At 42.5% G+C, this 72,089-nt stretch overlaps 2 protein-coding genes and 1 long non-coding RNA gene across 5 annotated transcripts; 2 read left to right on the forward strand and 1 right to left on the reverse strand.

The window, feature by feature from the left end:
* The first annotated feature begins 17,788 nt into the window (after positions 1-17,788).
* LOC118214323 (receptor activity-modifying protein 1-like) lies at positions 17,789-31,746 on the forward strand. Of its 2 annotated transcripts, XM_035394214.1 has the most exons (4): positions 17,789-18,315; positions 24,633-24,780; positions 28,127-28,429; positions 30,836-31,746. In XM_035394214.1, the coding sequence occupies exons 1-3, from the start codon at positions 18,258-18,260 to the stop codon at positions 28,380-28,382; spliced, it is 462 nt and encodes a 153-aa protein (XP_035250105.1). In that variant the 5' UTR covers positions 17,789-18,257; the 3' UTR covers positions 28,383-28,429; positions 30,836-31,746. The 2 variants fall into 2 exon arrangements, with proteins under 2 accessions (XP_035250105.1, XP_035250104.1); XM_035394213.1 differs by lacking the exon at positions 30,836-31,746 and having other exon boundaries at positions 28,127-28,494.
* A 9,006-nt stretch (positions 31,747-40,752) lies between these two features.
* Positions 40,753-57,630, reverse strand: LOC118214326. The gene is made up of 3 exons (XR_004762610.1): positions 57,190-57,630; positions 56,802-56,888; positions 40,753-40,979 (listed from the first exon to the last, which is right to left on the reverse strand). It is a non-coding gene; the product is annotated as an uncharacterized LOC118214326 (long non-coding RNA).
* Positions 45,092-52,402, forward strand: LOC118214311. 2 transcript variants are annotated; one of them, XR_004762607.1, is made up of 10 exons: positions 45,092-45,298; positions 45,791-46,105; positions 46,794-47,051; positions 47,488-47,817; positions 48,404-48,861; positions 48,920-50,213; positions 50,368-50,457; positions 51,178-51,252; positions 51,806-51,840; positions 51,989-52,402. XR_004762607.1 is itself a non-coding variant. In XM_035394198.1 (10 exons), the coding sequence occupies exons 1-10, from the start codon at positions 45,211-45,213 to the stop codon at positions 52,031-52,033; spliced, it is 1,620 nt and encodes a 539-aa protein (XP_035250089.1). In that variant the 5' UTR covers positions 45,115-45,210; the 3' UTR covers positions 52,034-52,402. The 2 variants fall into 2 exon arrangements, 1 of the variants encoding a protein (XP_035250089.1); XM_035394198.1 differs by having other exon boundaries at positions 45,115-45,298; positions 48,404-48,682; positions 50,109-50,213.
* Positions 57,631-72,089: the final 14,459 nt, after the last annotated feature.

Here is a 72,089-nt window from a genome sequence, read left to right on the forward strand (position 1 = left end):
TGAGTCTCCCCCGTGTCGCCCGATGTGCGGGCCCTGAATTTCCCCGTGTCGCCCGGGTTCTGCCCAGCCCTGAGTCTCCCCGTGTTGCCCGGGTCCTGCCCAGTCCCGAGTCCTGCTCCCCCGTCTGAGTCCAGTCCCGAGTCCTGCGTCCCGTTCTAGTCCTGAGTCCCGTCCTGTTTCTGCCCTGAGTCCTGTTCCTGTCCAGTCCTGTTCCTGTCGAGTCCTGTTTCCAGCCCCGAGTCCCTCTCCAGCCCCGAGTCCCTCTCCAGCCCCGAGATCCCTTCCTGTCCACTCCAGCCCCGAGTCTTGTCTTGTTCCGTTCCTGTCCAGTCCAGCCCCGAGTCTTGTCTTGTTCCGTTCCTGTCCAGTCCAGCCCCGAGTCTTGTCTTGTTCCGTTCCTGTCCTGTTCCTGCCCCAGTTCTGTGTCCAGTCCCTGTTCCTGTCTGAGTCCTGTTCCCTCGTCAGAGTCCGGTCCAGAGTCTTGTTCCTGTGTTCTGTCCCTGTTCTTGTCTTGTCCAGTCCTGAATCCGGTCTCCAGCCCCACCCTCTGTTGACTCCCTCCCCGGGTCGGCCTCCTGGGACGTCAGGAGCCGTCCCTTGGGGGGGGGGTACTGTCATGGTCCTGTGTTCCTGTCTGTGTTTCCCTTGTTGGGCCGCCAGATGGCGGCACTTCTGTTTTGTGTCCTGCTCCCCTCCTGTTAATTGTATGATTGTTTCAATTGTCTCGTTATCCCATCATGGTTCCCACCTGTGTCTTGTTATCCCCTCCTTCTGGTTTGATTGTTTTTTGAGTTCACCTGTGTCTTGTTACCCCTTGTCTATTTAAGTTCTCTGTTCCCTTGACTCGGGTGCTGGTTCCTTGCGTGTGTTCTGCCTTGTGTTTATTACCTGACATACATGTACCTGCCTGCTTGTGTTTGTTTCCCGACTGTATGTACCTGCTTGTTCCCTTGTGCTCTGCCTTCCCGTGTTCTGCCCCGCCTGTGTTTTTGAGTTCTTGTTGTTTTCTGTTTCGTTAGATTATTTTTTGAGTTTGTGTTTCACCTGCCTGTATTTTGTTCCTGACTTGTGTTTTTGTCCTTCCCTTGTGCTCTGCCTTCCCGTGTTCTGCCCTGTCTGTGTTTTTGAGTTCCTGTTTTCTGTTTCATTAGATTATTTTTTGAGTTTGTGTTTTAGCCCATTGTGGCCTTGTCTGTTCCTTGTTTGTTCACCTTGTGTTAGTAAAGTCTTTGTTAATTTTCCCTTTTGAGTTTGTGTTTTTTTCCCTCTGCGTTTGGGTCCCCCCTACCCGGACCGTCACACGATGGATATGAAAGCTCGCAGAACAGGGCAACAAGAGTGGTCCTGCAAATCACAATTAATTATAATAAATAATGACATAATATGTGTTGACTTCTAGCTGAGCAAAGGCAAATCATTTTGAAAATGAAAGTTCTTTAAGGCTGTTGACTGCAGCATAAGAAGCCATAGATGTACATTAGCACAATTTGATTTCAAAGAGTATTTATTCCAAGCACAGCTGGAATAGTTTCAGCAGAACTCATAGCAGAAGCAGATAACCTTTGGGTTTGAATGACCGGGCTTGTCAAAGGGCTGGATGTTCTACCTGAAAGAACGCACAGAGGCTGGCAGAGTTGGGGGCCCAGCGGTCTGTCCACAGTTGCCCAAGGAAGCCCCCTCCCTCCAGCACATCAGGCCGAGGAAAGAGATCAATGGGGCCAATGACAAAGGCTGCAAATGGTGGAATGATGGCAGTAATCACAACCTCCCAGATACCCAGTTTCTGCTTAAGGTGAGGGTTAAAATAGAAGTGCAGAGTTCTTATCACCCTGCCCCCCTGGTCATCACAGATGATATAGTTCTGGGTGTAAATGAAGGACAAATACATTATTGGCAGTATACGCTGTGACTCGTAAGCACATTAATAATGTAAATATTTACATTTGCTGCCGAAATGCTGCGGACAGTGGACCGCACAATGTTGTTTTACACTGATACGTCAGTGCCATCTACCGGCAGGAAGAGAGCTAATTCGGTGGCGTTTATATGCTGTCTGTGTGCAACACTGCACTCTGCTGGACAGAGCAGCACAGGACCTGGTTTTCTGCTGGCCAGAGATGGTACTTCCGTACACTGACACACTGTAATCGTGTACGGGTACACCATTTGTCCTCGAAGTGTAGTGCAATCATTTTAGGCGTAGCACTCTGCATGGGTGCGAGGGCAGCAAGGATGACTCAAGAGGCACAGTGAGCGCAGGGCGTGCAGTCCAGTGGTCAGGGAACTGCGCTTACTCAAAGGTTGTGGGTTCGAGTTTTGGGGTGCTGAAATGACACCCTTTTGCAAGGTTCTTAACCTGAATTGTGTCAGTAAAGAATATCCACATTTATTTAAAAAAATATCCAAAATCGGGACGAGGTGTAGGGTAGCCGACTTTCAAGCCGTATAAAAACCCCCTTGTGCAGCTGGGGGTTCGATCCCTTGCAACTGCCCCTGCTGAGCTGAGATCCCAGCGTTTTCCCTGTTGGAATAACTCAAAAATATGAAAGGGGGCGGGGCAGACTGTCTGCTCTCCATTTAAGAAAATGTAATATCTGTAAATCTCCCTGGATAAGAGCTAAATGCTAATTTCTGAAATGTAAATTTAATGTAACTAGAAAAACAGGGGAGAGGAGAGAAAACGTTCTACCAATTTTGCATCCCTGCTGTGGAGTAAAGTTATTCTAAAAGGTGGCTAACAGCATGAGATGGCGAAGTAAACAGACTCCAGACCAGGGGACCCACGTGAGCGAGCGTTATTACTTCTGAAAGGATTACGACTCCGCAGCAGCTCAAACTGGCTGCTTCTCAGTCCGTCTCTCCTGTGCAGGCAAAGACAATCTGTATCCTGACAAAAGCAGAACCGCGGTACCTGGATTTTTTACCAAACTGACAAAGTGGCCGTAGCTCATTTCTGGGGTTATGGGTTGTACATAAAGCTTTGGGTGTCCAATTTTGCAGCAATCACTGAACCTCTGAAATAGTCGTCTGAAGAAAACCGCCAAGTTCAGTTGAACGGAACCGTACCGTGTGGCTTTTAAGCAGTCAAAGGCTAGCCTGTCTCGTGAAGCTGTTCAGAGCTTTCTGAGTTGGCCGTTGATGGCCTTGATGAGGGCTCAGGAGCTGCTAGCAGCAAACCGCTCTTGGGTGAAAGCTAAAATGCTGGGGATGCATTCCTCAGAGAAGCATCACAATGTGTGCTCTGCACTACGCTGTCCGCTCTGGTGTGCAGCATTTAGTTTAATGCTGAATTAATGAAATAATGCTGAAAAACATTAATTATGCGATAAATTATTTGGAATTCCCCAATCTATACATTCATAGAGAAGTAATAAAAAAGATCCCTGGTTCATGTCCATGGAAATATGGATGTGATCATGAAATTTATCAGCTGTCTATCAGCTGCAACTATGACATTTCACTGGAAAACCTGATATAATGTCATAAAAAAACAAAAACTGCCAAAAGAGAGAGTAGGGATGAGGCCTATTATTCAGCTCACCTTTATTCCAGTTTAAAGGTATGTGCTACTAGCCATTCGGTTGGTTCCCTACAGGAGTAAATCTCCATACTGGTGATTACAGTTTATGAAGACAGTAAGGCCTACATATTATAGATATTTCCAATACATTGTCATTCCTGTATCATCAAAACATTTGAAACTGAACATTTTACATGCTTTAGTCCTGCATGCTCATCGTTGGTGCATAATAATTATAATACTTGCTAAGAATTTTCCTAGTGGAATGAGGAGCAGTCCTATGCATCCATCAAGACACCGAAAGTGGATCTGAATGACCACATTGTTAGAGATAATCATCACAGTATAAATGGACTCTATAGTACAGCACTATGTACTGGGATGGCAGGTTTTCTATGTGTTGGGGGGAAACCCAATGCATAAATCACATACAGAATACAGTAATGAATTCACATTTTTGAATATTTGTTTTCCAAAGAAAATTATGATTGCATGTGCATAAGAATGCAAATACATGTGTGCTTTTAGGTCTGTGTGTGTGTGTGTGTGTGTGTATTTTTGAGCATATGTATGTTTGTGTGAGTGTGAGTGCGTGCGTGCGTGCATGAAGGTGTGTGTGTAGGTGTGTCCTGGTGTGTTTTGTGTACTGTACATGTACAGCCTCTCTGGTTCTCTGTGCCTCGTTCCTGGAGCCTCATCCTGCTTGTAGCGATCCTATCAGCGGCATAAGCTGCTGCTGTTTCCAGCAAGCGCTTCCCCTCTCCCTGCTTTTATAAAGTCGCCGTTGCCTATTCACTCAAGTACCGCGGAGTGTTCCTCCCAACAACCAGAGAATTTTCAACGTGGGTAATTTTCCGTAAACTCCCCACAGGGCAAAAGCACTCACCCGCTGCGCCTGGTCGCCCCCTGTGTCCGCTCGCCCGCTGCCCCTCCCGGGTCCTCCCATCTCACTCCCATCTCTCTTAACCATCCTCTCTCGCTGAATAAGCAGTCCCCAAAAACACCGAGTACGCTGAGAGCGAAATCAATAATGGCGCCTTGTGACCATGACGACAGACAGGCCCGAATCCAAAAGCGCTGTGTCGAAGCCAAAAGCCATTTTGCATTTACCGCATATAATTTTGGGGAAATTAACAGCGGCTTTTCGACTGAAGCCACTTACAGTGAGTGCATTTTAACATGGCCATAAAACCACTGCTAGCGATAGCGATCGCTAAAGCCATAACCGAATCTGATCCATCCCAGGGATGCAGCCCACAGGACCTGTACAACACAGCTACTTCAATGGCTGAGAAAAAGTGATGCTGTGGTATTTAAATAAAGTTGTAACTGAAAATAGTGCCTTTATTCTCTTCAGGATTCCTATAATGTGGTTTTCGGAACTGTAAGGCAAACATAAACTAATGTCTTTAAGGATAAGCTGCTGACTTATATTTCATTTTTCACAGGCAAGACGAAGGTCAGACAGCCGATGGGACTCTCTGTACAGCTTTGAGAAAATAATGTACTAATAATTATATGTGCACAGCATTTATCCAAACATGGGTGTGTTTTGCATTCTTTCCTGGCTCAGAATGTCATAGTCAGCACATTGAGAAACCGTCCCTGTTCTACTAAAAAATGCAAGTTGTCAAAAAGGAGGACAAGGCCCAACAAGGCACTCCTGTTCCCTGGCCCTATTTTAAATTTTTTCTTGTTTGGGTCGGTCCCGCTTCTCCTTGTTGTAGAGAACTTCTCACAACATCCTATTAATGAGTTTATTTGGGGGAGATTATGCGGGCGTAGCGTCAAACGCCACCTGTGTAAACAGGGACGGAGTCAGAGCAAACAGCAGCGCGTTTCCCTCGCCGAGCCGCGCCGCTTTGCACACAGCCCTCCCCTGCAGCGAGTCTTCTGGGGAACTTCGCCCTTAATAAACACCGCCTAATCAGACCCGCAGCCACGCACCCACACCAGCCAAGAAAGGCCTCAGGTAGAATTTCGGTTCAGATGAAATGGATAGCAGGAAAAGAAGCTCCAGGAGCTCCAGGGCTCTTACTAAGAACCTCGAGTCCTCACATGGGCTCTTCACAGTTAGTCAGCCTTGCAGCTGTGTGCTGAAGGGAAGATTCACACGCTAGTACCAACGATGTAAAGACCGTCTATTTACAGAGATTACAGTTGTTCACAGTAGCGACGCGTCTTGCATACATGCTGTCTGTTGATGGCAGTTTTAAAAAAAAAAAAAAGTTTTTTTATGGTCATGCGACGCTGCTCGGACAGCTTTATGTATTTATCCTGTACTATGTGTTTTGTTCTCTGAGCTCATTTGAAGAACTGATCCACCTACATCAGGCTGAGCAGCTGCGGTTGCCACGACAACTTCAAAAGGAAGAAATAAACACCAAGACACAAAAGGCTTGTCACAAGGTACCAGGCCCTGCGGTCAATCAGAGAATCAGAGCACCAGAAGATCTTCAAAGAGCGTATTCCCAAAACTTTGACAAAAAATGCTGCAACTCAGACAAAAGAAAATGGGACAGGAGACAAAAGACTGGCCTCACCAAAATACAAAGGTGTTAATGTCAAATGGCTGATATAGGGATACGTGGACTCTGACTGACGGCACAGAGCCTGCAGTGGTGTGACTCCCCTACAGGGAATCTCTTCCTGAATGAAAGGTGAGCATCTAGAACCCTGTTACTCAAATCACGGTCCTTCAAGGCTGAGAACTGCTGGTTTTCCACCCTCCCTTTACCTGGGAGTCAGGCGTGAACGCAGCCTGGCCAATCAGTCGCACTAATAGCTCAGTTAATTACCCGGGAGAAAAGATAACCTGCGCTGAATTTCGATTCCAGGACCAGATTTCAATATTCATGCTTTACGCAAACAAGGTCCATGTTAACTTCATAGCATCCCCAAACTAGCGCATTGAATCATTGAAATCTTAACTACACAAAGGTGAAAACATGGCATGTAAACAGAATTTTTTGGCACTGTAAATACATTTTTTTTTTTTAACTTGTGATATGGCCCAGTCATTCTTTTCATACACTGCAAACTACTAGATCAGAGCTACTCAAATTCAGGTCCTGTGGGCTGCTGTGTCCGCAGGTGTTTAGTTCATTGTTCTATGCCTGATTTCCCTAACGAGCTTACTTGCTGAGCCAAGGACGTAAAGTAATTAGTGAAATCAAGTGATGTAGTGCATGGTTGGAGCAAATACCTGCAGACAGAACCTGGAGTTGAGTAGCGCTATACTAGATTGCCTAGGATGCTTTTGCTGCAAGTACAGCGGCAAATAACAGAGAGAGAATTCTTTGCACATAGATTTCAAAACTTTATTGCACAAGCTCAAGAGAATAAGTCCAAACCTTTTTGTCCATGGAATGTTTTGGGCAAACGGGCGACAGGGCTGACGTTCCTCAGCTCTTCATCACAGGGCTACAGGAGGCGTTTTGTTGTCAGCATTAGTTGAGCAGCATCCTTAGCTCCAAGGCTCCACTCTTGCCATCTCCAAGCCAATAAAGAAACATTTCAGCCCCAATGCCTCCGACGCCCTGCTCCTCACATTCTCAGGCCAATATCCCTCTGTATGGGTCATCAACTCCAGTTAGGGCAAAAAAAAAATTTTTTTTAATCACCTCTGGTGGCTTTTGATTGTAAAAAAAAAAAAAGAAAAGGTCCAGAGACAGCAGATGTGTTCCCAAAATAGCCAGGTACCTGGTACCTGTTAGGCGAGCTACTTCCACATTTTTCACAGCATAGCCCTGCTGCATGTGCAGTTTTGACTGCTCTGGTTGGGGGCCCCCATCTGGGGCAATTGTTTGCTGGCTGATGGTCACCATGGTGACTGGGAGACAAGACAGACCAAATGTGTCGGTCTAGTTTGGTTTGCCAGCCTGTTGCTACCTTACAACCCAGGCTAGAGGATTTCTGAGACCGTGACAACATTTTTTCTTTTTTAAAAATATGTTTTTGTGAATTCATCAATCGATTGCTTGAAGGTTCTTAAAAATATGTGCGTGCAAATATCTGTTATGCAGTTCATGTTGATTGGACATTTTATGCAAGCAATTTGCAGTACTATGCTTGACATGTGGTCATGTTAATAAAGCATATTGATCTAGAATTTGTGTCTATACCAACTGTAAAAAATGGCTGCGGTCCAGATACAGACACACTGACACTATGCCTGGAATTTACACTCCACAGCAAATTTGAACATCCTGCTGTACATACTTAATGTGACAGGTAACAATTCAGGGAGATGTGTACAACTTAAGGGACAAGGGTGTACTTGGTTTTGAGAGTGAGATTGCATAAATAGGCAGGGCTACTATATGATATCAGTGAATCAATCATTTTGTCTTACTGTGAGAACAAAACCTTTTGATAGGTTCAGGCCGATCAGTGACTGATAACTCAGAGACCTCACTTTCATCATGATCCGAGAGGGACAAAGAGGTGCTTGTTTTACGAATCTTTCTGCCCCGTGTAGGCATGGTGCAGGCAGTGCAAACACAACTCCCCCTACCGAAAATTCAATGCCACCCGCAGAGAATCTCTCCCCTGTCTGTCAGGGCATCTGCACCAATGAAGCGCGAGAGAGAGCGGAGCCCTGCCCATCGTTTCCCAGGCATTATCATGCTGCACAACCTGCGCAGACAGAAGGCAATAAATCGGAAAGTTAATTGAGAAGCAAACAGCATTATTTATAATCCCCAGCAGCTCAGTCAGGCCTGGGCGATTAGAGCGCTGGAGGGAAGGTGTGGGGGCCTGATAAACACAGAGCTGTGTGTGAGGCGCACGCACATACACACACACACACACACACACGAGCATACACGCGCACACACACACGCACACACGCACAAGCATACATGCATGCACGCACACATACACACACACATGCACATACATACACACACACAAGCATACACGCGCACACACACACAAGCATACACGCGCACACACACACACATACACAGGCACACACACACACACACACACACACAAGCATACGCGCACACACACACACGCACGCACGCACAAGCATACATGCATGCACGCACACATACACACACACATGCACATACATACACACACACAAGCATACACGCGCACACACACACAAGCATACACGCGCACACACACACACATACACAGGCACACACACACACACACAAGCATACACGCACACATACACACACACACACACAAGCATACACGCGCACACACACACAAGCATACACGCGCACACACACACACACATACACAGGCACACACACACACACAAGCATACACGCGCACACACACACGCACGCACGCACAAGCATACATGCATGCACGCACACATACACACACACACATGCACATACATGCACATACATACACATACACACACACACACACACACGCACGCACATACATACACATACACGCGCACGCACACACACACACACACACACGCACATACATACATGGGGCGACATAGCTCAGGAGGTAAGAGCGGTTGTCTGGCAGTCGGAGGGTTGCCGGTTCGGTCCCCACCCTGGGCGTGTTGAAGTGTCCCTGAGCAAGACACCTAACCCCTAACTGCTCTGGTGATTGAGAGGCATCAATTGTAAAGCGCTTTGGATAAAAGCGCTATATAAATGCAGTCCATTTACCATTTACCATACACGCACACACACACACATGCTCAGTCTTTATTCTCCAGTATCAATAATTTATCCACCAGTTGTTGTCATCCCTTCCACCATTCCAAGATACAGGCATGTGTTTCACACAGTTTTCTCTCATGCCTCTCTCTCTCACCCTGTCCTGATCTCTCTACTCTCCATGTGATATCATGCTGCTCCATCCCTGCTCTTCCTGTACTCTCTTCGGTTGTCTCTCTCCTCTCTGATGTCACTCAGTTGTCTCTCTCCTCTCTGATATCACTCAGTTGTCTCTCTGCTCTCTGATGTCACTCAGTTGTCTCTGCTCTCTGATATCACTCAGTTGTCTCTCTCCTCTCTGATATCACTCAGTTGTCTCTGCTCTCTGATGTCACCCTGTTTTCTCTGTGCTCTCTGACACCCGCCTGTTACCTCTCTTCTCACCTTACTTCCTGAACTCAACAATGAAGAGATGAAACAACCCGTTATTTCCTTCACCTCAGTGTTCAAGTTCATTAAGCTCATTTACCTTAAACCTAACCCCCCACCCCTAGCTCAACCATAACCATAACCCTAAACTTAGCCCCAGTCCACTAACCCTAATCATATTAATATTTCACCTAACCACCAAAAGTGTAAAGTCATATTTTAAGAGGGCTGATCAAACAATCTAAATGTAATTAATATGATGAATTATACAAGTTCCTATATCTAAAGTTATTTATCATGAAAATGTATTTCTCTAAAAAAAATAAAAAACACAAAATACACAAGGCAATGGTCTTTCCTCCTGAAAGTGAAAAATTGGGTCAAGGCTTGGGCTAGGGTTAGGGTTTGGGGAAAATTAAGGTTTAGTTCATTTTTGCTGGTGCAAAGTGACACTGGTCATAATGTTTCCCAGGGTGGTGAATGCTTGTTGAGAAGCAGGCTTCAAAGTGCTGGTCGGGATATGCTGGGAGAATTATCAAGAATTTGCAAAAAGAGTGGAGTGCGCCTGTCCGACCTACAAAAACTATGAGTGTAGACTGAAACTAAGAGTATAGACTAAAACTGTAAGTGTGGACCTGTCAGTCAGCCTCTCTTGTCACCTGGCTTCTTTCAGTGTCAGTGGCATACAGCTACAACTGACATGCGGTTTGAAGAGCATCTCCCTCAAGTGTGTGATGGCTGGAAAAAAAGGGGCATAAATCATGGCCTCCGTCAGGAGGCTGAAGCTGTGTCATGTAAAATGAACACAGATGCAAGCCCAGCATTATCGCTCTCTCTTTTTTACGGAGTGCGTGAATGAGCCAGCTGTCACCTCGAGCAACAGGATGCTAATCTAGCTGAATGGCAAGCTCAGCACTGACAACAGGCTCCGGAATACCTCCAACAGTTACACAGTCAAAGCACGCATTCTATGGTGTGACAGGGAAGGGACAGATACAGGGAGGAACTGTCACAACCTTCGGAGGACTCATCTTACCAACCTGAAATTTCATCTACAGTGTAGTCACAGCAAAAGCTGTGAGAAGATTAGAAAGAACCAAGTGGTGGGCTGGCACCCAAGTTTTACAGGACCATGTGGGTACCTGACCCAGCAATGTGGTTTTGCAACAGAAGACTTTGTTGATATAATCTCAACCTGCGTAGAGTGCGAGATGAAGTTATCCACTGGGAGGAACCCCTTTTTCATAGTCATCTAGAATTGAACAGAACACACGTGTCAGACTCCAGTCCTGAAGGTTTGCAGTGCCAGTGGTGGTCAGTGATAGCAGCCCTGCAAATTAGTAATACTGGGCAGATGGCGGTGTTATGTTTAGACAAATTTGGGACAACTAATTCTTGACCTGCCTTGAATGTGAAATAGTGTTATTACAACTACAAATATCAGTGCCAGGGATAAGTTAAAACTCACGAGCCTTCTTGTTGGGGCTGGGTCTGTGACTGTGGGACATTGTTGCGCCAGTATATTTTGGGACGTGATAAAAAGGCCAGGCCGAGGCTTGGATTGTGATCTCAGGGGAGACTCTGTGATCTCACGGCTCTGCTTGCTTCATTCACAGGAATAAGCATGAAGTGGCTGCTTCGCTCATTTGTCGCTACGCATTTGCTCATCATCAGGCTCAATGAGATGAAAAACAGCCTCATTTCACGTCAACTGGAGCAAAATGAGACCATTATGGGCCTGTGGCTGCCAGCCGTTTGAAATTAAGTATGAAATTCACTGCTGCTCAAGGGGGTTCCTGTTTGGGGCTGAGAAGGTACTGAAACAACCTGTCATTTTTGGGAATATTCTTACTTTTGCTGTTTTTGTTGTCACAGAGAAGGATGCTTGTGATTTCTTTGTTGTAAGCACTTGTGTTATCAGCATATAACAATAAAACTTGACCTTGACATTGACGCATCAAACCTTTTTTTTTTTTTTTTTTTTTTGTTAAAGAAAAAACCTGCCAAGAATAGAATCTGCCCCATGGACTGTATGTTAAAGCCAAATATGAAAGGTCTTCCTTCAACTCCACTCAATGTGAGCTTAACTTTAATCTCCAGTATTTAAAAACATAGAATGGCGATACCACATGTTTTGGTGAAGAACCGTGGGTGTCTACACTCTCTTAAATTGGAAAAACTGACAGTGGGGTCGCGCATGAAAGCAGCTGTGGTTGCAGATAGTTGGCCATTCAAAATTAGGGTGGACGGACGGATGGACGGAGATATACAGACAGACAGACACATAAGCTCAAACAAACAGTAGTTCACTGTTATAATAATAACAATAATAAAAATGCAGTGCGGACTACAGCGGCTTCCCTGCGTGCGCGTGGGGCCGCCGCTGTCTGTGGTCCTGCAGTTCTCCTACAGGTAGGTTGCTGGAATTCCTGGGGTGCTGAAGGGACAGCGCACCGTCACCCTTCATGGCAACATAACACATAAAACAGAGTAGAGATCAGGGCATAAGATCAGGGCATAAATAAGTCTACTCTTAAACAAGAGGATGTTATTTTTGTTTTGTTCTTTGTTTTCTCATTGAAAAACACATTTAACGATGAATTACTTCGGGCGCAATTTCCACGGTATAGCTTTAATTGTAGGCTACTGATTATGTTCGTTCTCACCTGTCTTAATAGGAATATAAAATATTTAAGATAAATCAATTTAGTCCTATCTATCAATATGGTAATGATTAACGCTCGGAATATGGTTAAGATGGTTGCAGGATTAAGGCTATGTTTAGGAGCTAGGGTTAAGGACAATGGTTTCTTTAAAAATAAAAATATATTTTAAACAACTGGGATGTCAGAAATGCCAACAGAAGACGTCCTGAAGCACTCCTGAATCTTTGATTTGAACTTAACTTAAATTGAAATTACCATACAAGGCAAAAAAATTTTATGATAGATACGCAGAAATACGCAACATACGTTGAGAGTATGCCTATCACTTAAAAATGGTGCTTGCTATCAAATGAATATTCAAAATGGATAGCAAACTGAAGTTAAACTATTATTACAGCAGTATAAGCAGCCCTGGAGATTAATACTGCAAGGGCCAGCTGTGATGATTGCTCGAACCTCACACTCAAAATGTAGCGATGAAAGGAAAGACTGAGTGTTGAGATTTAATTCATCTGAAAAACGCTGCCTTCAGCTCTCATTTCGGCAACTGGCGCAAATGTGCCGGCGAGATAAGATCGGTTTCATTTTATAGCCTATATTTTGTTCCTGCTGCGGTTCTCGGTGTTGGGATAATTGAGACTGCAAAGTTGGCGACATTCATCACTTAAATGGTTTGCTGTTGCGTCAGAATTGTTTGGCTGCTTACGCGGGACTGGTATTGTTCACTGGCTCAATTTTGACACCAGACTGATTGTCTTGACACGTTGCCTCTGGTTAGCCTGCGCCGAGGCAACAAAGAGTCGTGACTGATTAGATTACTGGGGTGGTCGAATTCGGCATCTTCTGGCTGAACCATGAGACGTACTGGGCGAGAAGGGCAGCCGGCAAGCTCTTAATTGCCTGCAGCCAGCACCAATAACTGTGGACAGCTCCTATACCTTTCACTGATTGGCTGGGCATGGTTGGTGTTGAACTCCTCTGGGCATGTTCACGTCCATGTTACTGGTGATAGGAGAGCTTAGTTCCCCAGCGTATGTGTATGCACATGTATGTATATGGTTCAGTATTTTTTTTCAATCTTCACATTTGCAAAAAAAATAATAATAATTTTTATATGTGACAAATGTTTTTTTTATCTGACAAAAGTTTCATTTGTGTAAATTTTTTTGTTCAGTGTCCTGTGATAAACTGGTCACTTTAAGATCAAACATTTTTTAAATAAGTGTATATTTGGCCACTGGTTGGGGATCGAATATTTGTGTTTCATTGTAACTTGACAATATGTGATGCATATCCAACCACAGCATTCATGAACTCACTAAATAACATGATGGAGCCACACGCTTTTATTAAGATCCTCCACACTATAATATCATTCCCTGCAGGCAGTTTGCTTCCAGATTTTACAATTAATAGATTGCCAGCAATCCAAATGGTGTCATAAATTTGCTATGCACCAATCATCTATTAAACATACATTTTAATATTAACAATATAATATTTAGTGTGGTTTATAACACCATGGGTGCAAACTGTAATTTACCATTCTGTAAATAAGTTAAAATGCAGTCATATCAAAACGTCTGCTACCCAGCATCATGTGGCCAGTCCCACACCCTTGATGGCACTGCTCCTTGAGGCAGGAAATGGATTGTAGTGTAAGCGCGGACCCTCATATGACGCCAGTGTGTCACTGTGAACTTTAGAATTTAATTAATTTGAATTTAATTATGAACCTTTTAATTTAAAATTAAAAGTTTTTTTGACAAAATACTGGGAAATGATACTTTCCTGAGAATAAATACTTCTGCTCTGCAGCCTTTAGTCTGTAAGCATTTATCAGACACATTTTGTATTGTAAAATGCATGTCATGTGCATGTCAGAACATACTCTTCATTGGTATCAATTTATTTTCAAAATGAAGTCTGCCTACCGTTAGTGTGGTTATCTGGTCTATACTTCATTTAGATCCATTTTAAACAGTGACATACATTAACCATTAACAAAGGCAATGTGAGGAAAGACAGAAATGAACTGGCAAGAAACCATTCTGGGAAATATATTATATTTTATAAACAGGCAATGATAATAATGAACTTCATTTAACAGAGAAAAATTAAAAAGTAGGGTGGCAGGACAATAGCTCTGAGAGCCTCACTCACTCACTCATTCACTATTCAATCATTCACAAGTGATTCACTCGCCATTTGCTCACTTCACAATTCACTCCCTCACTCCCTCACTCACTATTCACTCACTCGCTCACTCACTTGGTATTCACTCACTATTCACAATTCTTTCACTTACTGAAATGCCACACTACTCTGTGAGCATTTAAAATTTGTAACCGGCTTCACAGTAATGATGCAGCAAACATATAAGGGCCCCCCTCATATTAAATGTATCATTTATTTGTCCAATAACATCTCTTCCATTCTGACATTCCCAGGACACCTGTTCTGTGTCCTTTGATCCAGAACCAGAATCCAGAAGTCCCCATGCAGTTTGGTCTCTGACAATCTTTCTGTGAAGTGAAGTAAGTAAGTACAAGAAGTGCATATTATTGGGCACCAACCAGCTCAAAGAGCCTCTGCAGGGTTTCTGTCTCCAGAACTCTGGCTTTCATTTTTATCCTCCCTAAATTCCCTTACTTTTGAAACATAGCCTGCTTGACTATCTTTGTCAAACTTTCATGCTTTGAACGTAATGTTAAATATGGGTTGTGATTATAGCCATGAGCACTCAAACACCAAACATACAAAAGCAGTCGTGCACATGGTTAATCACAGGCAAACTGTGCAGCACAAGGGCGGTTTTAGCCCCCAGAAAGAATCTTCACCCCAGAGCAGAACTACTCCACACGGTTTATGGGAGCTGTCCGGTTCTGAAGCGGGGAAGCAGCTTCTATTAAGGGCACATTCATCCTGGCCAGTTGGCTGGGAAGTAAATGTGTAATTTAATTGGAGCATGGTTGTTCAGCAATGATCATTCCATTTTTACACTTGCAAATAATCAACTGAATTACGTTATAAGAAAGAGGATACATAGATGGGTATCTACTACCCTCTACTGGAAAAGGAATGAAAATACAGTCAGTATCACACACAACAGCTAAACAGAACTTTTTTCTTGGGTATGTCTGTATGAACTTTGCACATTTAGATTTTTTAATTTTTGCCCATTCCTCTATACAAATTTGCTCCAACAAAAATTTACAATTGGCTTTAAGTCCAGGAATTCCAGAATACTGGCCTTTTTGAAGGCCTTTTTAAAATATTTTTTAAGCCATTTCCTTGTACTTCTTGCCATGTGCTTTGGGTTCTTGTCCTGTACTGCAGATAAAAACAGGCAGCAAGCTAGCATTCTGCATGCTTCTTGCACTCTACACCTCATTTACTGCATGTTTCCTCCCCTCAGCGAGGCCTGCTAGTATCTATAAATACATTCATAAAATGACAACTTAAAAGTGGCCTGAAACCTGCAAATTAGTTTTATATTGTTGCATTTAGTCTATATCTTGCTCCATTACCAGTGTTGAATTGCTCTCTGGTTCCCTAAATCCTCACAATGGTTTCAACAGGTAATCAATCGTACTTCTCTTAATATGTCAGGCACTGTCTGTATATTCCTCCACAGGATTTGCAGTGACTGAATGTTCATTTTCCCCTACAGCCACCAGGTGGCAAGCTACTGGGACTTTAAAGCCTGTAAGGCATCTGTTTTGCCCCTAGCTGTTTACTCATTTAAAGCTAGTTTTGTTTTGTTTATTTAAAGGGACATGAACAGTGATGAACAGCAGTGAGAGGTGAGGGGTTCATTTGTAGGTGCAGATGAGTGAGATGTCAAAAGAGACTAGGGTGGCCCTGAAGATGGTGGGAAAGGAGCGATGGGACGTGGAGAAGTACACAGACCGTCAGGTCAAGGTGTTACTCCACATAGCAAAGACCTGTAAGACTGTACCAGTGCTTTATGTAGCACTTAAGAGTAAGATATATATTTGTAAGATTTAGTAAAGGAATGAAGTGTGTGTGAATGAGTTGTGAAACAAGTAATTCATTGCAAGAATCAGTCTTATTCTATGTCAGTACATTCTGTCTGAGGTGGAGTTTGCTTTTTGCCTCATTACATTACATCACAATCTCTATAATGATGCTCTCATCCAGAGCGACTTACGGAAGCGAAGAACGTCATTGTTAGTTTCCGGAAAACAAAAAGTGCTTTCCGTGATTTTTTTTGGCAGTTTTGGATGGTAGCCATAATACAGCCTGTCGTCAGTTACTGCGGTCAGTAACAACAGGTGCATCATCAAATACTCAAACATTGCAATGTAGGTTGCAACATGTACCAAATCTAACTTTAAATAATAATAAAATAAAAAATAAAAAACACACAGTAAACCTGTTTTTAAAAAATATTTTAGTAATGCAATTTGAGCATTCTCTGTTTCTAACAATGTTTTGTTGAAGGCAAAAATCATGCTCTGTCCGTGATGGACAAAAGTAATTACATGCACCAGTCTATCTCATCCTGCATTTGTTTACTAGCAGCAACTGCCCACTGATTTTTTTTGAAACGTCAAACATTTGTTACTGTCACTAAAGTTGCGCATGTTATTTCAATCATTTCCCACTGCTGAGCATGAGATCTGTTGGTTAACTTAATGTCTTTTTCTTTTTTTAAACACCCAATGATTTCTTCCTCTTTTCCTTTAGTTTTCCGTTATTTTTAACAACGTTGACTATTTTCCGTGACAAACACCCAGCTTTAATGTGCGTGGCTGCTTAATCTGTACGGTTTGATAATTTGTTGCTCAGGGAGTTGAAAGTGTGATTCTTGCTGTAAAGAATATATTTTAACATGTATAATAGAAGAAAACATAATCACACTGCTATCCAAGGTGACATTCACCTGACATGTATAAAAGAGCATATTAAGTGTGTGTCAAAGAAATGATATTCCAAAGAGATGTTCCAAAGTTTACCCAGTCAATGTTGTAACTTGTATGCTATGTAAGATCCAGACCTAAAACGCAAATCCATTTGGATCACGAATGGATAAAGAATACTGTCCTCTGACCTCCATACTCAAACTTGGTTAGGTAGCGTTGTCTTGGAATAACCAATGTTCCTTCAACGTGCCTTTGTGTTTTGCTTTCATCTGCTAAATCTTATGGAAGTCCCTCGCGAACGGGATATACTGTTGTCGTAACACTCTCCATCATTACCCCAAGTGCTCACTGTCCAACGATCCTACCTGCTGCATTATACGCATCCTTTGTTAGATTAAAATGTGTGCGTGTGTTTTTTTTAAACCAGTCGCATCCAAAATAACACTTTCCGCTCAAAATATTCATGTAACACATATTCCCCTCATTTCGACAGGGCATCCCCCTCTTCGATTTTCTGATCATTGCGGCAGCATAATTTTGTGTCACTTTAGTTAAACGGCATTCATTTCTGCAACTAATTTAGTAATTGATGCAGTGAGAACACCCCGTCCGTCCTCAGTAGCTGCCGGTGGTGGCGCCGCCCTCGCCTGCAGTTCCCACAGCAGCTCACAAGCGCTGGTGCCCGTCGCGCACACATGGAGTTTCCATCAGCCGCGCAATCGAGCTACTCCTTCGGAATCCACTTAAGAACATTGAAACTGATATTTAAAAGAACCGCTTGTAAGACCAAACTCAAAAAAGGTCGTTACAGTATTTTTATGCAGTGCAGAGGGATAACTGAAGACTGGAACACCTGTTCGGCGCGCTACCGTCGCGACGTTTTAAGGAAATAATAGAAATAACTGCCACTGCTCTCTAGAGGCATTTGAGAGTTAAATTAACTATACTCTACAAACTGTTAGGACGATTTATTTTATTTTGCACGGGGATCTTTCCAGATGCCGTTGAAAATTTCTTTATCACAGGTGTATGGGAAAGGCTACACTAGGACTTCTACTTCTAACCCACGTTACATTGCGTTTTTAAACATCTACCAGGAACACTGAAGACCATGGAATTGAGCTGCGCATCTGTCACATCGAAACATATGTTTGTTTGGTTTATGACATGTAAGTAGCCTACCGAAGGTAGCTTGGAAATTGTGTAATTCCTTAATTTTCGTTCGAACTTCCACACACAAGCTTGTGAAACGGAACTTATAGCTGGTGCAGGCTCATTTACGGTTGAATTTCACCTGAGCTTACTTTCAGGAAAGCGGATCAACAGTTGTAGGGCATTATTAATAATGCAAATAAGCATCGTGTCATGCAAAGAGCTTCTTGTTGTTATTTTTCCTCTTCTTGTTCTTATTCTTCTGATGTTTAATTTGTGTTAGGCTATTGGCTTCAGTCACAGCAATATGAAGGGCTAATTAAAATGTAACATATTATATGAATACCTGGACAAACAGTTCAAGGGAATTTACATTTTGTAGTTTCCATGCGGCTTGATTTAAAAGGCACTCCCCAAAAAAAGATAACATAAGGCTAAATTGGACCTGCCGTTTTATTCTTCCAAAAAAGTTTAGAATTTCGTCAAACACACAAAGCCTTTGTAAAAAAACATAAAATGTAACAACTGTTACATATATTAATGGCTGTGCTCTGAAATTACTTGAACGCAAATGTAGGATACATCAGTAAGCATTACCGTGCAGCAGGATAGTACTGTGGTGTCAGTGATCAGGAAGCATGACTTGGAAGAAGGGGGATTCCTAAGTCAATTACTGACGAGGTATTTTGAGCAATGTACACAAACTGTGACCAATAAATACCCAGGTATATACATAAATAATATATAAAATGTAACCGCCATATGTCAAAGTTGATGTTTAATAAGCTTGAAATATCCAGTACAGCTGAAACCAGACTGGCTCATTATCTCTTCTTCGCTGTATAGCTGGAGCCAGGCTGTCCTCATTATATTCTGTTTTCATTATAGAGTGCAACTATTCTGGTTTATTATACCTCTTTCCCACGGTAGGGGGATGGTATAATCTCATATCCTGTTTGAAGAACTTTCATAGGACTGAACTGAGAAGTTTGGAAATGAATGAAGGCCAAGCCATATCTCTTTCAAGAGCAATGCGAAACATTCCAAAGCAACAAAAAAAAAAAAAACACACAAAATATTCATTTTTATCTAAAGTGCAACAGTGCAGTGCAGAGATTTAAATAACTGTATTTTCTGTGATCTCGCCTTATGAGATGCAAAACTGAATGAATGGTACAGTCTGGTGTTCATATTAATGGTTGTTCTTTGTGACAATTATGTGTTCACTGTCGCAGGAAAAAAAAAAATTAAAGCTGGTAGCATTTATATAACTCTTCGACAAATGTTAACCTAAATAAGAATGATCTTCCTATAATTTAACACCAATTAGGAATAATTCAGGGCAATCCATTTGCACAGCAAGTTCATGCTTCATATGATCCACATCAGAGAAAGGATTAATTTAAATTAGAGTGAGCCATGAGCTAGGCTATGGTATGGTTGAATGGGCCTTTCTGTAAGCATGTGTTTATGGCACTCATAATGAGTTAAACGGTTGTATATGCAATTTTTAGCCTGTCGTTGGTCCTGTAGCTAAATTAATATAAATCTGCTAAATGGAGCCAAATATATGTACCCTTGTTTTGCTTTTCCATTACGCTAATATAAGAGATAATGAGAGGGACTGTTGGGAATTGTGAATGAAATTGCCCAGATAGAGGCAACACTTCTCCAGGCTGTTTATATTGCGTTTCAGGCTGCTGTCGAGGGCGGTCATGCTCAGTAAGCTCGCTGGTAGTAATGTTTGGCCTCAGCAGATTTCTAAATTGCAAAACCGTGTGTCATGCAGTAATTTTCCTATGGGCTGTTTGTGTGACTTCATCAGAGCTGTCTTTGTTTTTTTCCGTTCACTTTGTATTCTGGAATGAAAAATCCTGCATTGATTTTTATTTAACTGTTTTACACCACTGAAGGAATTCACAGATTCAGGTGGTAACCAATGGTTAGGTCACGGCATGGCTGGTCACGAAGGTTGCAGTTCACTTCTAGACCCTAAGGATGACACTTCAGGTTTGGACTGGTAAGACGAGCATGGTTGTCCATGTTTGAGCGTGTGGAGCATTCTTGCTTCCAGTGCTGCCGTGCTGCTAAAAATGTACCGCCTGCTTTCTTGAATCTGTTCTAGAATCTGAATGATGTACTGCTGGACCAGACACCTCGAGATCATTCCCAGCTGGTCTTTAAATAAATGGATCCACGTACGTTTCATACGCTGCTGTGATAATCATTCTGCTGACCGTATCAAGTTTCAAATAATTTATTGTACATGAAACAGAGACAAAAACAACTTTCAAAGCACCAGGAATTAGTGCTTTGGTAAGATGGAGATTTATTAGCTGAAAATATTGTTATTGTTATACTGTATGTACAGTACAGTGCTATTTTGAGTCTGTATCTCTGAGAACCTGAACACATGTGCTGTTCTACTTTACTAGTTAACTATGATGGCAAACACAGGCATGCATTCTGCTCTGCTTCCTGTCAGAAGCTCAAGATGATTCAGGGCAGAAAGAGTTATTCTTATCATTAGGAAAATGCTGAACCATGTTAAAAACAAACACATTTCCTTATTCCAGTGTATGCTGGTTATTAGACGCAGTAAATACTGTAGATGGTATAATGATCTGAGCTGGCTTATTTACATCTTTGCAGCTTTAAAGTCTGGATCATACCATAATGTCATAACTTTGGGCCCTGAGGATGAGGAGGACAAAACCGGATGTAAACCTGTCATTTTTAGCCTCCTGAACCTTGAGACTAATACTAAACAGGAACAATTTTATCGCCATTTGCTGCTATTTAGTGGTCTGGAGGGGCTCGTTCAATCCAGCACAAGTGTGTGCGTAGAACCTCTTACAGGGGATCAGTGTTTGCGCAGACAACCCAAGTGTGGAAGACTCAAGGGAAACCACTTCATTTTAATGAGCTGAGTTCTTACATCTTGAAGAAGAAGCAGAAGTGAAGTTCATCAGCTCCTCTGTGTGAGTTATGTCACTTCACTTAAAATAATGAGATACACAAACCAAAGAGTCCGTTCCCAATAAATGAACAGAAACCACCAGTGTCTAAACGCCTGGATGGAGGTCTGTGCCCGGTTTCAGACAGGTGACGTCTTAAGGGCCCGTTTGCTCATTAAAGGCGACTAAACTTAGTGGGTGACGGGCAGCCAGGGTCCTCCGGTCTAGCCCCCCCCCCCCCCCCCCCCACCCCCTTCAGTCCCCCACTCCCTCGAACCGCACCTTTCTGCAGCTTAGTCATTCTGCTTTCATCCCGCCTGTCATAACAAGGCCAGGAAGCCTCACTGCCAGAGGCTCATGATGTCTTAAGACATGATTTCCAGTTTGGTCAGTTCAGAGAAGCAGATCCTTTATTCAGTTTTATTTTCCAGTATTTTTTAAAATTCCTAGTGTGGGGAGGAAGAGGGAAGTTTGGGGTCATTGTCCTGTTGTAAGGTGAAGTGTTGTCCAATGAGTTTCGAGGCATTTAGTGGGATTTGAGCAGATTAAATATTTCTTTGAATTTCAGAATTTGTCCTGCTGCCCTTTATGGTAGTCTATGCACATCTATGCCTACATCCTGGAGAGCGTTCTTGATCGGTTTGACAGTTTGGGAAATAAAAGGGTAAAAAATTGTGTACTGTCCAAATACTTATGGACTGCTCTGTACTTGAGAAAGAATAAGAAAATATGTCAAACCATGTCACCTTTTTCATAATAGAAGAAAGTGAGTGAACTAAAAAAAATTCAGTTAAAAATACCTAAGTGGGGATTTATTTGGGAACACTTAAAGTTGTGTAACTTAAAGTGGAAGTTGGGGTTTATTTTTGTTTGACACTTTATTAAAGGTGCTTTGGTGTGTCTTCAATTGTTTTATTTCAGCATTGGGTTTTGTTTAGATTTTATGATGTACTGTATGTTTCCTGGAGCCGATATCCTTTCATCTATTTGTATGCCGACCAAATAGATTGTGAAATACATGTATATGAATATATCTGGGGAGTCAGTTGGCATTAACTGCTTATTTCTGGACTTTATATAGTTTCATTAGTTTTTTTTCTTTTAACTTTCTCCAATGCTGCTCCATCTTTGGGTTTCATATTCAAAATCGTTGGGTTTTATATTCAAATAATGCTCTAATATAACTGTCATATATACTTAATTTACAGTAGTTTCATATTTTCCCTCACTTAAGTGCTTAAACCTTAAGCCATTTTTTCGGATTTATTTTCCATGGATACTTTCCATTCCATTACCACCACAAATTTGAACAGAAAAACCTCTACATCATAGATTATGGAACAAGCGATGTAAACAATAAATATATTTTGGGATTAGCATGGAAGCAGGTGGATCTATGCCTCCCATTTCCAGAGAAATAACCATGAATAAAGCATACATGTTATTGCACATACAAAAGTCAGTACTGATACTGGCCAAGAGGTCAGCCACAAAAGGACAAATGTACTAATCCTACATGTCATTTTACAAGATGAACACTTAGCTGGTGTAAATGTTGTCTGTGTTGTCCAGCCAATCATTTCAATTAAACTCTAACTTTAAATTTTTTAAACCATGTGCTGGACATTTTTCCCTTCTACAGTATAACAGGCCAGATCTTTCCTTCTGTGGAGCTCGACCAACTGAGACCACAGTGTGTCGCCAGTCCAATTTAAAGAACAGGATATAGATTCCTTAATATAATTCATCAGTGCTATGCATAAAATACAGCCTTCCTAAGTTGGATAATTCCTTTACCAAAGTTTTAACTGTACAAAATGTAAAATGGACACATTATAACATACAGTATCTTCTTTAATTAGCCTCTATATTTCACTCTTTTAAATAGAAAAACTGACGATAGCAGACTAAGCCATAGTCATAGTATGACTACAGTATGTCATCTAGAAAGGGAGGGTTTCATTTGCCAGGATCATTACATGGTGCATCCATCGTTTCTTTGGTAACTCGAGGCACCTACATTCCGTCTGCACCACCTGCGCAGGAAGTGCTTCTCCAACACAGTTCCTGCGCAGCCCAACCAGTGGACTGTGAGGTGTGCAGAAGCACTGGGATAGGGATTCCAAATAGGAATGACTAGTTGTACGGAAAAAAAAATCTGAGTAAATTGGATTTCTTTTGGAGTGATGGAACATCTCCCTGCCCTTCCTTCAACGACAGAGAGCAAGAACGAGACGCAAAGCTACAGGATAATAATAGCTGCGTGAGGAAAAAGCTCATTTGTCATTATCATCACTTGACTGCTCACTGGCTCTGGTAATTGCTGTCACAATGGGGTCGATGCACAGGGAATAAGTAAACATAGAAGATGCATATGCAATTAAAAGAAGAATTAAAAGACTTGGAGGGGGGGTTGGGGGCAGGCCTTCTAATGACAGCCCTAATTGTGGTGATTACAGCAATAATCCTATGCAGACATTCACATGCCCACAGTCTTAATTATGTCTACACACACTAGCCCTGCACGTACCACTGATTGGAGCTGTACCACTGCTGCGGTTTATAGGAGCTGTACCACTGCTGCGGTTCATAGGAGCTGTACCACTGCTAGGGTTTATTGGAGCTGTACCACTGCTGGGGTTAAGAGGAGCTGTACCACTGCTGGGGTTAAGAGGAGCTGTACCACTGCTGGGGCTTATTGGAGCTGTACCACAGCTGGGGTTTATTGGAGCTGTACCACTGCTGGGGTTTATAGGAGCTGTACCACTGCTGGGGTTAATAGGAGCTGTACCACTGCTGGGGTTTATTGGAGCTGTACCACTGCTGGGGTTTATAGGAGCTGTACCACTGCTGGGGTTTAGAGGAGCCGTACCACTGCTGGGGTTTAGAGGAGCTGTACCACTGCTGGGGTTTATTGGAGCCGTACCACTGCTGGGGTTTATAGGAGCTGTACCACAGCTGGGGTTTATTGGAGTTGTACCACTGCTGGGGTTTATAGGAGCTGTACCACAGCTGGGGTTTATTGGAGTTGTACTACACGGTGTTCGTTGGTATTACTGGAGCCAGTCACCTTCGGGGTTCTGTTAATATCCTGTTTGGATGTATCTGTTTTTTTCTATATTTTTAAATTTCCCTCCATGATCGTCTCTTTCCTTGTAATTCTACACATGTACAAATTACTGTAGCTGCAATTTTTTGAGCTCACTTACCTTGTTTGTAACATTCTCAAAATGCTCTGTTCCTCCCCTCGCTTTCCATGCAGAAATATATAGTAGCATGCAAGTGCAAATACTTAGCACTACGTCTGTAAAGTAATCTCGCTTTAAATTCATTTCAGTTGAAAAACAAAGTTTCTCTTGTTTTTCTCCCTCTCTCAGTCATCGGTGGAGCGTATCTCCTCGGCTCAGTGACAGGCTGTGGGGCTGCTTATGAACACGCCATCGATTACTTCTGCCTGGCCAAGTTTAGACTGGACATGCAGGCCTTGGACCAACGGCGCTGGTGCAGCTGGGAGGACACGATAGAGTAAGTGTCTGCGCAGCTGGGGGGATACAGTACAGCAAGTGTCTGCGCAGCTGGGGGGATACAGTAGAGCAAGTGTCTCCACAACCAACAGGACACAGTAGATGAAGTGTCTACGCAGCTAGAAGAACACAGTAGATGATGTGTGTGCGCAGCTGAGGGGGGACACCGGTGCTCCACTTTGCAGTCATAGCATAGCGACTTTCACACCTCTACACACCATCATCCTCTACTGCAGGGGCACCTGAAACACACTGATGCTGCAGCTCTGTTTTACGCTCAGTTTGCACGCACACACCACCGATCTTTGCCCAGCAGTGTGACAGTCTCTGTCAAAGCTGTCAGACACATTGAGGAGATCAATCTAAAGTTCATACACGGCTGACTAATTATTAACCTTCCAGGGTCATGAACGCTGTTGCTAAATAGATGAAAAAATGAAAAACGTTGCTAGGAACTCAATTCAATTAAATTTTATTTGTATGGCACATATTACAAAGCAGCGTTACAGAGACTTGAGCCTGAACCCCCCCCAATAGTATGCTTAGTGCAACAGTAGCAAGGAAAACCTCCCTGTCTAGTGATAGGAATAATCCTCAAGCAGGAGCTGTCAATCAGCCTTCTGACTCCAGCTCTGGGTAGGTGCCCGACACAGGGGAATACAATCATTAGGGGCTCAGGTATGTCGATGTGCAAAGCAGGAGAGATACGGGTGCCTGTATGCAATAATAAATAAATAAAAATCCCATAAGGCTGTAGCAGCATAGCTAGAGGAACAAGGTTCCAACAACACCGCCATGAGGGCAGCCTTGAGACAGCCGCCACCAGACCATGACTGGATCAGCTTAACACAGGGGTGTCCTTGAAGGATCTAGTGACAGCTCTGACAGCTCTGTCTACCAGTGACTCTATGACTTATGTCAGCTGCCCATTCCTGTCCCTCAACTATAAGGCTGGCTAAGCCAAGATTTAAATACTGTATAGAGGGAGTGTCTACACCATGAACAAGACTGGGCAAACTGCTCCAGATGAAAGGAATACAAGAGAAGGCTCTTCCACTTAAGGTACCTGAGCTAGTCTAGGAATAACAAAGAGGCTTGTGTCCTTCAAGTGGAGTGTTCATGCAGGATTACAGGGAAAAAGAATATCATTCAGTTACATGGGAGCAAGCCCATTTAAAGCTTTAAAGCACAGAGAAGTCTACCATAGCTTTGTTTGTCTTTTTATAGTTTTATTTCTATTGGGAAAGCTCCCAATTGTAATATTGGCCTTCATTAGATTTTTTTTGAGAAAGCATTATCTTCTTTCTTTACATTTTAGGGAGTGCCTTGTCTTAGCTGATTTTTTTTAAACTCAAGAATGGGTGTTTGTGTGAAGTTATCTCCCAATGACACACATAAAATGAGTCATTGTGGCAATTAAATTCATGTAAATGACACAAATATGCACAACCAAGAATTAGCAAGTGAAAATGGCAATTTCCCAGGTAGCAGCTGTTTGCACTTTTCACACTCCGTAGGTGCTTTGTGAATCATCCTTCACTTTCCCCCCCAGAACTAGTGATGGTTTAACAGGCAAAAAATGCATCATAACCTATTTATGGATTTCAGTTTCCTTCCGCCCACCTAAATGAATGCAGAGCTGACTGGGCCTTCATATGCATACACGTTTTAGTTCATTGAATAAAGTTTCCAAAGACACTGAGGTTCTTTTGTGTGCATCGCCCACTCCTCACAGTCACATGGTGCACCATTCTTTCTCTTTTCTCTCTCCTTTTCTTCTTTTATAAATGGAGGCAAGCCTCTTAACAATTCAAAATGATAGTCTTAGTGTGGATGAAGAAGAAGAAGAGGGTGGAGGGGTAGCCACAGGACTGTAGCCTGCAGTGCTGTCAACCTGCGGCAGAAATATTTCTTCAACCGAACAGAACCACCCATATTTGAGAAAAAAACTGCTGGTAGATCAACTATTTAGTTCGCTGTTTGATGAACACATCACTGATGACAAGGTGAAATAAGAAAAAAAAACATCAAAATGTATATAACAGAAAACTACTAATAGTAGTAGTTTTGACTTAAAATTTATATTTCTAATAAAATTTGTTTTATTATTGCCATTGATGGAATTGAATGAATGTTGCAAAGAGCATGTTTAAACAAATCGTATATAGCTTGATCCCATTTTATGACATGGTTTCCTGACTATCATTTAGCTTGCCTGCCAGCTAGCAAAACAGCTAATAGTTTGGTCCGAAAGCTAACCAGTTATACATTTCCTCATTCAAAAACTCAAATGTAACCACCTCCTTTCTACTTTAGTCTATGATTAAATTTCATTTTTGTACCCTTAGCTCATTATTCATGTTCCTGAATTGAGTGTGCCTTATCAGATAATGATGTATAACGCCAAGAAAAGGCATATTTCTTCCATGGGCATGTAGATTCAAGTCAAATTTTTTTTTTTAAATGGTAAAATTGCCTGTTTCTTTGCTGACCAGTACACTGTGGATCAGGAGCTGAAATAGATACGCTCAGTGAAAGCATGTGGTGAGCTGCCCACGCACATTTCAGTGGATATGTATGCGCATGCTGGTGTGTGGCCTTTCTGAAATGACAGAAGATGATTTCAGAAGTTGTGTCTGTGCTCCTGAAAGCCACCTGTCAATTACCCATCATTCATCTCTGTTACAAAAACCAGGGGTGGGTGGCAGCTAGGGCACAACCACAAAGACTGAAACTCAGTACTGATCTTTTAAAAAAAAATTTAAATGTCACCAAGACATTTAGCAAACTGTTCATATGCTGTTTCTACACTGCTTCATATGCCCTATAAATGTAGAGAAATTATTTATCACAAGCACACTGCCTGGTGTCCAGCATTCAAATGGCTGGCCCTACCCGAACACCCGGGGTGCGTCCCAAAACTTTTCACTCCTCACCTCCTTTCCTCCACTCCCCCATTGCCACTCATCTCCTACACAGAAGTGTGTGGAGGAAGGGAGGGGAGGAGGGGAGTGGAGGAAAGCAGAGGACGATGAGGAGTGAAGAAAATTGAGACAGCTTATCTGCTTCTCTGTCATCAAAAGGTGACGCAACTATTGATGAAATAGCCCTATCATAATCGTTATATATTACAGAGCCAACAAATACTCTCATAGTCAGTCACAGATATTAAATGTGGTCAGCCCATTTTAAAGCTGCAAAATAGCATTTATGTTTCAAGTAATTGCTACAGTAGGGTCTTTTTAATATAACAGTTGATAAATATTTTTTTTTTCTATGAATCTATGATGGATTAGGCAATCTGGGAGGCAGATCATCCTGACTTGCCTCTACACCTCCCTCTTCAGGTTGTATTGGGAATTGACTAACTGCACCTACATAGTGGCTCTGAAGATGGACTGCTTCTGGCCCAACAGGCAGGTGGACCTTTTTTTCATCCAAGTCCACCAGCTCTACTTCCAGAACTGCTCCCCAACAGGCCGGCTGCTTCAGGACCCACCAAACGGGATCCTTGGACCCTTCATCCTGATCCCGGTTCTGGTGACTCTGCTCATGACTGCCCTGGTGGTGTGGAGGAGCAAACGCAGTGAGGGAATGGTCTAGGACAGGGGTTTCCAAATTCTGACCAAGGGGCCCCACATTTATGCCGGGTTTGTACTTCTAGACAGTGTCTTGATTGGTTAAGATTGTGAAAACGTGTAGTAACGAGTGTAACTTTGTGCTTAAACTGTTTTCTGATCAGAATGTAGGTTTGGTTCACTGCAATGCGTTTTCATTTTGAAATCTTCTGTCTCAACGTGTTTTCATTTGGAGTCTGTACCCAGGTCTCCGTGCTTTTGGCATTTAGGACACAATTGCGCCTCCCTTTCATCTGATTACTGATTATAATGACATTATAAAACCTTAAATTAATACAGGATATTTTTTCTTAATTGCCAGTATATCTCTTTCTTGCTTACTGCTGATTAGATGGCAAATTATCCCAAGCGTATAATTCTTAACTATTATCTTATTAATTATGAAATTCTTATGGTCGATTAAGGTAGGAATGAGAGCCAGCATACACAGGGAGGCCCAGGACTGAGTTTGGAACCCCCAGGGGCCTGATCTTACCTTTCTGGCCTCTTCCAAGGATGGGCCACCATTGGCTACCACCAGCAGCAATGCCAAACAATTGCTATGTGCAGACATACAGTAGAAAAACTGCACAGACTCTAAATGCTGCATATAAGTGAGAGAGAACTGATAATGTCTCAGGAGACAAGCCTGCAGGACTGTATCCTTTCTCCTGGAGGTACTGCAGCTAATAATTTATTATAAGTAGCATTATCATGTAATTGATGGACTGCACTTATCAAATATACGTTGGCAACCAAAACTGCATGGTTATCACAATTGCTTATTGTTTTTTACCACAAACTTACCAGTGACCTCACAAGGATATGGTTTCTGTACTGTCAGTCAGTGTGGCTTTCTGTCACACTCTCTCCTCACTGGAGATCTGCAATGATATGACAAGAATCCCTGTTTGAAGGGTTAAAGGGTTGTGTGGTCATTTCAAAATGGAACCCTAAAATTCTGATCTCTGACACTGCTGGGAGAGAAGCTGTGTGGTTTTTTTAGTCCCCAGGAACTCTGCATTTTATGGACTGTAAATTTGCATGTTGTGGCTTGTGCCAGATGATATGATGTGTTCTGGAAACAGTCATAAATATCACATAATGTGCTGAATCTGTCATGTGCTGACGGATGTTTGTTGAACAGTAAAAATGTGTCGACATTATCGATGAGAAGTAGAGCACAGCAGAGATTTTAGTAAACTTTAAATAAATCAAATGTGGTATATTTTATTTCATGTAGTGTAAGGGTGTGTGTGTGTGTGTTTACTTGTGTGTATTAGCACATATCCCAATGTCCTACTGTATCTGTTGGAAGTTGAGCATTGTCATGCATGATGTCTTCAGAATATCGGCAGGATGTCATAGAAAATCAACGACTTTGCTTTAAATGGGGTAATGCTTTCTATAATAGTTATTCATAAGAGTTATTCTACTCCTTCATAAGCAGTACGTAGGCATTCATAACTGCTTATATCAATAACCTCAAATGGACATATGGTGTTTCCTGTCACCATTGATGCAAAAATAGGCATTACATTAGGATATCATGACACCATGTGCCTAGTTGCAGTTGATAAAATGAGCACTGATGACTGTGTATATTGGACTTAGGAAGGAGTTATATATATTCATACAAAAATGCTACCAAAAAAATATACAGGTACGCGTATTACAAACAACACTGTTGGAATGGGACCTCTCCTAGACTCGCCTGTCACCAATCACACCCCCTCCCCCCGTCACACTGGAGTCTTGGCTGAATGGGTCATAAGATCAATGAATTACTTCCGGTCACCATCTCAGTATAAGAAGCAAAGCAGAATTTATTGAGTAGTTATACAGTACAGCTCTTGACAGGTATCGCACAATGAGATGATAAGAAAAATTCAGCTTTTCATCGTAGCTAGTACAATCAATGTTAGCAATCATTCAGTCTTGCAAAATCACAGAATCTTTAAAAAGCCACCTTTACCAAAACGTTTTTACAAAGTTACGTTGTAAAAGACAACTTTAAAAAGCCCCTGGGGTTCCCTAGAGTCACATTTGTTTGATGGGTGAGTCACTGGGTTTCACATTTTTTTGTTTGATGTATTTTTGTCCCTGCTCTACAGTTGAGCTCTTGTGTTAAGTTGCTGAAAATATTTCAATGGCAGCAAGAATAGGAAAAAATAACAACTATAGCTCTGGAGTGTAATCCTTGTGACATATATAGACACACATGATTACTCTCATTATAATGGCTTGCTATATGGCTTATAAGCGGCTATGTAGCTATATACTTCACCCAATGAAACTGACAATTTTTCAGTGTCTAAAATTCATGAGTATGAGTTTCTGAAATAATTGGGTGGGGTACTTGTCTTGTGTTCCTTAGACCAATGCATTTGAATATGTCAACTCTCTCTCTCTCTCTCTCTCTCTCTCTGCCCTTTCTAGGCTACACATTCACTGTTTTCATGGATGGGATAAGGACTGCATTTCCTCCTCCATCATAATCTGCCCTCATGTCAAACACATTTACATGCAAATTAATTGCTTTGTTACACAAACCACCAGTAGTCACAGTAAGGAAGCCTGTCTTAATATGTGGCCATGAGCTTAATTATGTATTTATAGATGCATACAGTAAACAAGCATCTCATGATTGAATTACCTTCACTGACTTCTGAAAGTGGTCAGTGGATGCAATGGATTCACACTTTAAAGTGAAGTCAATAATAAAACACATAAAAATCACACGCGTGCACATACACACACACACGCGCAAGCCTCACAGCTGGCAAGAAATGATCGATTATCCTTCTCCAGTAGGCACTGTGAAATTGCCAAATATGGTAATTCTAGCTAGCTACCGTGAATCAATATCAAATTCAATTTAGAAAAATTGTAATTAATAACCACATCGCACACAGTAGATTGTATCAACCTTAATGATTATGGTATGGATGTTATTTTCAATTAGGCCCACAGAAAAGACATTATATCAGCATCCAAAAGCAATGATCACAGCAAATAGGTTATTAGCGGCAGCTTATTCATGCAGTAGGCCTTCCTCATTAGCTGGGTGGATATGAAGCAGGATGCAGTTATAATTACAGTCAACTGCTTGCTCCCTATGTGCTGTAAATCACATAAGAACTGAACCGTGACTGGCCTGAGCCCATTAAAGACCTATTTCACTTCCTCACCTTCCCCCACCTCATCACCTTTTGCTCTTTTCATTTACATTTTATAGCTTCTAGAGAAAAAAAACCATAGATATTAAACCTTTGATTAATATGATTGGGCGGTACCTGACTAACATATTAATCAAATAATGCATTGGTTAAACAACACTTTTTTTGTGATAGCAGTAGATCTGGCGGGGGGGGGGGGGGGGGGGGGGGGGGGGGGGGGGGGGAGGGGGGTTCTGCAAATTGCAAATGTATGTATAGACATGTATAGGACAAAAATATCTCACTAATGAATCAATAACATTAATACAATTTTAATATCATTTAAATGGTTAATGGCATGCTCACGGTGTGTTCCTTAAGCCATAGAAGTTAGAAAGCTAAATCAATATAGTGACTATGCTGTTCATGAGATAATCCAGTTCAAAATAGTGTACAGAGGTGTGTTATCATTGCATCAGAGGCACTACTGAAGTTCTGTTCTTCAAATGTCATTCAGAGCTAAATGTGTTCTGTGTGCACTACAGACTCATTCAGGCTTCTGCCTATATTCTCTGTGCTAAATGTGATGCCCTTAAATGTTGGAATAAAATCTGATCTGTAGTGCCTCCCACATGTAAAGTGGGCGTGTGTCTTTTCAGAGGATGGAGGTGATTCTATAGAATGTCCTACTTGGATCAGATTTATGTACTTATATTTTTTGCATTGTTTGTCTTGTTTGTTTGTCAGCAATATGTAACTATTGCACAAATAAGTGTACATTTTTCATTGTGTGAGCGTGTGTTTATTTGAACTTGAATGTGAATGTGTGTGTGCGTGTTTGTTTGTGTGTGTGTGTGTGTATGCATACTTGTGTGCATGCGTGCACGTAAGTGTGTATGTGCATGTGTGTGTGTGTGTGTGCGCGTGCGTGCACGTTTGTGTGTGTGTGTTTTCCCCACATTTAGCTGTTTCACTGTCCCTGGATAAATGCCACTGACGGCTTCATAACTGATTCTCTTTTTTAAAACAGACTGACCTGAAGCAGCTCCAGTCTCCTGTGCATTTCATGTGCTTCACTCTAGTGCTGCCAGCCTACACACCCACTAAAACAGCCTCCTCAACTGCTGGGACCCACATCACAGCTCCAGCAACACCTGGAACAGTGGGACTCATAGCCTAATCCCAGCATGCTTTGCTATCATAACAGCCGTGTGAAACGAGCCCGTGGGCTGTGTGGGCTGGACTGGAGAGGAGGTGGGTTTGTGATACTCTAATCTTAGCAGCACTCTGGAGAGGTGACTGACCCAGTGCTTCCGGATCTCAGCTAATGAATGATGTCAGAAAATCAAGCCCGCACACTGCTCTGAGCCGATGGAAGGACAGGACACAGCCCAGCGTTGGTACGGTAACTGGCTTATGAAAAATTTGTGAAAGGAGAATTAAATAAAGGATGAATAGACAAACAAGAACTGACCCATAGAGCAGCTCCCTGGATCAGCTCTGCATTGTCTAAATAACATAAAAAGCAGTATCGAAGCTATTTTTACACCAATAGGAGTTTAAAGCTCAACCTCCAATAAGGTGGGAACCAGGTTAATGTACCACCATGGGACTCTTGTTATAACAAATGTTCTGTACATGGGAGGAACAGTCACAAAAGGTAATATGACATAATATCTACATACACTTATATTCAAAGGTACTCGTCCAGTCCATTTATACCATAATCTGTAGTCATCAACACTGTTAGATAGACTGTGTACTTACAATTAAGGTAGTGAATGTTTCTAATCTGTTCTCCATGCTGGTCAACAGTTTTCCATTAGCTGTAACTAAGGGTACTCTGTTCTGTAGGGATGTGTGTGTGGTGATTTGTGAAATTCGGTGGAACTGACTAACCACTAATGATTGAATAGATGAGGCCGATGAAGGAAGCACAATTTTGAGGTTCAATAAACTTCAAATAAAAGCAGTTTTTTATGGCTCTTCTGATTGGCTGAGTTCACTGACTTGTTTGCAAAGGGTTTTGAGGGGAGGTTCTCTGGTGATCCGTCAGGACCCTGGACAGCTCTCTTGTCTGACATCATTGCTTTTGTCAGCTGGTGGCATTATTGAACTCAACCACCATTTTGTAATGCCATGTCCTATCAACAATTTCATAAGCATTTTAAGATAAACAAAACAAAATCACATCTACAAGCAAACCAAAACATGAACCAAATTAATAATAAAATTGCATACGTAGTTAAAATATTACATATTACATATTACCTATTACAAGTATGATTAAAGTATTTTGAGAGACAGCACATCTGGCACCCATATCCCTCAGTATGCCTTCATGCTGTTCTGATGAATGCAACAAGCCTTAGCTCTTTAGCACTGTGGTAGTGTGCGTGTGCGTGTGCATGTGCCTGTGCCTGTGCACATGCATGCATGCGTGTTTATGATTGTTCCAGTGTCCCTGTGGTCCAATACTGAATCCAGACCATTTCTGTCTTCTCCTCTCTGGCTGGCACATGGTGTATAATTTTATGTAGGGAGGGATGGATGTGGTTGGCAGAATGATCATACCTGCCAGTGACCCCTTCTGGCCCACTGAGCTCCTGTAGTCCACCTGTGGTACTACACATGCTTTGAAATCAAACTTGTCTACACCCTCCTAAATTGACTAGAGCATGTTCAGATCATCCCAAGAATACTGTTGGCCATTCCAAATTATGAGAATCTCTCTTCTTCTCCTCCAGGAGCACAAACTTCTCTCAGTCCACAGAGACTGATAAGCAGCCACACCAGTGGCAAAGTAACAAGCCTCTGCCCACAATGTGAGCTCGTGACCCTCTGCTTCTCTCTGTTATCAGCACACAGTTTTGGAACAGCTCGTGCTTTTACACTGGTCTGTGTGCCGCTGAAATGAACAGATCAACACAATGAACAGACTCCTGTCCTGTGTCTTATTTTTCATCACAGTGTTATTATCGACCGTAAGGACAAAGGAAAACCCGAAACTCTGACAACTTAAATCTGACACAAAACCACCGGCATGAAAACAAAAGTGCCTGTGGAAGACACATTTATTTATCAAACAATCTCCTTTTGTCTCTCCAGTTCAGGCTGTGCCTTCCCGCAGCTGGTGTACGTGTGCTCCTTCATTGCCAGTGAACGTCTAACACAGTACATTCTGCACAGTGCTACAGGAAGGTTTGCACCTATGCATGTAAAAACTGGCAGCCTGTGGGTGTCTGGTATATCTCTGGGAGGACAACGCTATGGATGATGCTGTTAACTCCACACAGGGCACACCACCTGCCTGCCTCCATCTGGAACATTCCCCTGTGGCTGAAGCTTTCAATGTCTTTTCCAATGAGGTAGTAAAATAGAGGTCAGGTAACAAAGTCAATGGAGAGAAGAATAGAACAGAGGAACGGGGGCTGAGAGCGGAAGAGTTGAGGTCATTCTCGGGTCTGCTGAAACATATCATTAAAGATTTCATAGAATATTAGAAAAAACTTCGTGTATTATATCCTGTGTTGTATGTTCTATCCTCTATATATGTTCTTATTTTTATCACTTCTGCATAAAAAACTACAATAATTCAGTAATAAATTATCTCTCTGTATTAAAAAAGCTATGCAGGCATAGTGACAGTCAGTGTTTGAAGATGCAGTACATGAGGAACTGAATTACTATCAAAGAATATTCCATAACACAAGTGAATGTTCTACAGGCAACACTCCACAGGGAGATCCACCCTGCTTTGAAAAATAAACGGATTAGTTGCTGACATAAGAAAATGTCTTAAAATGTAATTAGACAATAAAGCTTTTTATTTTCTTTATTTTTTTAATTTAGAATTTTGCTTTGTTCCCCAGATGTATTTCTGGGACAGTATATTCAGTTTCTTCAGTATACACCTTATTTAGTCACACAACAAACCGGTACACTTGTGTGAGTGTGTATGTGTGTGTGTTTGTGTGTGTGTGCAGTGTTACTGCCTACCTTGTTTAGCCACGGCACAGTGAAAGACATTTATAGCAGAAACCTGAATGACCTCTCTCTCTATCTCTCTCTCCTCTCCTCCCTCCCTCAAAACTCTTTCTTTCTTTCTCTCCCCCCTCCCTCCATCAATGCTCTTTCTCTTTTTTGATCAACTAGTTGCAGTGCTAATGTTGAGTACAGTGACACTACAATGTCAGCACATGAAAACAGGGCACAGAAACAGATTCCCGTCTTTTTCTCTTTTCGTCGCCATTACTCCCAACTGGACCGTAAATGCAGCAGCTGCTGACAAACAAGTCCAAAAATGTGCTGATGCCGCCAGGAAAATTATAATCAATGCAGCCGCAGAACTTTCTCTTTCATGCAAACCAGAGAAACCTGGGAGAACGGAGCAATAATGAACTCCGCTGAACTTTCCAAACTGTCTGTGAAGAGGTTGTTAGTGTAAAATCTCTCCATATAGTGAGATTTATTAAAGAGGTGGGGCTTACTGGTCACCTACATGTGACTCTATTTTCAAGAGAAAAAAAACAAGCATTGTAAAGAAGGTTGACTGGATGGGATCAGTCCTGCGATGTCTGCCTGCGAGCCTGAGTGTGGTCCCCAATGTCAGGGCTTTTACCAGCTAGCTGACTATTCAACTCAATTTTGTTTGCACTGTCACAAAGATGTTTTACAGGAAAAAGTAAGACCGGTGAAGACGAAGCTTGAACATCCAAAAACCGGCAAGCAAGGTTAAAAAAAGAACAGTGGGAAGAAAAAACCCTCAACTGTGTTGAGAAAAAGCTCCCAGGACCAAAGAAATCCAGTGAGAGAGAACCCGGGCTTTAGGAGGAGCCCAGTTGTTAAAGTTTAATGGTAATTGGTTAATGGGAGGTGATGAAGAATCTACACTACAAATAAAAATAGTGGTTGGACTTATGATAACCCGGGGTATTAAAAATAACTAAAAGACGAGAGATTAAAAAGACTAGCTGTTAAAAATGAACAGACGTGTGTATTGATATACAGAGTATCACTGTTTTGCATGCTGGTTGAATCCCCCCCCCCCCCCCCCCCCCCCCCCCCCCCCCCCCCCGCCCCAACATTCATTGTTATGGAATACATATTACCTTTTTTTCAGCTGAAGCTGATTATTGACATTTTTCACATATTTCAGTTGAACATTGCCATTTTTCCACACATTAAAGTTAAAAATTGGGCTGAACATGACTGATTTCTATGTGGAGGTTGAATTTTGGGGTCATTTACAAGGTGGCAGAATATCTGTGTTTTTAAATAGTGGCTAAATATTGCTATGTTTACACAGGCTGAAGACTCCAATGTTTGCACAGGCTAAATAAGGCTATATTTACACAAGCTGAATAACTATGTGCACACAGGCTGCATAAGGCTATATTTACACAGATTGAATATCGCTATGTTTACACAGGCTGAATACCTCTCTGTTTACACACAATAATACTACATTTACACAGGCTGAATAACTTGTTTACTCGGGCTGAATATCGCTATGTTTACACAGGCTGCATAACTCTGTGTTCACACAAGCTGAATATCATTATGTATATGCAGGCTGGATATTGTTATTTTACAGTACAATTTTGTTGTACTTTCACAGCTTGAATTCTGCTGTATTTGTATAATGCTGAAAATCACTGAAATTACATAGGCTAAATATAGCAGTTTTTCCCTGTGATGGAACACAATTACATTTTTTATGCAGCTGAACTTGGCAGAACTGAGAGATGAGTGTGAGGGAGAAAAGGGGAAAAGAGTGGTAAAAAGTTGTTCAGAAACTGTGCTGAAATCCTCTTCTCTGATGTGTTCTTTTTTCAGGGCTCACATTTATCCATTATCTGACTTTTCAGTGGCATTTTATGGATTAATGGATCATTTCTGTGAAACTGGGCCACTTTGAAAAAAAACAGTGGGAATAGGCTTTCTGAGGCACAATGTTTCCAAAACACTTTGTGTCTGGAGGACCCACATTGGAGCTTTTTGTAGTGAAGACTTGACACAAATTAATTTTGGCAGTAGCCTTTGCAATGAAAAACATGTAGCAATCACCTATCCTTCGACGTTTTCCAATTGCTTTCAGCGCATGTTTTCATTTTCACTTAGTTTGATCATTTCTTCTCAAGTTCGCAATCTCGATTTCGTAACTCATTCAATTCGAGATTCCTTCGAGTCAGCACTTGAGATTAGGGATATGTGGATCAGCTGTTGATCAGCGTCTTGGACACTGGCAGTTAATTGGTCATTGAGAGCAGCTGTGCTGCATTTTCTCCAGTCCAATGAGGCTGTGACAACACCCTTCCTGTTGGCATTAAATGAGGCATAAAATGGCATATCCAGGTTCACTGATCCTATTCTGTCTGGCTGTGAACAGCATGTCAGCAGCTTTATTTTGGTGTGGAACTTGGCAGGCCTTCTAGGACTTTCCAATTGAGCTTTTCATTGCTTTAGTTTTCAGAACTGTGGAGGATATGCTGTAAGTGAACTGGGAAGCCTAGCTGTTTTCAATTCTATATTCAAAACAACACTTGCTGGGTCACCTGCAGATCTAGATCATCCAGTTCTTAAAAGTCTATACTAGATGTCGACCGATATGAATCTTTCAAGACCGATGCTGATAACTTGGACAACAGGAAGACTGATGTGCCAATATCAGCCGACAATTTACAATATTATGAATAACAACCTAGTGTCACCTATTGATGTTGAGCTAGACTGTGTTGAGAACAAGATACTTCAATCCAACACAGGAAGCAGCTGCAACCATAGCTTTCAATGATCTTCAGATGCAAGGCAGAAACTAGCTTTAAAATAAAAAATAAAAATAACTGGGCTTGGGAACTTGGCTATGAAATGCAAATATTGGCCCGATGTATGTCAATCTGATCTATCGATCAACCTCTACTCTTTACTGCTTGCCTGTGTAATAGTACAGCCTACAGGGCTGGACAATTTGTTTTGTTTATTTTAGTAAAGATCTCAAATCCTCATCCTATCCACAATTCCTTTTGTCATTTGCTGTTTAGTAGAAAAAAGGACTGTAAATTATGGAGGGGAAAAAGCTTTTCATTGAAACAGAAGAGTCATTTGTTCATTAATGTTTATTGAAGAGACATTTAATTAAAAAAAAATTTAGTTATTAATTATTTCCTTATATGGTTGAAACTAGTATTCTGACTCCTTCCTGATAATCTGGAGTTTTGGGATAATGGTACTGTCACAAATATACGCACACTGACACATGTGAACTTATTTCATGATAAAATGAAATCAAATTTTCTTTTGACTTGGATATTTCAAGGGCAGTGGAAACGCTTGTTCTTTTCCTTGACTTTTGTATCACTTTCCAGAATTAACATTTTCCAGGGTTTTTAGGGACAAATGTGCTCTCTGTTCTTATTCAACAGCCATATTATTTATTGCCTTTCTATATAATCTTTTTACAACCAAGCCGACTTCTGAAACTTCACCTCAATGATGTCCTGGCCCATTTTTTCTCTAATGAGATTCACCTTGTTCAGAGCACTGCAGTTTAGGATTTGCATACTTAATGCACATCTTTCCATTTTTTCATTGACAACATGATCAGTATGTTTTTTAATAAAGAGAAAAACAGAAATGGCTGTCATAATAAAGATATAAAAAATAAATAATAAAGATTTATAGTAAAATCAAAAGTCATGAAATCTAATAATTATTATAATAATAATAATGCATGCCACATGGCAGACTGGCAGGACGGAGAATGAGGAGACTGACGGATAAGGTTAGAAATTTAAGGTCTGAAGAAAATCAAAGAAGCATTTCTGAGGACCGCGTCTGGTGGTGATGCAGGGATGTGTGTGGAAAAGGGTCACATGAAGGCCCTGTCAGAACACATTTAGTTTGGATAGGCTGTGATTCTGTTTAGCAAGGGGTGCAGAGGATCATTAACATGGAGCTCAGGGGAAAGGGATGTGGATGGTGCAACAGACCAAAAAAAAAACTGGTTAACAACTGGGGAAGTGATGCAGAAGCAGGACGGGTGGTGGCAATAAAAACATCTCACACACCCAGCCTTGACTACGCTTGCCTATTATGCTATTTTGTGTATGTATTAAATACTATGACCCGAGCGTCAGGAAACTGGGATTAACAAAGTACAACCCTGACCTGATCCAATGAGAAAAGAGGAAGGGCTACTATTAGGTAGCAACTAGTTAGCTTTCTTTCAGTAGAACCTCATCCTGTTGGCCTCAGCTCAGTGATCCACCAGCAAAGCACTGCCAGAGTGATCTCAGAGAGACAGCCATGCCAATGAAAGGCCGCTACGCCGCCACTGTACGCTTGCTATTTGGGAAAGGGCCCTTTGCACAGCATTCTGGGGGAGCGATTGAGCCTATTGGGCTCAGTGTTCAAGTCTCTGAAGAGGTGAAAACAGTTTGTCTGGCTGGCAAAGACAAAAATGTCTAAATATGAGAAATATAGGCTGATTACCCACTGACTTATTGACCCAAGATACTGGGTTGTCAATACGGTGATTGATTGAAGGCCCTTCTGGTCTGATTGCTGTTGTCCTGTGCAGTGACAGAAAGAGGTAAGCGTGTTCTCTCTTCTGACCGGAGATATTATGGGAAACGAGAGGAGAGGGGGGGATCATCTGCGAAACTGATCCTGGATCAGAGTGAATGCAGAGCAGCTGGTGACAGGCCACATCAACCACTTTTCCGCCTGTCACACGCCTGCTGGCCAGTGACCAATCACATTTGATTCTGGCCAGAAGTTGATCTTAATCCAGCAGAGTCATAGAGACACTTCTTTTGGCTTGTGTAAACGGGACGAGCTCTGCTGCAGAACTCAGGCAGTGGTTTTCAAGGGTAGCTGAACAATGAAATGTTTGTGCTCTTACATTTATTTATTTATAAAATGTCACCCTCCATTGTGTCTGAACATAAAAATCAACTGTGAATACAGGCAGTGCACACCAAATACAATCTAACCTCACACATAATGCATGTCAGCTGATATTCAATTAAAAACGCAACATGCATTAGCTATTATTCAATTTATATGCACAATGCACACCAACTAGGATTTGACTACACACATAATGTACATAAACTGCAATTCAATAATACACTCATCAACTATTCAATTACACAATGCGCACATTGAAATTATTGGCTCATTATGCGCTTGCCAGAGCAAAAATTTAGCTAGCCTTTTGCCGTATCGGGAGTGGGTTGCAAGGCAGGGTCTGTCTGAACTAGCCATCAGAGACCCCAGCAGAGCTGAGCGCCAGACTTCATTTCTGAAATAAACAAAAAAGCGATGGGACCTGTGCCGGAAGTGGACGGCGCTCTCAGCCACTGTGGAGAACGCCTCTGAGTCACTTTTCCCACACCTCCTGCCAATACAGCGTCAGAAACCTGAAAGATCAAAACACAAAATAAAGAAGGGTAGGAAATGAAAAGCTGCTCCCTGCCGTCCGCTGTGTTTGAGAGGCCATCCAATTCATTTCTGATCTTTGTCTTCCTCCCTCCCTTTAATTATGTCTGTGCCTCCAGCAGACGCCGTTAGACGGGGTCTATGAAAAAAGGTTTCCCTGATTGTGTCTCTGCTGCTGCCTGCACACTCCCCTGTTAGTAACCACTCCTGGGCCAAAAAAGTCTTTTTTCTGTATTCACTCTTCCAAACACTAGAGCTGGAACGACATATACAGTATAATAATATATGACATTGCATTACAGCCATTTAGCAGATGCTCTTATCCAGAGCAGCTTACACAGTTTTTCACATAGTATTTACACTTTATCCATTTATAGAACAGTAATAATTATAGCAATTTTAATAGCGACATTGTACATCACCATAAGTTTGTGTGCAGATGGTAGAGGTTTAATGCTGTGAATCAACCTGGACAATTTCCTCTACTGAATCAAACAAGGGAGCACAGTGATAAATCACTAAGCCATACTTATACATGAAATGAGCATCAAATAAATCATATTACTATTTATCATGTTTAGAATAGTAAAGCATACAAAATGTTGATTAAAAGGTCTTGCCAACAGTCTAGTGAAAGCAATATTCCATCAAATTCCACATTCCAAATGTGGTTTTCAAAACTTGAATTTAACTGAGAAATGTATTTATTGAACTAATTTGACGAAGTTTTTTGGAAATGCTCACTTTTGGTTAATGATTTTCAAAGTCCTTCAGATATGCTTTTATTGTTTTATTTAAGGAGTGGTTGTCCGTGGTGATCATGCTGGTTTTCATATATTGAGTTTTGCTCACATATTTACAAACAGCGGCCGTGACAGACAGACACAGTCAGCGGCAGTGAGAGACAGACACAGAGCCAGATGCCGGATTCAGCCACAGCAGTCAGAGCTGTGGCAGGATCAATGAGAAAAAAACAAACATCAGCCAACCCAGCTGATCAAAGGAGACCGCGTAGGCTTGAGCTGGGGATTTAGCACTGGGGCTGAGCGAACTGATCGCTTTTCACGCTCGCCTCTGTCCCTTTATCTCCCAGGAAGCCGCAAGTTCTCTGTAAATGACTTGGGAAACAAAGTGAAATATTATTATCTCTCCATCTGAAAGCTTTGCCTAACTCCAGCAGGGTGAATCAGTCCGGCTGTGCTCTGTGAGGCTAATGCTGGTAGCTAGCTTAGCAGGCCTTTGTTTGCAGGCCCAGTCCAGGCCTCGGTGTTGGCTTATTTTCAGCCGCACCCAAACTGTGAGTATAAATATATATTTCAGTCCAGAATATGTGGAGGGCTAGCTGCAAGCCTGGTGACTGTAGCCTGAATCGGTGGGTTGACGGGCAAACAGAGAGGTCTGAAAGAGAGAGATGAAAGAGAGGTCTCTGTGGATGATGTGACTCACCCCATGGGCCACTGTCCCACTGCTTCCCTTCCGCCTTTAATAGGGCTGATAAACTATGATTCCGTGGCATCCTGGGAGAAGCCCAAGACTTCAATCAGGCCTAGATTGACTGAACTGATTGAAAGGGAGCCACAAAAACCTGAGATGAAAACCTGAGTTTAACACCCCTAGATGCACTTCTCATTGAGGTCCACTTAATTGCACAGTAGGCCTGGGTGATGAACCATAATGAGAATTAGTGAATTGTTTTTATTACATAGCAATTTGACCAATTATCTGCACCAATAGCCACATTCATGTGCAAACACCACTGCCGATTCGAGAGAGTGTAGACCTCCGCAGTGCACCTCCGAAACCAGCTGCTTCATTTCACGCCACAGACTGCAGCCCAGCTTGCGTAGAGTTGAGTCGAAGGCAGACATCTCGTCCTGCATGTGGCTTTCACATGTAGTCCACTGGCGCCTGATCGATCAGCGGTGGTCAATAGAGATGAAACGTGGCCCTCTAACCGACTGAAACCTCCCATTCTCTGGGCAACACAATCACTAGCTCCACCATTTTAGATAAGTGACACCTAATCTTCATAAAATGGTTACTCGCATGAAAACAGAACTCTTTTTGGCACTTTTGAAAAGATATGAGAGCAGCAAACACAACGGGAACATGCTGAAAAAGGAATGTTTTCTGCGTAATGCCAGACCAAACAGAAGCAGGCTGCACGTTCAGAAATGATGCAAATTCCACGTGTAAAAATGAAAACAGTGAACAAGGAGCTCAACACAAAAATGTTGTGCTGCTCTTAGCAAGTCGCTGCCCTAGACAAGTGCCTACATTGCCTTTGCCTCGGACCAGTACTGCTCCGGTTTGAAAATGCATTAGATCTAGCGTGTCATGTCCTCTTTAAACAGTCAGTTTTCAGATGTTTGTGATATTTCATTGCATGATTTGTAACAGGCAGATGCCACTGGTGTAGCCAATTCCGCTTCTGATTGCATCACAACAGCTGCAGGCTAAAATCGCCTATGTAGGAGGAGAGGACAGCAGATTTGTGTGTGGTGTTGCCTTGCTTTCTTAATTGTTTTTAATAGTGTGACGGTTCTGTGAAGCCTGATATTTTCTTTTGCTTATCCGCTCCTCAGGGTCTAATGTGTTTTGGGGCAGCTTTTCTGTGCAAAAAGATGGCCAGCTTTGTCTGAATACTTCAGGTCTGGATTTACCCCAAAAACCCAATAGCACTCCAATGAGGAGAGAGTAACACATACAGCCTGATCAAGCACCCCCTCTAGTGGACATAATTGGAAAATGCACAACCAACTGAAAACAGGACGTGATTTTTTTGGTCTCATTTTCAGTCTTCCAAACGCAACACTACTGGCAAAGCGTGCAATGGCAGCATTCTATAAAAGGTGCACAAATGGCAGCATGGCAGAGTTCCAATAATGGATGTACTGGAGAAATTGGCAATCGGACCGCGGGGTGGTTGTGATCAAGTACCTAGTAGCTGGAGAGGGGGAGACTTTTAGATCACAGACCGGGAAGGAACCTGTGATTTCTGGGTGGACCAATGAAAAACTGGATGTGCCTAGGGCACCCAGGATAGAGTGTGCTGCCACCAGCTTGAGCATCAAGAGAAACGCATCCCTGAGGACGCCTAAATATCAAAACTGAAACCTACCATTTTGGTATCAAAGATTATGCCAGAAGATTCCTGCATCCAAAGGCACTACAGTGAGCATGAAAAATCACTGTGCAGTAAAGTGAGGATTCTCAGGGTGTGAAACCCACATAATGTTGTCCTCATTTTTCTGTTGTAATCTGAAGGACCCCACTGTGGCCTGTCTTCTGGTAAGGTTCAGAGAAGTAAAACACACTGTGTCTCAATAACTTCCTGTTTCAGGGGCTTTATTTAAATTCATTTCTGCCCGCTGCTTTTCCTCTCATAAACTGCTGTATTGGTGAAAGCCATGAAGGCTTCCTTCAACTTCCTCTTTCCAACCTAGTCTTCTCCTTCACCACCACGCAGTACCACACCAGCACCCAATACCACACCAGCACCCAATACCACACCAGCACTCAGTATACCACATCAGCGCACACACAGTATACCACACTGGCACTCAGTGCCACACCAGCCCTCAGTATACCCCAGTATGCTGCAGGAAACATGTTTTATCTGCAATGCAACTTCAGGCAGCTACATAAAGATTATCAGATAAAAAGTTAACTTTTTGGCTTTGCTTGACACATCACGCTGTGACCGGAAATCTTGTGATTTTCAGTTGCCATGGAACACTTCCTCTTGAATGCAAATAACAAGACAGTTACAGAACTAATGGATCTATGTTTTTAATCTTATTTAAGAAACATAATTGAGTGTAATTCAAACATGGCAATTCTACATCTTGAACAGTTGACTTTACAAGAAGGAATGCAACTAGATACCACTTACACAGCAGCTGAATTCTCAGACACCACATATGGATTGGAAAAAAATTTCATAATGTTTAATCGACAGTATGAATGCTAATTCAACTGACATTTTAAAGGTTAGGTGCAGGTGCAGGGGTTGCCTTCATCTGCATGAGTGAAGTTAACAATTCCAAACAACACACACACATACTGTACACACAGACATGCACGCACGTGTGCACACACACACACACTCATTTTTTCAGACCTCAGACCACAGGCACATCCTTCTTTTCTCTTCTGCTGGGTCTTGCACCAAAATAGTGCTGAGAAGTGGTCAGTTAGGCAACGGGTACAATGGTGAAGGACTGCGGTGCTGTGGGACCCACACAGCAGTGTGTACCTCTCTGGATTTTACTGGTCTGCCACCAGGTGTCGGCTGAAGGTGAGTTACTGTCCATTATTTTGGGCAAGTCACAAATCAAACCAATAGAAATCCCTGCCATATTATCTCTGCTTGAAGATGATGGCAAAGCAGTACTCTTTGTTTATTATCTTAGGATTATGAATGATAGCATTCAGTCATCAGGATCACAAGCCATGGTATCCAAAAAAAAAAAAAAAAAACGAAATGTGAACAAAACTTTAACTAAATAACAAGCTTCTGTACAGGATTCAAAAAGACATTCATTCTGTACTTAAAAATGCCCTAAATATACAGTCTGTGTCTTATGAGAGGACGTGTGGTTAATGTCTCTTACAAAGGCTGACTGTCATTAAATGTATGTCACCTTTCAATAGGTGAGAAATGAGATTCTAAGAATAATGTTAATGCGCACAACCACCAGCGGCTGGCTTCTTACAGCCAGCCAGTGAATGACTGACTTCTCCATTTAGGATGTCATAATGAAGAAACTGAACTCTTTTCTTTCTACAGTTTTGAGAGGGAATATCTATTTCATTGATGGGGAATCAGGCATTCTCACTGTACCGGCACCTCCACTGATAAATGGGACCGAATTTAGCTGGGAGTGGACGCCACACCACGGTGGGCTGACTGACATCCAGGTAGCAACAGTGACGATGCATTCTCAACGCTCATTATGGATACTAAAACATCAGAGCTTTAGGCTAGGGAATTATTTTGAGATTTTAATGGCCAAGGATTTCCAGAATGCCGGAGTTTATTCCTTCAAACAAACACAACCAGCTTTGGCTCTGCTCGTGCAATTTGAAATCTTTGCAGTAAAAAGTAAGTTTGGCAATCATTGGTGGGAGGCTTGTCCTTACAGTAGTATGAATGCAACAGTATATGTGAATATTGTATGGTTTATCTTGAAGTATTGTTTTATAGAATTATTTTAGTTATTGACCATATTTATTTGCCATGAATCTATATAAGACATCATACAATATTGGCAATGCAATCCTGGAGACCACAAAGCAAATTAAACATATATAAACAGTTTTTTGGCCTCAGATCCATTAAAGATCTAAAGTACTGTATTTTATTCATATTTGGACATATAAATTCATTAAAAGGGGAAAATATTTGTCCATATTTGCTGTGGGCCACCTGGGTTTTTCTGGATAATTTGTCAGAAAATATAAATTTATTTTTTATGTATTTACTTCAAATAAATGATTAATAAAATTAAATAGATACATTTATTAATTTGGCAGTTATTCTGAGAGTACTCAATTCAAACATGCCACATTTTATAGCATTTAATCTCAATTATCCAGTTTTCTTTTTGGTATTTTATATAAATATTGTTCCAATATTGTGTCAATGATTAGAAAACACCTTACTGAACATTTATTAATGATTTTAATTGCATCCAGAACTATTATATATTTCCTAGAACCTGGGGAATCCCTAAACAAAATTATGGAGGCATGCCCTGTTAATTTTCCAATTGTTGATTCTGTTTCAACAGTCACGTCGTTTTCAGAATACCCAATGGGTTTTGATGTGCCCGGTTGGTGTGAGATTTCCCATCTTCCGAAATCTTTCACACTGCAGTGGGAGAAGGAAGGAGATCCCACTGCCAACACCACACTGCTCTACAACAACACCGCTTACATCATCATCCACAATGCCAATCTACAGTGCAATGGGAAGTACATCTGCAGAGTGAGGAGGGAAAACGGACAGCCTTTATTTACTGCAAGAAGCGAATTAACAGTCACCGAATGTAAGAGTCGGGCATGGTACTGAGAGCGAAATAGGGGGATTTTCTGACGGGCATCACAGGAAGTCAGCCCTGTTGATACTCACACCAAAACTTCACAAAAGATGCAAAACTGACTGATTTAATCTTTGTTGCTATTATAGTTTACAAGTACATGGTATGGTTGCTTATTTTTAATTCATTCAAAGATTATTCGTGTGACCATGTATTTGTGTGTGTGTATATGTATATGTGTATATATACAGTATATATATATATATATATATATATATATAATGTGTGTGTATACGTCTCTGTGTGCGTACTTGTGTACGTGTGTGTGTGCATGTCTGTAAACAGCAAAGATTTCATGAGTTCAGTGATTACCTTTCATAGTACAAGTAACAATGCAGTGTAGTGTCCTGTCTGAGGTTCTCCTGTTGTTTTGACATTTGGGCAGATACATTTGGAAGATCCAGCACTCTCTACAGAGGCAGCTCCAACAGCAGTGCAGTGGAGCTGACTTGCCAGTCCAGCCGTGCATACGGGAGAGCCGCGTGGTCACGGCAACAGCGGCCCGCAATGACCCCGGAAGCACTGGTTTCGACTGGCAAGAGCCAGGCCGCTCAAACCGAGAGGAAGACCGACAGAGAAAGGTTCTCCTTTTTGGGTTTCAACGGACAGCGTTTCCCCCTCCGCATTGCTCCACTCAAGTTTGAAGACGGTGGCGTATACACGTGTCAACTTGGTAATTACGTTTTTGCCAAAGTGACCCTGGTAAATATTCAGGGTAAGTTTTAAATGTTGAATTTTTTATCATTTAAATGCACTGTATCTGAAAAATTATTAAAGGCATAAACATATATTACATATTTATGATCATTATAAAGGGGATATTGAGGTTGCTGCTCATCATAACTTTTAAATTGATGCGAACATACACCAATGTTAAGAATCTGTATCCATTATTGATTTAAATCATGCACTCATGATATAGTTGCCTTATTTCAAAATAATAATAACGAAAATATAAAAAAATAATAATTATTTAATCTCGTTTGTAGTTTAAGTTAATCACCAATAATCAAAATTGCAGGAATGGGGATCTCTTTACATTTTTTTTTTTTTTTTTTTTTTGGACCTGTCATCTTTGCCTTCTAATGCAAACCATGGGATTTCTTTTCCCCCCTTGTTCGTATCAGACACCATTGACTTCTCATATTGTATTTTTCTTAGCAACATTGCAATTATATCCTGTGGCTAGTGATCATATTAGTGATAGTGAAAAAACAGTGATAAAATCTAAAATGTGACTGTAGGGTGTAATTGAGTGTGCTGCTTCTGGTTTCTTATCGTTTTGGGTGACTGATTCTCAGTATCAGCGGAGCCCCCTGGTGGTGTGTCCAGGTATCAGCCAGTGGTGTTGAACTGCATGGTGTCGGAAGTGACTGAGACGCTGACCCTGGCCTGGCTGAGGATGGAGGGGCTCAGGGGAGTTCTGGTCAAACAGCAGGTCCTGGGGTGGAGTGCATCTGCGAGGAACCTGAGTCTGACCCTGCCTAGGCTGAGCGAAGATCAGCTGCACTGGGAGTGTGCCGTCTTCAGAGAGAGCATGCTCAGAGCGCGGGTCCCTCTGCATCTCACTCTGCTGCCGGGTAACACCCTGCCCACCATCACAGCTACACACAGGCTCCACCCACCATCACAGCTACACACAGGCTCCACCCACCTTCACTGCTACACACAGGCTCCAACCACCATCACAGCTGAACACAGGCTCCACCCACCATCACAGCTACACACAGGCTCCACCCACCATCACAGCTACACATGGGCTCCGCACACCATCACAGCTACACATAGACTTTAAACACCATCACAGCTACACATGAACTCCGCACACCATCACAGCTACACACAGGCTCCACCCACCATCACAGCTACACACAGGCTCCACCCACCTTCACTGCTACACACAGGCTCCAACCACCATCACAGCTGAACACAGGCTCCACCCACCATCACAGCTACACACAGGCTCCACCCACCATCACAGCTACACATGGGCTCCGCACACCATCACAGCTACACACGGACTCCGCACACCATCACAGCTACACACGGACTCTGCACACCAACACGGCTACACACAGGCTCCACCCACCATCACAGCTACACACAGGCTCCACCCACCATCACAGCTACACACGGACTCTGCACACCATCACAGCTACACACGGACTCCGCACACCATCAAAGCTACACACAGACTCCGCACACGATCACAGCTACACACGGACTCCGCACACCATCACAGCTACACACGGACTATGCACACCAACACAGCTACACACGAACTCCGCACACCATCACAGCTACACACAAGCTCCACCCACCATCACAGCTACACACGGACTCTGCACACCATCACGGCTACACACAGGCTCCACCTACCTTGACAGCTCCACACAGACTCCGCACAGCAACACAGCTATGTCAAATTTGCTCTGATTGTTGCATCAGAAGTATTTTTGTGAAGTGAGACTTGCCTTGTTGCAAAGGCAAATCTCATCAAACAGGAGGAAGTCTAATGATATGTGGTTTATCACATCAAGAGCTAGGCCTGGCTTTTCAGGGTCTAGCCTGTTCTAGTTGGGTTAAAGAAAAAGTTACTTATAACACAATCACCAACTTTATGGGAAAACTGTTGAGGCCTCTGTAAATTTGGACCCTATATCCCACTGATGGAAATAATTAATACTTGACATGGCATATCAGGGAATATTATAACAGCTGAAACAATGGGCCAGAATTATCCATTTTTCTTATATTATCATTTTCATCACTTTTTTTTTTTGTGACTGTTGTTTTCAATAATATTCTGTAATGTCATGGTCCTCCAGCAGCTATTTGAGGCTTCCTTGTGGCCTGCAGCCACCTGGTTCAGAAAGACTGATACGCAATCATTTCTTTTTCTGTGTAACTCACAACAACTCACCCCCAGACCTTCCATGACTTTCCAGCTGGTCCCTCCCACACAATTTGGGAAGCAGTGATGTAATGCATTCCTATGTTTCTCAGAAGGGAACAACATGCCCATGATTGTTGCGATGTGTGTGGGAGTGGTGTGTGTCGGGATGCTGACCAGTGTACTGCTGCTTTACTACAGGAGGAGAGCAGCTGCAGGTACTGTACACACTCTCACACGTTTGCATACACTCACACACACACTCACACACTCCCACCTCCTAGCCATTCCTACTGCAGGGCCACACCACCACTCAACCAAGCACCTCATCACCTCTTGTGACTCATGGTTACATCTCTTGGTCAACCACAGCTCTGGCCGCATCACCAGGAACAGGGAACCACACCCACGCCAAATTCGAAGCTGTCTACTGTGAGGTCACAGATTTACAGGGAGAGGGAGGTAGGACTGCGCTTCCTAAGAAAATGTACTGTAGACAAATTTCAATCATTTTCCACTGAATAAACTTTCAAAGTAGCACAACATTATATCTGAAGTAATAAAAAATATTCTCAACCTCCTGCATTGTGGTGGTTCAAGTGGTGCAGTGGATAGCACTGTCTCCTTATAGAAGAAGGTCTTGGATTAAAATTCCAGCCAAGGCCTTTCTGTGTGGAGTTCACTTGCTCTCCTTAGTCCACCTGGGTTTACTCTGGAAATTCTTGAATCCTCTCACAGTCCAAAGTCATGCACACATGCAGGAGTGAGAGCTAGTTTAGTTTGTTACACATTTTACTTGAACTGAGCTTGTCCTGGTTCTGCTTTTGTTTTCTTTTCTGGCTGTGTGTGTCAAGTGTATTTTGGGATATTTTGTAACGGACAAGCCATCGTTTGATATTCTCTTTCATTTACCTCTTTTTGTGATTTAGCTTGTTTCATTCTTATGACTTTAGATGTACAGTAGTGCTTAAGGTAGTTAACATACATTTTTAGATAAGCTGTGTGATGCTTTATCTCAGTGTTATAACTTGTAGTAAACTAGCTCTTTATTTTAATCTGACTGATTTGTCACTTGTTCCCTTGGTTATCTTTAATCTATTAATTGGGGATAATTACAGTAATAGTAGACAGCTGGATTCAGAGCTGCTGCACCTTACACTGTGACTAAATCCTATTTACCAGACAACCCCAATGCAGATAAAGCAGCTGGAAGTGAAGTCCTTTATTCTGCTATTTCACTGGGAGGCTCTAGCACAGGTAAATATCTCTCATATTAGTAATGAGTTATTTTTCTATTATTTAAAAAATAAATTTGGCACCCAATATGGGGCCAAGGATATCCATTTCCCACCCCAATTTGGAATGCTCCCGCTAGTCCAAATCATATGAAATAATAAAATCTCCTTCCGCAACTATGTGGATAATACTCAAAATGATATCAGTCTTTCACCAAGCGACTATAGTCCCACTGATTCAATGCATAATACAAATAAAGTATTGTATGTGCCAGAATTTCCTTAAATTAAATAAAACTGAAGTAATTGTTTTTGGTGCCAAGGAAGCCCACCTGGACTCCCTCTCCGAAGACTCCAAAACAAGCCAGGAATCTTGGTGTTATTATAGATTCAGACATAAATTTGAGCAGTCACGTGTTCTTTTATGTTCTTTGTAAAGCACATTGAATTGTCACTTTAAATGAAATGTGCTATAAAAAAAAAATCTTGCCTTGCCATAGGTCATTCATTATATTAATGCCTCACTGTAAGGTTTGATTTTGTCTGATTCCTTTATTGGTGTTTCACCCTTATAGATCAGAAGAAAAGGCAAAATCCTGAACCAGGCTCTGTAAGTATTATACAGTGCTCTGCATGCGGCATACAGAACTGCATGAACAACATAACGTGTGTTATGAGTTCCTATTGGGAAAGTAATATTCCAGTTAAAATGCGTGTGTTAAACACATGACCTTACTGTTTTGTGTGTCTGTTTTCAGGAAGGACAGGCTGATGTGGTGTATTCGGTCCTCAGAATAAGATGAGACATGAAACCGCATTCCCCTTTCGCACAGAATTCAAAGACCAAAGAGTGGATCAGCCCCATTACCTGTATCTCAGTCTTTAGCATTCCACTGCAGTTGTGACACCGGCAATGTAACACGTATGCATACGTTAGAAATGTAAGTGATAATCCAATTGCAAAATATATAAAATATTTAATATGTCAATTTATTTTTTGTGAAATATATAATAGTACAAGAACACATCTGTAAATATGTAGGTGTATTTTAGGACCTACAGCTTTGTACTATGCTAAGTGTACTATATTTTCAATGAATGTTAAACATATCTCTCCTTTTTATATTAATTTGATACAAAGAGTATTTAAAAATAAACACATCAAAATTTAACATGCAAAATCGTTGTATTTATTCAGTATTCGACTAGTGATTCCCATACAGTGGGTTGAAATTATGGACCACAATAAAGGTGACAAAATGACACAAGGCACACACACACACACGCAACATGTCAGCCTGATACCCTTTCCATTGACATTCACATCTGTCAAATTAGACACCAGTATATATACTGGTTTTCAAATATGTTTAAACATTTTAATTCTAATTAATGTATTCATTTTTTAGACATTCACATCCCGAGTAACTTACGATGTAAAAACAGAGTAAATGTGCATTATTAAACATTATTTTCCCCACAGAAAGCCTGGGAACTACTTTTCTGCCCTAGCCACCGGTTCAAGTGAATTGTTTAGCACGTATTCTTACACATGGCCAGCAGGTGGCAGCATAGAATAGAGGATAAGTGAAGAAAACTGAAACAAAGAAAAAGAAATGGCGCTATACTTTATTAAACTTTGTGGGATGACATGGCTGTGAAGACTGGCACAAATGCATTTCAAACCTGAAAAGGGACTGTCCATATGTGCATGTGATTGCGTGTATGTGTGTGTGTAAATGCGCATGTGTATGGTCATGCATATGTGCATCTTTGCGTATGTGTGTTTGTACAGTGTGTGAGCACAGTGGTTCTTATACAAAAATTGTGAGGTTTCTTGAAAACGGGATTATTCCTTGACACAATGTGAAAGTGGAGAAAAGAACAAAAGATGATTCTTTGTTCTCTGAAAACATTCCACACAGAACATTTGACAGATTGGGCGATGGCTGGGGGGACAGGAGAAGGAGGCTGAAATGCGCAGATTTCCAAAGATGACACATTGTCAGTTTCACACCCTTCCAGTCTCCTAAATGGAGAGCCTGGTAATCATCAGGCTGGCAGCAGCAGCTCAAGAGTGACAGGGGCTATTGTTTTAGGTTTGTGTGTACTGCCAATCAAAGCAAACAAGACGCATTTGCCTTAAATGGGGTTGTTTTCCCCATATGAAATGATTTTGTCTATATTGGTGATGTCTATATTACCTAAATATAGGCAGTGTGTTCATGGGTGTTTCTGTAGTTGTTCACTAGAGGGCTGGCCAATGTAACATATTTACGAATAGCTGTGAGACAAAGGCCATCTTTCACTCTCTCTCTCTTTCATTTTCTCACTCACTCACTCAAAAAAAAAAAAAACATTGATATAGCAGTTAAATACATAAAATGGCAGCCATGGTGGGCAGAATGGCTCGCATCATGCATTCTCATTTTGTAATGTTCCTTGATACACACTTGAAAACCGCAAGACTGCTTGGGATGAGTAGTCACGAATGTTCAGAGAGCACAGTCACAAACTGCCGTTCAGACTTACTGTGATACAACCAAAAATGCGTAGCCCTCCCTGCGTCCCCTCCCACCAAAAGTGTAGAATTCAGTACCAGTCTAACTGTTCATAACCACAGGACTTGCCTTTGCAACTCTTATATTCACACACCCCACTGACAACCAGAGCACTACAGATGCTATCAATTAGCAAAATGAATGAGCCATTAACCTGGGCCTGGTCACTTAAATGCGTGCATTGTTTTTCTGGAAGAAATGGTGTTCCAAATGAAAGAAGTTACACTGTTAATTTAATTTTAATTGTGCCTATCATGAGAACATAATAGGCCAATAAATTGAGAAAATACCCCAGCAAGTTAGCGAATCAGCTCTGCCGTTGATTATACTGTAAACGTACTCACAGGGACCATTCCGGAGCTACTGTAATGAATTTTACGATCAAAGAGACAATTTGACAGTCAGCAGAAGAACGGTTCGGCCTCTCTCGATGCATATAACAAAAACAAAAACAAATTAAATCTTTGCAATGATTCAAACGTGCGCGGTATGTGCTAAGTGTGACGAAACTGCAGGCGATGTGTGTGTTAATCTGGTCGTAGTGTGTTAGGCTACGTTCATGGCTTGTGTTAAAGATGATTAAGCTGTGTGGCCAGCGTGCTTAGTGTGATTAATCTGTATGAGCAGCGTATGCTGAGTATGATTAAGCAATATGCACTGTTTCCATCAGAGAGCAGGGGGCAGTTTGGGCCAGAATATCAGATCCATTTTCCATTAACCATTAATTAGAGGACGGTTCCATAAAACCCACTCGATTCGTACGAATGCGAGGTGAATTATTTATTTTCTATTACTCTATTACGTTTTTGTGCCCGCCGTTTCGGTGGAAGTAGCTCAAAGCTGCAGCTTTACCGTAAAACCGAAGCACTCCGCGTTTTTTGGCACCCCGGGATCCCCGCGGGACCTTCGGTAAGCGCTGAGCGCCGGAGGACGGCAAGACGTCCCCGTTTCTCTGCCCGGCAATTAGAGCCAGCACTGACAGCCGAAGAAGTGCCCTGTGATGAAAATCCAGCAGGCAGTCATTAGGACAGCCTCTTTCCTGGACCGCGGAGAGAGAGAGGGTGCTTTTATTCTTCCATCAGTCACGGGGGCACGTCCGCAGATCGATAGCGGCCATTAGATGCGTTTTCTCCCCTGCAGCCCGTAGCAAAGCTCCAGCGGTCTTATTGCCTCTATGCAACACACACACACACACACACACACACACACGGGGGCCCGGACACCCACATCACACCCCGCCAGACCCCCCACATTATGGGGCGAAGAACCTGCTCCTCCAAATCATGCCAGAGCAAGCTCACTGAAGAGAACAGGCCATGAATTGCGTGTGCTTCAGAGTGGAGCATGGTGGACACTATTTCATTGAATCATCTGTACAAATGAACAGGGGCACCGTGGAGAGGCATTCTGAGGGGCAGGTGCTCAGAGAGAGAAAAGGGCAAATCAACTCAGAAAAACTGTACGACGCCCAGTTATTGTACAGAACAAATTTTGCCAAAATGAATGAATGAACAGTAATGACAGCAACACTAATAATACAAATATTATTTTAGCTTATTATTTTTTAAAACAAATCAAAGGAGCAGGTGCTCAGGCACCCCGGAGGTTTCCCCCCCCCCCCCCCCCCCCCCCCTCCCTCTCTCCCTGACCGTGCCAGAAAATGAAAGAAACGGGGGGGTATTACTGAGGAGTGTCACGTTCCACACCTGATTCCTCAATCTGGAGAGAGCAGGACATGTTTAGGAGTGAATGAGTGTGATTTATGTCTTGAGCCATGCGGGAAGCCAGAAGCACCGCAGGGTTGCAGAGCGCACGGAGAGGATCCGAACCTGCAAATCTCCGGAGGGTGCGGGGCGGTCCAAGACACAACACCGTAACGGGACCCTCCCACACCAGGAGCCCGGCGGAGAGCAGAGGTGCAGGTGGACAGTGCGCCTGTGCAAGGTCATGTTAAAATAACATTTGTGAGGCAGCCATAGCGGGACGGAGGACGAGCGGTGATTAATGGCTGCTGGGTAAGCAGCTCTTGAGAGAGGAGCAGTGGTGCAGAGTGATGCTGTCTGTTTCCTGGCCGTAAAAAAAGCAGACGCGCTGCGGCGCAGCCAGCGCTAACGTTTCCCTGATTCAGCGCAGTGAGATTCCAAACCCCAGCGCTCTCTCCCGATACAGTCCCATCAGCGCAGCACCTGCTTTTACAATAGCTCTGTCCCAGCATGCTCTCTGCTGTATCTCATATCCTACCACTGCTCCTACTGCTGCTACTACTGTTACTGCTGCTACTGCTACTACTGCTGCTGCTACTGCTACTGCTACTACTACTGCTACTACTGTTACTGCTGCTACTGCTACTGCTGCTACTGCTACTGCTACTACTACTGCTACTGCTACTGCTGACAACCCTTATATATCTATATACACACACACAATTCAATATGTAGCATATACTAACTTAAAAATGTAAATGATATTTTGGCCTTTCATGATTAATTGTGCAGTATCTAGTATCTCAGAGTCTAAAATGTGTGCTCTGATAGAGACCCTGGTGGTACATTAACCTGGCTGAGTGCATGAACAGTAAGGACTTGAATGGAAATAAATCAGTAAATAAGTCTTTTGAAGCACTAAATAAGAGCACCAGTTATTTGTCTGCTAACCTGACTGTGAGTCAGATCAAGGAAGAATTTGAGAGACCTGGCTACATTCCAACCTTCAGCTTTGGCCTTCTATCCATAATGACACTCTGGCCAGAATACCTTCAACTATGCACAGAGGATGACTGTCCACTTTCTGCCAGTCCCTTCAAACAGGGAAGAGCTAAACTGTCTAACTAGAACCATCATGATGGCCCCCACCTGCTGCCCTGCCCCCTGCTCCCTGCCCGCCCACCCCCCAAACATCTCTTTGATCTTGTTAACAAACCTGTCCCCTGATGGACTCTGACCTCATTTATGCTGCAATTTAATTAATTTTTAGCACAGCGGGACCACAATCAAAAAGCAATCAAACTCACCTGGGCAGCTAACTGAAGTGCTCTTATCTGGGTCGTAAGCAAAAAGTGACTGACTCCTGGAACAGTGGACAGAACGGAAAAGAGTGACTGTGGAAAAAGAAACAGATGGAAGACCTGAGATTTCTAGCAGGTAAAATAAAGAAACAGCTGTAGGACTCACTATAAATATGAAATCTCAGAAGTCATTTTTGGTGCATTTTTTTCCCTTTCCTTCCCTGGTTTAACATATGGTATCCACTTACCAAAGTAAATTTATTTTGGGGGGGTTGGGTGATGTTTACCCTCCTGCCCACCAGGGGATGCTATATCAATCAGGTTATCTGCATTCACACCACTGGAAATGGGGTTAAACTACTGATGATCATTTGAAAGATTTTGTCCTCCTTACCTTTAATCATCTGATCTATACAGCATGGACAGGTGAAAGCAACATGGTAGAAACCTCATCTAGTCAATCAGCGATCTCTTCAGATCGATGAAATGATGAAGGGATGGAGGAATGATGCCACTTCAGAGCACTGGGGCAGGACCCCGCGTTTGCGCCTTGAACCGGTCTGCTCCGCACAGCCGACCCCAGCGGTCTTTGTAAAAGAGACACAAATTGGCCCATCAAAGCGGCACTGAAGCTCATCAGAGTCATGACTATTAATAAACGGCCGTCATTATGGCACCTAATGGACCAGCTCTCTGCTATTTACTCCTAAAGGAAGCGGGCTGATGTTCTGAGCTGATAGAGGCAGTGGAGGGGCACAGATTACTGGCACTGCGGTTTCTTTATCGCCTAATGAGAAAAAGACTCCGGCCTTCTTTCCTTCTCATCTTTTCTCCTTTCTTTTTTTTTTTCTTCTTCTTCTTCTTCCTCTTCTGCGCTCTTGTTTTCTTTCCTCCCCCATCTGCCGCGGTTGCCACGACAACAGTCCGTCGCCATGGCAACGTCAGGAGCTGACACGCTGGTGCGAAGAGATGGAGCAGCCTCTCTACCTCTGCTCTGAGAAAGAGAGAGAAAGAGAGAGAGAGATGCACAAAAAGCTCTTCATTCACACCTCAAACAATTTTAGGTCTCCAAGACAGTGTTTTCCACTTATCAAAATGATCTTGTTTTGCTTTTATGTTCTTTTATTGCCCTTTTCCCTTTTGATTTCAAAATGATAACATTATTGCAAATTACTAGCAGCAGCTATGATTGTGTTTGCGTTGTTTTATTGTTATTGTTCTATTTATTATTTATGTTTTTTTTTACATTAAGGTGTTTGCCTTGCTAGTGTGAACTGAATTGCAATATGGACTGATGCGTGCATGCGCACATACACACGTATATGAACACTAAAGAGAAAACTGTATGTACCTGTTTGAGTGTGTGGATGTTGCTATGCATGTACTTTTTCAAAACATATGAGTGTCATTGTGTATGTGTGTACTTTTAGTGTGTATGTGCATCTAAGCATAGGTGTTTGTGCATGTGAGAATCATGTATTCGTTTATGTGTGTGCATGCATGTGTGTGCGTGTGTATGTGAACGAATGTGTGTGTCAGTGTATGTGAGTGCATGCGCGTGTGTCTTTGCATTTGTGTCCCAATACCCCTGGGCAGCAGCACATTAGTCAGCACACAGTTGGATTTACAACACATTGATTAAATTAGCATTTGTGCAACAGACCAGAGTATCAGCCTGGTCTCTCCCCCCACCCTCCCCATACCTGAATCAGGATATTATTCATCTCGCGGGCAGGTGAAGGGGGAAGAGACCGCCTGGTGAAGAAAGGCAGTGGGGCACCACTGACAGTCCGGCCAAACGGACTCCATTTTGATTCCACAGCTGAACCCCTGACCCTTTAAACCCTGCACAGCCCCGAGCCTTTCTCCTGCTCGCTGAACAGCTTTTCTCTTCTTTTATAATTTTGGACTGCACTAATTAGCCAATTACTCTGTACAGGGAAACAAGATCAATTTAGGCTGAAATTGAAAGCTAATGGCTACTTCCTTGTTAGATTTTTTTTAGGGGACTAATACCTTTTCCACCAAGCTCTCCCATGGAAAAAGGAACCAGAAGTGCTACCATTATTTTCCCTCTTTGAAACATCAAGAACACCTGTGAAAACATCAATAATAAAAAAGAGTGTTAAAACTCTATTTCAGTTTGCACCTTATATCGCATGAGAAAATAAGGATGGCGTGTTGACCTCTGACCTCTGAATGCAGCAGGAGTTTGGAAATGCTGCTAATAAGTCTCAGATGAGCCCTGTAGTCCCCTGTGAAGCAAGGAAGACCTGGATTTCAATGGGTTTAAGGCTCTCAGTGATTCAGTACAAATCAGTCGATCAAATACTGTTGCATTTTGAATTATGAATGAATTCCTCCTTAAATATAAACTTGATAACCTTACTGTAATCTAATACATGTTACAGCACTGTGATAGCACTAAAATTATTTTATTGAACTAAATAAATATCTGAAGCTCATATGCTGGTGAAGTTTTATATTTTTAGCATTTTTAAAATTTCATTAGAATTGTGAAAAAGATTATTTGGGTTTATATGAAATCTACAGTAATCCCCACTGTCGGTCATGACGTTTGATTGCATGGGCTGGGAATTTCTGTGTAGATTAGCATTTGGATTATTTTAGAACCCCCCGCCCCCCTTCTCCTTGATGCCCTCTATTGATTTAGATTCTACCACAGACGAGCCCAGCTCTCAGGACACCTCAGTCACCGAAGTGTCACTCTCTAATCCTTACATTCACATTACGGCTCAGGGAAATGGCTTTCAGATAAATGTTATGAGCCCTCATATTGATGGGAGGAAAAGCCCTTGTTTGTAAATGTTTCATTTTATCATTACCATTTATCTGAACCGCTCTGGAAATAAACTGCACCGGCGTAAAAAAAAAAAAAAAAAAAAAAAAAGGGTCGATTTCCAGCGTCCTCCCTTTAGACTCCGGCTTCAGCTACAGCGGCAGTATCTCAGCTGCTGAGATGCAATTTTGGCAGCCGCGAGCTCGTCTGCAGCAGATCGCTTACTCCGGGACAGGCGGATTTTATTCGTTTATTTATTTTTAATGGAGTGCACGGGAGCAGTAACACATTTTCAAGGCAGCTAATTTGTGGAGAGAAACGAGATCAATTAGAGGCCGGGAAAGTTCTGCTCTGCTTCCTTTCCTCCTCTTTTTTATGGCTCCGTGTGTTTTATCTTCTCATCCATGAGGATAAAAAGTGAACGCGTGAGCCGTTTCGCTTCTCAAGCTCAACGCTCTGCCATTTCTGCCCTTGTTATATCCCAGGAGAGCTCCCGTAGTGGTCGAGCAGCTCGGCTATGCCTTAATAGCACAGTTAGCTTCCTGTCACACTTCGGCTGGGGGGAGGGGTTAAAGTTCATGAGACCTGTGCTCTTCCTTAAAGGGGGATTTGAGACCAGGCTGGGGAGGTGTGCTACCGTTGGTGTTGATTGTGCATACATGTGTGCTGGTAAAATATAAACTTGTTTCTACTTCCCATTTCTTTGTTGTTGTATGAAAAAATAAAAATCACCAGGCTAAAAGGTCCATTCAGAATTGGCCCCAGTTTCTAGTTCACAACTGTGCTCCAGTGAAAACAGCCAATCATTTTGTCATTCGCATAAACCCACTCTTGGACAGCCTTTTCTAAGAAAATGATAATGTCGCCTTTTGGTGATTTAGCATCAACGTCCACAGAGTAGGCTATAATTACAAATTAATGAGCAAGCGAGGTTTCAAACATGACTAGAAAAACTTGCCAAGTTAAATGTGCTGTTTCAGGGAATTTTTAATCTTTCCAGCTAAAAGTATATTCAACTACAATAGTAATAGCTGGGACTCGCGCTGTAAATGTGCTTTTCTAGCTACGTAGTAATGTATGGGATAGGTAACCCAACAGTTTGTGATTAGATATATAAAGCTTAGGCTACCATTTGCACAGTTCCGGCCTTGATTCTTGAACTGGCTCCTAGTTTTCCTCTGTGGCTTTAAATTCAAGATCCAGCACAACATCCAACAGCTCAAACATACATGGTGTGCCTGTTGATTTGTGGACCCCATGTTTGTTCATTTTTCTGGAGCGGGATGGTGGACAGGAGATGGGAGGGGCGTGTTTAAAACCATACAATGCCCACACAGGCTATATAAAGGATTTCTATTTAAAATATTTTTTCCTTTGAAAATCTAATCAACATGGTTGGTAGAATAATATAAAAATTGCTGAAAAGTAGTTTAATTGGGGACATTTAAGCAAAAAAAAAAAAGCCCTTTCTGTGTTATTTTCCTTTCTGTGGAGCTTTTCCCTTCTCAGCAAATGAATGAATGGTCCTTTTTTCTGATTAGTTAAGTAGTGAGCCCAATTTCTGGACCAATTTGACCCCTAAATACACTTGTATATCATATGATCCTATAAACTGCTCCCATTTTCATTATTCCTTTTCTTTTAGCATGAATAACAGAATTCACCCTTTAGAGGATCACAGCTTTTCAACTTGGTACTCAACTGACAACGGCACCTTTGTGCACCGCACATTAAGTAATTTAATCATTTTGGCTACCTCAGAAAAAAAAACAAAAAACCTGATGACAGATTTTAATTTAAAAGTGATCTCTGATCTTCGTGTGATAATCAAAGTAATTGAACGTGAGCCAATCTCTTAGTTCTAATTAAAGGTATTTAGCGTGGAGCACGCTGATGAGGTGCTACATTCCATATAATTAAGCTCAAAGTGAGCAGCTTCTGTTGGGCAATCCTGCTTTACACCAGCGAGCTTATTAATCAGGAACGAAACAATCAACAGGACTGAGGACCTTATCAGTTTAAAGGTGTCTGTCTGCCCCCTGCCCCCCAGCTTTCTCACTGGTGCCCACCACCCATTTTGTATTATTAATCCTCTTGTGTGATATTTTGTTTATAATTCTATTTTTAATAAATGACATATTTCAGACTCAGATAAAATAAACCTTGTAAAGATTACTCATACAGTAACCATTGTGATTCTATTCATTTATATTGTGTAATGTTTCTACAGGCCTGATGTAGACCTATGATGTAGTGACATGGTGATTTAGATATTCTTCCCTGCACTGGTGTGTTATATGGCCACTGAACTGTTGCCTGTAGTGTCGGCATAAAAGTGTCAGCAATTAACCAGTCCCCAGATCCCCTAGGTGGTGATTTTAGGGGGTTTTCAGATTAACAATGTTGCGGACCCCTAATTGGCACTGAGAACTTTGCCCAGGGGTAAAGAGTCTGTATCTCTCCCTGATCCCCCTGTCAATCAACAGCCTGCAACGGGAAGCGACACATTTATAAATATTCAGATTCATATTTTGTCATGTGCCATAACCGTCAGCTTCACCCGATCACATTTCCCTACACATCCAGTAGCTGTACCCATATTAACCTGTAGTACAGTAACCTGGCTGCTTAACCTTCCCCCTCCCCCCTTTTTGGGGAAGAGTGAAAACGAGGGAGAGAAAAGAAGAACGGGCTAAAGCGAAGCACCACACGTCTCCCGCTCCCGCACACCACATGACCATTGATTGCAGTTTATAAAAAGAGCTTTGTACATTCCCTCCTTGTGCCAGTGTCATTTATCATACGGCCGTGGGCGTCCTGGTGATGTAAATGTTTGGGGGGTTGGTACTTCTGGACTTACTTGTCAGGAAGACACACTGCTTTAGTCCTTATTGATCCACCCGGCATTTGAATTTTTTACAGTTACTAAAGCGAAGGGTTTCTGTCTCTTAGGCTATTACTACCAAACTATCATTAATAAGCATTATTTTTTGTGCGTATAGATGTGAATGCATCCAGATTGGCATGCAGAGGTGGTCTACATTATGCTGGGATTGTAACCCGGGAGAGAGTTTTAATCAGAGCGCATTTGTTGGGCAGAGAAGCTGCATCATCGGGGGGGGGGGGGGGGAAACGTGCGGGAAGAGGCGTCCAGACCACGCCAGCGAGGGGCGGCTCCATCTCAGCCTTACAGGCGGCCATGTGGAGCGATAGCTTCGCTACGCCGTGTTTCTGCGTGAGGGCATGCTGCACTCCACACCCCGACCACCCAACCCCCAAAACACTCACCCCCCCAACACCGTTCTCTTAACCTTGGCCGGATTTAACGTAATGCACTTATCACCATGACAACCGCAAAGCACAGTCTCGCTGCACAATGTCAACAGTCCGTTTCCATCCTTGCTGCCTCCCTCAGCATCCCCCACACCCCCACACCCGTCTCCCCCACCCACTCGCCACGTCCCACAATGCAATTAGAGCTCACATTACACACAATGAATAGAGACTGATTTAATTACAGGCCGGTGAAGGCCACCGTGACTCCGAGCAGGCGTGTGGGTCTCTCGTCCGTTTCTTGTGGTTGTGGCGGAAGGGGGAGGGGAGGGGAGGGGCGGGACGGGGCGGGGGGGGGGGGGGGGGGGGGGGCTGTGTGCAGTTGTAGACGATGACGCGGGTTGGGGGCGAAGGGTCATCGGCTGCTGTCTAGCAGGGAGCGGTGCCGGCGGGGCCTGCTCGTTCAGTGATGGAGATGAGAGAGGGATGCGCTGCAGGAGAGAGTTCCCCCCTGCTTGTGACTCACCTCGGGGGCAGAGCCAGACTCTCCGACATGCTTTCTCCACAGGAGAGGCGGGATGGGGCTTTTACACACAGCTGCTAGCTCCATTGTCCCAGACACACAGAGAACCCAGTTATCCTCCCGATGATATGCAACCTTAAACTGGTCGCATGGTAGAACAGAACAAGTGTTAATGATGGACACAGCAGGCGTTTATAAATAATTTTTGTGAGGATCAATAACACTGTGTGATACAATCCAACCAGGCACTATCCTCATCGGTTCATTGTGAAAACCTTTTTTTGAAAATTAAAATCTAATAATATATGAATTACCATCATAGTCTTAAATTACAGTACTGTACCTATTATAATCTCAGAAATGAAGCACTTTCATGGAAATGTTCACATTGTTTTATGATTTTTATGAGCCTATTGTGAGGGGTAATGGGCAGACACGTTTCAGATATGAAACAAAATGAAGAGAGCTCGAATGAACTCACGTGAAATATTGGAGACAGGGTCGAAGGTCAGAGAGATTTCATAATATACAGTCCACTGGGGCGGGGCTGTTCTCTGTGTGTGTGTGTGTGTGTGCGCGACCCCCTCCCCTTCCCCAGCGGTGCAACCCTAGCTCCCTCTTTACGCTCCTCTCTCTGGAAAGGTGTTCTGGGCTTTAGTGCTGGCAGGCTCCCTGAATGTGATAGGGAAGTCATTGAATATGCTCATCAGCTAGTCAGACCCTATTAAATATGCATGCATCTTGGCAGGCCCTTAAGTAAACTGCCCAATTTGTTGTGGAAGACATGCATTAGGACATGAGGAGACAATACGCTACAGCTCCCCGGAGACCTGCTGGGAGAGCGGGCGAGCACCATCGCGGAGAGAGGGAGGAAAGGGGGAGAGAGAGATAGGGGAGGGAGAGAGGGAGAGGGCAGAACGGGGGGAGGAAGAGACAGAGACAGAGAGAGAGGGGGGGAGAAAGAGGGCAAGGGGGAGAGGAAGAGAGAGAAGGAGAGAGAGAAATGAGAGAGCGAGAGAGAGAGAAAGACATAAAAATCCCCAAAGCAGCACAAAATAAACAGCAAATGAGCATTTTTAAAGATTTATATGAGACATTACAACTTGACTTTTCTCATACCAAAGCTAAAACACACAAATGAGCAGTGTGCCGAGTGACAATAGCTTTGTGCGAGCAGGGTGTGTCTGTGAGGCTTTGACAGCTGACCTCAGCCTCCCGGATGGCACTGAATGACTGAGTGCCTCGTGGTGGTGCAGCAGCGAAAGTGGGCAGGGCAAAGGGGCTCTCCGGAAAATATTTGCTTATTTATTACAAATAAGGAGGGCCGGGATTGCAGAACTTACAATAGACCATCCGACCAAAACTGAAGCACACAATACAAAAACAAGAAGACTGGTAATAACAAATTAAACTAAATTGCATTACCTTATTGCAAACAGTTCAAAATCAGTGTTGGGGAAGCTGTAGCTAACTAAGCTAACAATTACTCAACATTAGAAGTAGTTAAGCAACAGTACAGCTACCAGTAAAAGTAAACTAATGCAAAGCTACTTTGTATAAATAGTACCGTACCTACACTGAAGCTACTTCATGAACAACACAAATCTATTAAATCTATGGGTCATGCCAGACATTAGCTAATGCTACTGTTTTTATGCCCAAACACTATTTATTTAAAACCCTTAAACCCAACAGCACACTGTCCATTCAACATGCTCTCATCCATGGGTAGGCAGGGGTCAGACACTCAAAGGTGGCTAAATGCTGCTCAGTTTTGGAAGCTTTGACCAGCATCTCCTCATTTGAGCTGCAGGGACATCCCAGGACTCCCTTCACCTGTAAAATCCTTGAGGTGCTGGTCTCCTGGCTGACGGATATCCGCTCATAGACGGTGGATTGCCCTGCTGGGTTCCTAAAAACCAATAGTGGATTGCTTTGGTCATTTCCAAAGCTCAATGTCCTGTTTCTGCAATGTGATTTCACTAATGATTTTATCATAATGTATACAACATTATGATAAATAATAAATGACTCTGAAATGTTCATGTTTGAAATATAAAACACTCATCAATATTTCACAACATACTGCAACTCAGTTTGAAAAATAAGATGCCATGTATTAAATTGATGATGATAATAATAATAATAATAATAACAATGACAATATTAATAATATGCACATACATTTTATGAGTTTGCAGGGATTACATATAATGCTGGCCTTATGGTTAATAGCATTACTGACTTTACTCAGCTATTATTTTCTCCCATAATTCTTTTTCCCATAATTCATTGCAGCCCATATATTACGGTTCGAATGAACATTTGAGCCAATAAGTGATACATAGCACTTACAATTGCTTCACGGTCTAGTTCATTGTCATTAGAATATAGATGAAATGCCAGTGGCAAAACCTCTCAAATCAGAATGATTTGAGAACAAAATGGCTGCTGCTCAGCACTGCCATATTTCAGCCCTTAACGTCTCATAATTGAACATTTATGTGTTCCTTTATTGATGTTCTCATTCACAAACCCATTGCCTTCTCATAACATACTATATATTACACAAACGGACTGGCTTTACAAGTCCATTACCTGTAAAAAGACTCTATTACAAATTATATACTCCTATTAATATGAGGCTACTACAGTTGAGTAAAACTAGAGGAGAGAGACAGAGGGAGACAAGGAGATGAAGATGGAGACGAGATTTTAAATTTAGATACTGATGCTTATATGTTCTACTATATAATTGTTCTTACTTATAGTTACATGTATATTTGACATTTCATTTGACTTCTGGCAGCCCTGCTTTGGTTTGAAAGGCCAATATAGCAGCATTGGATGGAATTCACTTTAGAGAGCCCCAGAGAAATAAAGATATGGAGTGAGGGGAGAGTGAGAGAAAGGGAGAGGGACAACAGCAAGCCAGCTGGGATGAGGCTGAGCAAACAGATATCAGTGAGCAAGAGAGAAACACAGACTCAGACAGAGCTGGTACATGAAGCCAGTCCTCGGGGAGATGCTCAGATGCTGAAGCAAGTTAGACGTTGCCTAGCGGCACGGATGGTTGCCTGGGAGATATTTGCTCAGGAGGGATAGTGAGGATGGCACTGATGACACCAAAAGTGGGAAATTACAATATAGCCAAGAGGAGTTCTGCAAATTCCCCCAAGTGGCTGTGGGTTCTAACCGTAAATCCGATACTCAAATTCATAACACGTAGCAGCTCAGAATGTATCACAGACATGTGCTATCATAGCAAGAAAGACGCACACACACACACACACACACACACACATGCACGCACGCATGCACGCACACATGCACGCACGCACACGCACACAGTCACTGAGTGTTAACCTGTAAAACACATTAGCATGCGGAACGTGAGACAGGTTAAACGCAGTAAATGGCTCTAGCCCATAACATGCAACTCTGAAAGAATAGGTAGGCGCTCTTTTTAGGATTCTTGGCAGAAGATAAGCTGGAGAACATTCCGGATCATTACAAAGAATAAAAAACGGGCGGTCCATTTCAGTTTGTTTCTCTTAAAAGCTCATCCTCCTAGCTTATCCCACTCCATTGATGAACGGTCTGTAGATGAACGGCAGATAATAGCCTGGCTCAAACATACTCTTTGAATGCTCTTTTGAAGATACTCTCTGTCTCACGTACACACAGTACATTTTGAATAATACGCTGGGAAAATCTTTGGCCACCTTTTTTTTTGCCTTAATTTGGGATCCTCTCACAGGAAGACCCCTCTGCAGATGACACGTGCGAGGAGAGGCAGCGAGACACGAGGCAGCAGCCGAGGTGATGTTTCACACGCAATTAACGCCATTCCTTCTCGCTGGGAAGATTGCGGATTTTCTCCTGTGAGGGTGAAAGATTTAAGGTGTTAGACGCTAAAAATCGAAACGGGGCAGGTGGCACACACACAGCGGGACACTGCAAACAAGCCCGGGCAAAACAGGGGTGTGAAGGACTAACAGCAGCCTAATAATAACCACACACACACACACACACACACACACACACACACACACACAGCCCATAAATACAGTATAACAACACCGAACTTCCCATCAGTGCTGCTGTCATACTGTACACACATTATGGTGATATAGGACTCACACAATTTCAGTAATTACCAGGCATTAGTCATCCACCACCTGCTGCCTGAGCAGACTTTATTAAGAACATTGATCAACGTATTTGCACTTATTAAATATAAGTATGTATTATAAAGAACATTCGGTATTTGGAAGCTGTTGGGAGCCACTCATTACATTACATTACATTACATTCATTTGGCAGACGCTTTTATCCAAAGCGACGTACAAGAAGTGCATTTTCATGATCGTAGACAACTGCTGAACACGGGTTCAGTAAGGTACAATTACTTATTTTGTACAGCTATTTCTAGCTGAGAACAATGAACACTATCCTGGTCTAACATCTGCAAAGCCAAACTAGGCAGAAGATTAAGCTAGAGTATTAGGACAAATACAATTTACCAAGAAGTGCAGGGATGGGGCAACATGTAACAAGTGACAAGGAAAAAAGGGTTTTTTTTTTTTTTTTTTTTTTTTTTTTTTTTTTTAAATATATATACACAGCATGGTGGTGGTTATTCTAGGTATAGTCTGAAGAGATGAGTCTTCAGGCCACGGCGGAAGATGGATAGTGAGGGGGAGGTTCGGAGAGGGACGGGGAGTTCGTTCCACCACTGGGGAGCTAGGGTGGAGAAGCTCTGTGATCCCTTTGGGCGGGTGGGAGGGGTTACAAGACGCCCTGCTGCTGCAGAGCGGAGTGGTCGAGCAGGCACATAGAATTGAGTCATGTCCTGCAAGTAGATGGGGGCTGTCCTGTTGGCGGCAGTGTAGGCAAGGGTCAGGGCTTTGAATCGGATCCTGGCAGCGACCGGTAGCCAGTGAAGTGATCGCAGCAGAGGAGTGACGTGGGAGAATTTGGGGAGGTTGTAGATGAGCCGGGCAGCGGCATTCTGGATCATCTGTAGTGGCTGTATGGCACAAGCTGGCAGGTTTGCAAGGAGAGAGTTGCAGTAATCAAGGCGAGAGGTCACCGTAGCCTGGACGAGCAGCTGGGTGGAGTGCGTCGTCAGGTATGGTCGAATCCTCCTGATGTTGTATAGGAGGAATCTGCAGGACCTTGATGTTGCCTTGATGTGCTCCTTGAGGTCCAGTTGGTCATCCAGGACCACCCCCAAGCTCTTGGCAGAGTGAGAGGCAGTCACTGTGGTGCCATCAACCGTGATTGAGAGTTCACGAAGCAAGGAGGTCTTGTGCGGGAAGAAGAGCAGCTCAGTTTTGTTGAGGTTGAGCTTCAGATGGTGGCTGGCCATCCAGGTGGAGATGTCAGCCAGGCAGGAAGAGATCTTATCATTGACCAGTGTGGCCGAGGGGGGGAAAGAAAAGAAGAGTTGTGTGTCATCTGCATAACAATGATAGGAAAAACCATGTGAATTAATGACTGACGAGTGAGTAATATTTGAAAGCACAGAAGCTTCATTATGACATCATTATGCATTGTACGCACATTGCCCTTGCATTGATTTTCATTTAACGGATATGATAACCAGCCATGAGGCATCTCAGCCCTTTTGCTTGCTTGCTCTTATCAATCAGACCAATCACATTAATTTCCTGTGGGAAGCACACTGTAGCATTTGGAAGTATCTACAAGATATTAGATAATAGTAATATAATTAATGTGGTAACTGTACATCTGATGTGTTCTCATTCAAGCGTATTACCTTGGATATCAAAGACATTATTACTAAAATTCTATTATTTGAGTTAATGACTGGATCATTTTTTCCATGTACATATATGGCTGGATTATTTGGGCTACTAGAGCTTCTACTCAGCAAGAATGAGAACACATCAGCTATAACACAAACATTTAGCCATCATTACTGAACGAGAAAGAGCATTTTTGATAGAATATTGTATTTCCATCCTTTGTTTAGTGATCAGTTGTGAGTTTCATCTCTTTGATTCAAAGAGTACCAATCTGGTGCCTTTCTTAATATCTCTGAGTACAATTCGTTTTGGGCTATAAAAAAACAAGGCAGTAGAGAGAGATGGTTGTAGAGCAGAAACCAAATAGGACGTGGGAGTGGTAACTCAAACAGAGACGATAAAGCATAATGTCTAAATAGAAAAGCAACACAAATAAATACAGCTCAATAAAAGACAAAAGCATGGCCAGGTCCAAGGACATCCTCAGTGGCAGTGCATGTCCTTGGGCACGTCTCGTCATTCAGCGTGCCGCGAAGAAAATTGCCATCACCGTGGTGACAGTGGGCTGAGTCAACTGTGCTGCTCTGCTCTGGCACTTTAACAAGCCTCCGGAGGTCATATGATGCTCACAGCATCCCACAACGAGGACTCATACTGAGCATGTGTGGAGGCCTGGAAGTATGAACTGAGCATTTGCAGAGGCCTGGAAGTATGAACTGAGCATGTGCAGAGGCCTGGAAGTATGAACTGAGCATGTGCGGTGGCCTGGAAGTATGAACTGAGCATGTGCAGAGGCCTGGAAGCATGAGCTGAGCATGTGCGATGGCCTGGAAGTATGAACTGAGTGTGTGCAGAGGCCTGAAGTACAAACTGAGCATGTGCGGTGGCCTGGATGTATGTGCTGACCCATTATTCAAATGTGTTTTTCTGGTTTGTACTGATGAGCTTCTGTTCTGAATGGCAAGAACTGATGTAAAATCTGCTGTTAGAGAATCGCTGTTAGAGAATCGGAAATGACAGAAGACAGGTTATCTTTTCCATAAACCTGTGATTTGGGGCATGTGAAGATATGATCGAGCACATTCGATAATTAAGAACTCATGTGAGTTCCTGCGCTCCCCTGTTTGTCCTTCTGCTAGTCCAGCAGTACAGCATTAGTGTGACGGGCCTACATATTGTTAATGATGGCACCAGCTGGTGAATACAGGAAGGCCAAGTTTATACCGCCTCCCACATTCAATCACCTTGTTGATACTCTGCCAATTTCCACGGCAACAGGTAGGACCTGACAGGAAGCACTTATCTGCTGTGGGGTTATTGGTGAGCTCATTGTCAACTTTGTTCTGAACAAGCACAAATCAATAAACTCCCCTTCTCGAGGTGATTGGCTTTTTTGGGAAACAAACACAATGGTTGCAGATACACTAAGTCATATAAGACAGCTGATGTTCAGCAATAGTCAGTAGTAAGTAAGCATCCCCAAAAACACAGCCGAATATATCTCCTCATACTTTAAAATAAGTATCCATCAATCATATGTATTCATATAATGTCTTCATGAGCATGACATTACTACTTTATCAAACATCCTCAAGCAATCAATTATAGCACTATTGCCACGGCCATTGAGGCGCTGCATATGTTTTATGAGACAAATATTAGCATCTTTGCCTTCCTGCACATTCAGAGACATTTCAGTATTAAAGAACCAACACCCCTACACTGCTAACAGTCACAGCTAACACACAGCACAGTTTACAGGCACAGCACAACCATGTATTGTATACATTGTTATTGTATAGATTATTAATTCATCATCTAGAGTATATACTTTTTAAATCTATTTTTATATGTAATATTACATGTTGAACTTTCAACCATGAGCAAAAAATTCGCTGTGGCTTAATTGGACCTGGACAACATCACAGCTAAGAGACACGGCACTGCTAACACACACAACACAGCTAACATACATCGCAGCTAATTCAGACAACACAGCTAACACATATCACAGCTAATGCACACAACACAGCTAACACACATCACAGCTAATACACACAACACAGCTAACATACATCGCAGCTAATTCAGACAACACAGGTAACAGGCACAGCATAGCTAAAAAGGACAGGACCGCTAAAGGCACATCACTGCTAACACACATCACAGCTAACACACAACACAGCTAACACACATCACTGCTAATACACATCACAGCTAACACACAACACAGCTAATACACATCACAGCTAACACACAACACAGCTAACACACATCACAGCTAACACACAACACAGCTAACACACATCACAGCTAATACACAACACAGCTAACACACATCACAGCTAACACACAACACAGCTAACACACATCACAGCTAATACACACAACACAGCTAACACACAACACAGCTAACACACAACACAGCTAACACACATCACAGCTAATACACACAACACAGCTAATACACATGACACAGCTAACACACATCACAGCTAACACACAACACAGCTAACACACATCACAGCTAATACACACAACACAGCTAACACACATCACTGCTAATACACACAACACAGCTAACACACATCACAGCTAATACACACAACACAGCTAACATACGTCACAGCCAGTACACACCATGTAGTTCACAGACATGACAGTGAAAACACACATCACAGCGACCGGCTAACGGGCAGAGCGCAGCTAACAGGCAGAATGAAGGAGGGCAGGGAGTGCTTCCAGGCAGGCAGACAGAGTGTGTGAGGAAGGCATGGTGCCAGCATGCAGGTCAGGGGGTAATGGCACCAACACAAGGACAGGCAAACACGACGCTGTCAGACAAGCAAAGTGCAGCAGATTCGATGTTCTTCAATCAGCTCAGTAAAGTGTGAAATATTCACTCTCCTTTATTAGAGTGTGTT

This window comes from Anguilla anguilla, chromosome 15, assembly GCF_013347855.1.
Source record: "Anguilla anguilla isolate fAngAng1 chromosome 15, fAngAng1.pri, whole genome shotgun sequence".
NCBI lineage: Eukaryota > Metazoa > Chordata > Actinopteri > Anguilliformes > Anguillidae > Anguilla > Anguilla anguilla.

What these genes read in the sequence shown, in the direction of transcription:
- LOC118214311 (XM_035394198.1), top strand. Translation starts at nt 45,211, where the DNA reads ATGGTGAAGGACTGCGGTGCTGTGGGACCCACACAGCAGTGTGTACCT. An exon ending in TGAAATCTTTGCAGTAAAAA is followed by an intron (nt 46,106 to 46,793) that starts GTAAGTTTGGCA and finishes CTGTTTCAACAG; the next exon opens with TCACGTCGTTTTCAGAATAC. An exon ending in CGAATTAACAGTCACCGAAT is followed by an intron (nt 47,052 to 47,487) that starts GTAAGAGTCGGG and finishes ACATTTGGGCAG; the next exon opens with ATACATTTGGAAGATCCAGC.
- LOC118214323 (XM_035394214.1), top strand. Translation starts at nt 18,258, where the DNA reads ATGGAATTGAGCTGCGCATCTGTCACATCGAAACATATGTTTGTTTGG. An exon ending in GTTTGTTTGGTTTATGACAT is followed by an intron (nt 18,316 to 24,632) that starts GTAAGTAGCCTA and finishes TCCCTCTCTCAG; the next exon opens with TCATCGGTGGAGCGTATCTC. An exon ending in AGCTGGGAGGACACGATAGA is followed by an intron (nt 24,781 to 28,126) that starts GTAAGTGTCTGC and finishes CTCCCTCTTCAG; the next exon opens with GTTGTATTGGGAATTGACTA.